General features: G+C 32.5%; 6 protein-coding genes and 2 long non-coding RNA genes across 12 annotated transcripts; 5 read left to right on the forward strand and 3 right to left on the reverse strand.

The window, feature by feature from the left end:
- Window positions 1-2,878: 2,878 nt before the first annotated feature.
- LOC127902292 (uncharacterized) lies at window positions 2,879-5,922 on the forward strand. The gene is made up of 5 exons (XM_052441147.1): window positions 2,879-3,874; window positions 3,956-4,333; window positions 4,490-5,370; window positions 5,464-5,569; window positions 5,662-5,922. The coding sequence occupies exons 1-5, from the start codon at window positions 2,879-2,881 to the stop codon at window positions 5,920-5,922; spliced, it is 2,622 nt and encodes an 873-aa protein (XP_052297107.1).
- Window positions 5,923-6,040: 118 nt separating this feature from the next.
- LOC127902293 (uncharacterized) lies at window positions 6,041-7,814 on the forward strand. The gene is made up of 6 exons (XM_052441148.1): window positions 6,041-6,315; window positions 6,449-6,836; window positions 6,923-7,135; window positions 7,214-7,306; window positions 7,475-7,591; window positions 7,677-7,814. Exons 1-6 carry the CDS (start codon window positions 6,236-6,238, stop codon window positions 7,812-7,814), a joined length of 1,029 nt encoding a protein of 342 aa, XP_052297108.1. The 5' UTR covers window positions 6,041-6,235.
- Window positions 7,670-10,028, forward strand: LOC102626969 (uncharacterized). Of its 2 annotated transcripts, none has more exons than XM_052442751.1 (7): window positions 7,670-8,024; window positions 8,144-8,664; window positions 8,797-8,982; window positions 9,058-9,168; window positions 9,243-9,309; window positions 9,432-9,524; window positions 9,626-10,028. In XM_052442751.1, the coding sequence occupies exons 1-7, from the start codon at window positions 7,842-7,844 to the stop codon at window positions 9,749-9,751; spliced, it is 1,287 nt and encodes a 428-aa protein (XP_052298711.1). In that variant the 5' UTR covers window positions 7,670-7,841; the 3' UTR covers window positions 9,752-10,028. The 2 variants fall into 2 exon arrangements, with proteins under 2 accessions (XP_052298711.1, XP_052298712.1); XM_052442752.1 differs by having other exon boundaries at window positions 7,671-8,024; window positions 9,448-9,524; window positions 9,626-9,766.
- A 5,607-nt stretch (window positions 10,029-15,635) lies between these two features.
- On the forward strand, window positions 15,636-21,668 carry LOC112497540 (uncharacterized). Its single transcript, XR_008055323.1, has 4 exons — window positions 15,636-15,900; window positions 19,550-19,624; window positions 19,856-21,025; window positions 21,113-21,668. It is a non-coding gene; the product is annotated as an uncharacterized LOC112497540 (long non-coding RNA).
- A 102-nt stretch (window positions 21,669-21,770) lies between these two features.
- On the forward strand, window positions 21,771-22,753 carry LOC127902294 (polygalacturonase 1 beta-like protein 1). The gene has a single exon (XM_052441149.1). The coding sequence runs from the start codon at window positions 21,884-21,886 to the stop codon at window positions 22,751-22,753; it is 870 nt and encodes a 289-aa protein (XP_052297109.1). The 5' UTR covers window positions 21,771-21,883.
- Window positions 22,754-23,127: 374 nt separating this feature from the next.
- On the reverse strand, window positions 23,128-32,133 carry LOC127902770 (uncharacterized). Its single transcript, XR_008055346.1, has 3 exons — window positions 31,967-32,133; window positions 31,744-31,811; window positions 23,128-23,278 (listed from the first exon to the last, which is right to left on the reverse strand). It is a non-coding gene; the product is annotated as an uncharacterized LOC127902770 (long non-coding RNA).
- LOC127902746 (probable disease resistance protein At4g27220) lies at window positions 23,960-29,886 on the reverse strand. Its single transcript, XM_052442730.1, has 4 exons — window positions 26,986-29,886; window positions 25,259-25,720; window positions 24,228-25,064; window positions 23,960-24,067 (listed from the first exon to the last, which is right to left on the reverse strand). Exons 1-4 carry the CDS (start codon window positions 29,869-29,871, stop codon window positions 24,029-24,031), a joined length of 4,224 nt encoding a protein of 1,407 aa, XP_052298690.1. The 5' UTR covers window positions 29,872-29,886; the 3' UTR covers window positions 23,960-24,028.
- A 6,843-nt stretch (window positions 32,134-38,976) lies between the features above and the next one.
- Window positions 38,977-65,381, reverse strand: LOC102607436 (disease resistance protein At4g27190-like). Of its 4 annotated transcripts, none has more exons than XR_008055312.1 (5): window positions 62,082-65,381; window positions 61,325-61,804; window positions 60,008-60,841; window positions 39,821-39,918; window positions 38,977-39,093 (listed from the first exon to the last, which is right to left on the reverse strand). XR_008055312.1 is itself a non-coding variant. In XM_052442719.1 (4 exons), the coding sequence occupies exons 1-4, from the start codon at window positions 64,971-64,973 to the stop codon at window positions 39,877-39,879; spliced, it is 4,248 nt and encodes a 1,415-aa protein (XP_052298679.1). In that variant the 5' UTR covers window positions 64,974-65,381; the 3' UTR covers window positions 39,708-39,876. The 4 variants fall into 4 exon arrangements, 1 of the variants encoding a protein (XP_052298679.1); XR_008055310.1 differs by lacking the exon at window positions 39,821-39,918 and adding an exon at window positions 59,775-59,872 and having other exon boundaries at window positions 62,082-65,379; XR_008055311.1 differs by lacking the exons at window positions 38,977-39,093; window positions 39,821-39,918 and adding exons at window positions 58,719-59,063; window positions 59,775-59,872 and having other exon boundaries at window positions 62,082-65,380.
- Window positions 65,382-72,089: the final 6,708 nt, after the last annotated feature.

A 72,089-nucleotide genomic window follows, 5' to 3' on the forward strand; every position in this document is an offset into this window, starting at 1 on the left:
ATAAAAAGTTAATTACTAAGAAACACATAGCAGTATTCTGGGATATAATTTTATATCATAACTTTGTAAGTGTATAATTACTCATTAAATTAACAAAATTATTTTAAAATATTTAGTTAAAAATTATATTCTTTTTATTTCAAATAATCTGTGAGTTAACTCAAAACATAACCAAGCTGATAATTAAAATAATGCTACTGTATGAGAGGATTTTTATTTTTTCCCGAAGTTTCACTAGGAAATTATTGATATATAGCTTTATTCGGATCATCTCAGTTCAAAGGACAAATAATTGAAAGACTAAACTATATAGACCAACCAACAACTTTGTACAGCAGAGTTCAAAACTTAAGGTCATGGTATTGAGGTGTTCTGTCTTGAAAAGTATGGCTAGTGATAAAATAAAAACTATTAGTCTTTGGTAAGATATGACTTTTAAATAATAATTTTCACAAAAATACAAAGAATATTTATAAAGTACTTCTATAGTGAGGAGACCCTCGCTTTGTTAAAGTGAAAATATCAATAATATACAAGAAATATATATTTTAACGCATTAAGAACTGTATCTTTTTAATCTATTGGTGTATTGAAATCTGTGTTATTTAGTTTTGTTAGTGATATCATCACTTTGTTAAAATAAAGATGTTAGAACCATTATATATAAGAAAGCAAATATATTTTGTACGGTATAATAGTGTAATAACATCACCCGAGTATATCATATAGAGTAATTGTTTTTGGAAGTTTAATAAAGTTCAAGATTATAGAATGAATGATTTATATATTTTTTAAATTATTTATCATAAAGTGGAGGACAAAAGTAACATATTTTTCAAATTATAATAAGTATTTATCAAATAATTTAACATCGTAATTTCTCCTAACTAGTGTAGTAAATACGACCTAGGAGGTACTTCAAAGCATTTCATAAGTTAATCGTTAATAATAAATGATACATGCAGCTCCAATCATCATTGTACGGCGAGTAATTTCCAGTTATAAATAGATATTACTTCCTTCCCAGCAATTTTTGATGGCTTAATTTAGTGGGATCAAAATCAACATTGAATGTCAAAATATTAATGGCCATGATGCTTATTCCAATGTGAGTAGATCAAAGTGGGTACTGCACATGATGCTTGTTTCTCCTTTTGCATCTATTTTTGTTAACATTAATTTCAATGGCAGCTCCACTACTAGAAAAATGGGCTACCATGATAGAATTTTTGTGATAGATATTAGAAAATTAGTCATTTATCATAAGAATATGATAGACATATGATAGAATTTTTGTACATCATAAATTCATGACAGATTTCTAATAGATTTTTTATATATCAGATAAACATGATAGCGTATTAATATTTAATCAAACCGTGGGTTTCGAGTGGAATTAATTTGGACATAAAACGACACTATTTAACAGATTTAAAACATTTTTAAAATAAAAATATTTATTTAACATTTAAACGCTATCGTTTCAGTATATTGTAAACCACAAACACAAAAAAAATTCTAAGTGTTGGCACCTTTGACCCATCACTCCATCAGCAAGGGCTGAGAAACCAAAGCAGTGAAACCCCTCAAAATCCGTTTATTAACATATTTTAATCTGCAAATTGGTTTTGAAATCTGTTGCATGGAAACCGAAATCATAGTTTATGCTATTGAAGGAGCCTTCCCGTCCTTATTTTGAACCCCCATTATCTTTAACCCCCATTATTTCGAACCCATTGTTTTTAGGAACAAAATCACCGCATATGCTCATTGTTGCGCCTTCGCGTCCATTATTGAAGCCGTCGGTGTCACTACTTCTTTGTATTGTTCAATCGGCGTTGGAGAAGCCATCCTGTAATCGCTGAATCCCTAGGTTTGTCATCAATTAACTTTTTTAATTTTTATTCAGAATAAATTAATTGGTCATTATAAAATTAATTGTTAGTTTTGTTGTTATTTCCCTTATTTGTTCATAATTTATGCCCTAGGTTTATCTTTATTATTACTTTTTAATTCTCGTTTGTTTCTGTTGTTATATTTTTTGTTTATTTTTTAATTCAAGAAGCTTATAATTTGTCCTTCTGTTAAATCTAGAAATTGCTCAATCATTTAATTTAGCATGTCCTCATCTTTTATTTAAAAAAAATTTGTTCTGAATCGCAGGACTTCACTGCCTTGTTCCCTTTCAAACTCGATTTCTAACATCAGGTTTGTTCAATTTTTTACTTGCCTTTCCGTTTAATGTTTGAAATGAATATTGTTATATTCTGTAAATTTTTAGTCAGAGCTTGCATGTGTGTGAAGTGATTTTGGTTGATGATATAGTACTTTTCATTTACTAGTGTCTTTTGTTGGGATGAATCCGAAACTGTGGTCCAATGGTGTTGACATTTTCTTTAATGATTGTGAGCTAGATTTTGTGTAATTTATTGAGTTAAAAAGTAAGGCCCCCTTTTCAATTGTCTTTTTTATGTTTGAAGGAAATGGTACCATGTGGGGGCAAGTTTGGTCATGTGGACCAAGTAATGTTTAGTTGGTTATATATATATAGTCTTGTGGTCCATGAAATGCTGGATTGCTAGAATTTTTTTTTAAATAAATGTTAAATGTATGTGGGCCAAGTTATTTAGGATATTATTAGTTGGGTATGGTTAGTCGGTGGTTTTGGTCAATGATGATAGCATGTTGGTAAAGTTATATTTGTTGCACATGATGACAAGTTTTTTTTTAAACTTATTTATTTCATTGAATTTATAAATTGAATATTAATAATGTTTTGTTGCTTAATTTATTGATAATGGAAACCGTTTATCATTGCTGCCTATTAGTACATTATGTTGAAATTTATCTCAATTATATGTCAGGTACTAGACAAAAAATGGATAAATCTTGGCTTAAATATGATAGATTTTCCGATGAGTATGAGGCTGGTGTGGAAATATTTATTAAGACTGCAGTTGAAAGTAATCAAGAAATTAGTGTTGTTAGGTGTCCATGTGATAAATGTCGGAATTTAGCATTTCATAGGCCTAAAGAAGTGAAAGATCATTTAATTATATGGGGTCTTGATATGTCATACAAAACATGGGTTTGGCATGGGGAAGATATCCGCAACAAATCTCCTGACAATATAGGTTGCCAAAATGACAGTGGATATATGGATTATGATGGTGGTAATACTGTTGAAATGGTTGAAGATGCTTTTAAGGATTGTGATAGTGATCCTAAAGCATTCAAAAAACTATTAGAATATTTTGAGAAGCCTTTGTACCCTGGATCAAACAAATTTACCAAGTTATCAGCTTTAGTTAAATTGTACAATATAAAGGGCAGATATGGGTGGTCTGATAGTAGCTTTTCAAATTTGTTGAGTGCTCTTTCTGACATGTTACCGGAAGGAAATGACTTGCCTGTATCAATGTATGAAGCCAAAAAGACAATGAGTGCTTTAGGCTTAGAGTATATCAAAATTCATGCTTGTCCAAATGATTGTATACTCTATAGAAAGGAGTATGAAAGCCTTTCTAATTGTCCTACATGCGATGAATCTAGGTGGAAGAAAAGAGATGGTAGTGTTGCTGCTTATAGGAAGGGGGTTCCTGCAAAAGTGTTATGGTATTTCCCTCCTATACCTAGATTTAGGCGTTTGTTTCAGTCCTCACAAACTGCCAAAGACTTGACTTGGCATATAAATGAGAGGGAAATAGATGGTAAGCTTCGACATCCAGCTGACTCATCGGCATGGAAGTTAGTTGATGAAAAATGGCCTACCTTTGCTTTAGAGCCTAAAAATATGCGTCTTGCCCTATCAGCTGATGGCATTAATCCTCATAGCTCTCTTAGTAGTACGTATAGTTGCTGGCCCATTCTTCTTGTAACATACAATCTTCCACCCTAGTTGTGTATGAAACGAAAATTTATGATGTTATCCTTATTAATTTCTGGTCCACAACAGCCCGGTAATGATATTGATGTGTACTTGGCACCACTAATAGAGGACTTACAAACTCTATGGGATGTTGGTGTGGAAGCTTATGATGCCTACAAAAAAGAGTTCTTCAATTTACGGGCTGTATTATTGTGGACTATAAATGACTTTCCCGCTTATGGGAATTTGGCGGGTTGTACGGTTAAAGGTTATTATGCTTGTCCTTATTGCGGTGAAGATATGCCAAAATGTAGACTTAAACACAGTAAAAAAAATGCTTATATTGGCCATCGCCGTTGGCTTCCTCATGATCATGCCTTTCGAACTCAAAAGCAACCTTTTAATAATAAACATGAAAGAGAGCCTCCTCCGAAACCATTGAATAGTGAGGCCATTTTTCGAAAGGTGGAGAGTATTGAAAACAAATAGGGTAAAGTGAAAGATAAAAAGCGCAAAAAAAGAGGCGAGAAAAAGGATGATGATGACGATCGTGTTTGGTGGAAGAAAAAATCAATATTCTTTAAGTTAGAGTATTGGAAGTACTTGCTTATTTGTCACCAGTTAGATGTTATGCACATTGAAAAAAATGTTTGTGAAAGCATCTACGGAACATTACTAAATATCCCGGGAAAGACCAAAGATGGCATTAAGTCGAGGTGGGATCTAAAAGTTTTAAAGATTAGGCAGAAATTGGCACCTAATGTTAAAGAAAATAATCGTACTTTTTTGCCTTCAACTTGTTCCACCTTGACCAAAGAAGAAAAGAAAAGGTTTTGTGAAGTATTAAAAAGGATAAAGGTTCCTGTAGGTTATTCTTCAAACATTCAGAACCTAGTGTCAATGAAAGACTTAAAACTGCAAGGTTTAAAGTCTCATGACTGTCATGTTCTCATGCAACAACTTTTACCTATTGCTTTAAGGTCTATCTTACCAGATCATGTTAAATATGCCATTATTAGATTGTGCTTCTTCTTTAATTCTTTATGCGTAACGGTTGTTGATGTGACCAAATTTGACCAAATGGAAGAAGACATTGCGCTGACCTTATGCTTGCTGGAAAAATGCTTTCCGCCATCCTTTTTTGACATAATGATCCATTTAACCATCCATTTAGTTAATGAAGTTAGACTATGTGGGCCGGTATACTTAAGATGGATGTACCCATTTGAGAGGAACTTGAAAGGCCTAAAGGCTTATTTTCGAAACCGTAATAACCCTGAGGGATGCATAGCTGAGAGTTACATTGCCGAAGAGGCTCTGGAATTTTGTGCAGAATATGTTTCAGACATGCGTACAATTGGGTTTCCTCCTGGACATGTTGAAACCTCTTCAATTGATAAGCCTTTGCCTGGTGGAAAATTTGAGCATGTTGATCATTCCTTAATTCATCAAGCGCACCTATATGTATTGCAAAACACAGAAGAAGTTCAGCCATTTATTAGGTTTGTTAATGTTTAACCTTTAATTTGTTCCTTTACTGAATTATTTTTAAAGAATTTGAACAGTAGCTTAATATGTAAATGTCAAATATGTAGTGAGCACATTCAATGGCTAAAGGGTCATCATTCACAAAAAGCCAAGAATGAGAGATGGTTGATCAATGAGCACAACCGCACCTTTTCAACTTGGCTTAATAAGAAGGTTAATAATATATGTTCCATTATATGTTCTTTTTAGTAAAGTTATTGTCATGTTTATACAATAATTCATTCATTACGATTATTATTATGTAGGTATATGAGATGATAGATGATGATGAAGATGTCTCGAACATCTTGAGGTGGTTATCTCAAGGACCATGTCCTTTTGTAGTTAAGCACCCAGGATATGACATCAATGGGTATCGTTTCCATACTCGGGAACGAGACAAACAACGAGTTCATCAAAATAGTGGAGTTAGTCTTATTGCAGCAACTTTACAAGTAGCAAGTGCCAAAGACAAAAACCCTATTCTTGGAGACATGTCTTACTATGGAGTTATTAACGAAATATAGGACCTTGACTACCATATGTTTAGAATCCCTTTGTTCAAGTGTGATTGGGTTCAAAATAATGGGGGTATTAAAATTGATGAATTTGGCTTCACTTTAGTGGACTTAAATTGCTTGGGTCATAAATCAGACCCATTTATATTGGCTTCACAAGCAACACAAGTCTTTTATGTCACTGATCAACTTGATAAAAGATGGTCAGTTGTAAGTCATATGCATCGTAGATGTGTTCCAAAGAAGACAAGTGCTGAGGATATAGATATCATGATGGAACACAACCCTCTAACCAATGGGTTACCAAATATTGAAAATTTAAATGATGCGGATAGATATGCAAGAGATGGCAAGCATGGCATCTGGATTAATGCTTGAAAAAGCTGATGGCATTTACTGCTTGTATGTCTTATAATAATTTTGTGTTACGTTATCTTTTATTATTATATTTTCCTTGTATTGACTTTAGATTACCTTTTTTGACATTATTTATATGTTATATAATGTTCTAATACTAAATGTGCATTTATTGCAGGAGCAACCTTATGGATAAAGGAAAAGGACTTGATGATGAACTCTCTAACGAGGAAAGTATTGATTATTCGGGTAATGAAGAGGTTCCTGATGAAGATAATTCAAGGGATGAGGAGGTTCCTAATGAGTTTCCTAATTCAGAGGATGAAAATGATGTTTCGAAGAGCAGTTCCACTGTGAGAGGACCAACTAAAAACTCTGGCAGGATGAGGATAAGTGGCGGGAAGCTTGTAGTGAGGTACAATGGGCTTAGTGTACCTGTTGGCCCTGAAGCTACTGAATTAGCAAGCTTTATTGGGCTGTTTGGCCGTACTTCTATTCCAGATATTAACCAAGAATGGAGAAAGGTTACTCCAGATTTAAAAAGTCGTTTGTGGGAGTTTATTAAGGTAAAATAATTATTTATATTTATATATCAGAATTGAATAATGTATATGTTAAACTATTTGATCATTATGCTATGTATTTTTCTCAGGAACGTTTTATTGTTCATCCAAATAGTAAGAAGCAAGTTTTCCAAGCACTTGGTAGTGCATTCAGAAACTTCAAGTACTTGCTCACCACAAAGTATATCTTGCCACACAAGCACAATTGTAAAAGGCTGAAGAGGCCACCTTTTCAGTACAGTCATATTCCTCAAAATGTTTGGGATAAATTTGTGAATTCTAGATTGTCCACTGAGTTTGAGGTGAATACTTTTAAATGTTAAACATTTAGACATTTCACAAAACCATCTTTAAATCTAATTATGGATTGTTTTATGTAGAGAATTAGGCGTCAACAGCAAAATAAGAGAGCTAACAACAAGTGGAACCATCGTTTAAGTAGAAAAGGATATGTTGGATTGCTTGATGAAATTGTAAGTACTATGATACTAACTTGACCATTCTTGTATAGCTATTGGTATAAAGATAGTTGGTTTGATGATGAGAAATTGGCAAACCTTTTGTTTTAATTTACTGCTTGCAATTCATGGTTAGTTAAGGATGCATACCAGCTGTGATATTATTATTTTTTTAAACTACAGTGGTCAGAAACTGGACTTGTCGAAACTGAAGTTGACAGGAGTGTAGCATGGAAGCGTGCTAGGAAGATGAAAAACGGTGAATATGATCTTGATGTTGATTCAATTGTGAAGAAGATTGTAAGTAATAGCAAGGTTTTTTTTTTTAAGTAAGTTCTATTGGAAAAAAAATTGATATTCATCAATATGATTATTATGCAATTAGGATGCACTGGAAGAGAAAGCTAAAAAAGGAGAATTTAAAGCTGATGCAAGAAATGATATTCTTGCACGTTCAATTGGAAGGCCTGCCACTTCTGGACATATGCAGGGTGTTGGGAAATTTATATCACCTAAGATGTAATTTGACACCCCAAACAATTCATTTCAGATGCGACAAGAGCGACTAAACATACTAGAGAGGTTAGATAAGCAAGAAGCAGAGTTGAGTGATCTGAAGAAGAAGATTAAAAAGCAACCTCGACATTCAGATGTTGGAAGCTCAAACTTTCCATTAGATGAGCAAACAATTGAAGATGAAGCTGAAGAAATGACTGCTCGTAATGAGGACAAGGTATGATACAGATTGTTGTGCACAGTCAAGTTAAAAAATGACTTAAACATTGGATTTTAGACAATTTTAGCCGTAGTCAAAACCGTAATAACAAACTTTTTTTTTTTTTGGCTTGTCAGTCAATCGGCATGACAAGGAATGGATCACCTGCAAAAAAGAAGCATGAAACGTTGACAAAGAAAAGGCAATCGCCAAGGAAGAGGAATGAGTCACCAAAGAAGCAAGTGACTGCTGATTGTCCTGGAGACAAACCAGAAACTCCAACGAAAAGGCAATCACCAAGAAAGAAGAAGGAATCACCAATGAAGCCTCACAAGAAACCAAGAATGACTCTTGATTGTCCAAGAGACAAACCATGCAGTCCAAAGAAGAAGACATCACCAAAAAAGCCTCAAGAGAAGCCACTGTCAAGAAGAAGAACAAGGAATTATTATATTGTGCATATGAACCGGGTGCCTGGGCTTGTAATATTTGCAAATCTTTGTGAAAAGAAGTTGGCTCAAATGGGTTATTACGTACCTTATCAGTTGGATGAAGAGGTATACAAGCATCCAACTAAAGCACATATTGGTCTCGATGAATGTCAATCATTAATTTCAATGAAAGAGCTAGGAGCAAATCATATGCATCTATACATCGCGTAACTTTACAAAATCATAATTACTAGTTTATTTTCAATTTTTAGTTTATTGCTTCCTTTCTCTAGTTTCTTTTTTTAGTGATATTTTTTATTGGCAACATTCTCACTATTTCATCATCTTAATTGCATCAGGATGTTGCATGCACACATGGCGAATGATATAGTGGGCAGACCATTTGGGTTCATACACACAGGACTCGTATCATCAGCCCATGATAAGGATGCCTTTGCTACAAGGGTAAAAAGGGCACAATTTATTGCCGAACGGTTGAACAAAGCAAACAAAGGGCAAATGATTTTCATGCCATATAACCCTGGGTACAGTTCTATTTACTTTATATTGATGATCATTTACTAAAATTGATTCATAATTTCAATTTCTTTGTGTAATAGTTTCCATTGGGTGTTGATTGTAATTGATATGACGACAAAGCAAGCGTTTTATCTGGATTCTACGAACAACGATTTGGGTGACGACAGTGACTTGAAGGACATAGTTACCAAGTATGGTGATATTGTATTTCTAATATAATTTTACGTATCATGTTTATTTACTTACTGCATGTATTATAATGTAGTGGGATATCAATGCATGTTGCGGTGACTGGTAAAAAAAGGGTGAAACCACAGATCACAAAAGTTTTGGTAAGCAATCATGACTTTCTTTTTTCTTCTTTTTTTTTTGGCAGCGCATGACTTGTTAATATTTAATCACTTGAAAGAATTCATATGCATATGTATTAATGATTATTCTGTTGATGATATAGTCCCCAAATCAACCAGGGAGTACTGAGTGTGGATACTATGTGCTGAGGTTTATGAAAGACATAATTGCAGACCGGAGTTTACTTCTCCATGATGTAAGTACACATTCTTTCAGATGCATTGTCGGATTACTTCACTTAATACTTTTAACTATATATAGTTTACTTTAGTCTGACATGTGATCATCATTTCACAGTTTAAAGGGAAATGTGAATACACTCAAAGTGAGCTTGATGAAGTGCGTCTCAAGTATGCTTCCTTTGTGTCAGAGCTGATAGTAAGAGCAGTGGAGTTGATGATGATATTGTTTGATAAAGTCTAAGTGGCAGTGAATTTTGTATGCTGGTATTGTTCCAGATGATAGTGAATCTTGATAAAGTCTAAGTGGTAGTGAAATTTGTATGCTATATTATTTGATAAAGTCTTAAGTATAGTAGTGAATCTTGATCAGCCTGGTAGTGTTTCAGATGATATATAGTGTTGTGATGTTTTTGTATGCTGATAATGATCCAGAGGGTACTGTTGGGATGTAGATTTGTGATAATTGAATAGATGATGTTTTGACAATGTTTTGGTTATTTCAAGTGATGATTTAGTGATGTTTTGATAATATTGTTGAGATAATTTGGATGTATTGATTTTATACATATTGTGATTTTTAAATTTCAATGGAATTTATAAAATTATAAAATAATAATATTAATATTATTTAAAATATTAAAAATTTATGATTTAAAAAAAATTAAAAATTCTTTTAATAATATTATTATTTTAAAAAAATTCACATCGTGACACCATATTAGAATCATAAAGTTGTGACACATAATTACGCGCCATAATTTAAAATTGAATTAATAATACCCGCCAAAAGATTTTTCACAATAAAACAAATTTACCACTAAAATATTAAAACGACGTTGCTTTTGTTGTGACACATTTGTGATAGCTATAAGCTGTCACATACACCTATGATAGATAAATTACTGTCACAGGTTTGTGAGAGGGGCTACAATGACATATAGAAACTCTGTCATAAACAGGGTCGGATGACAGATATTCTCTGTCATGGTAGCCCATTTTTCTAGTAGTGCTCGTTATTATGTATGCAACATTTCAAAATTAATCCAAAAAAAAAAAATTTGTTCAGCTGACTAAATTTGAAAGCATGGATTTGCTGTCGATTAAAATTCGTTTTGTAGGGAAAATTTTTGGATTGCAATTCTCATACAATACATAGAATTATCATAATCTATAAATTATTTTTTTGCTTTTCTGTGGTAGTAAGTCCGACTCCTTGGTGACAATTTAAATTGAAAAAATAAAATCATAAATAAAATCATAAATGAGAATTATTTGATAAGATTTAAAATAATTGATAAATATTTTAGAGGAGCAATTTTGGAAGATCGGATTTCTAATAGGAGGGGAATTTGAATTTTACAACCTTCGATGAGGAATCCAAAATGCACAATTTGATGAAAATTAAATTTCAATAGAAATTGAATTCCCATTTATTAGTGAAAACCAAACAACAAAAAAGTGAAAGGAATTTGAATTCATTTCCTTCCTCTCTTCTCCCTCCATCTAAACATCATCAAAATCCAAAGGTATGGTATTGGGATTCCATACAGATTAGAATGGAATTTGTCCATATTATTAGGACCAATTTTAAAAGCAGTATGAGTTTCGGAGTCTAAGATTGAAATTAATCCCAATTGTTGATTTGGGACTAGATAAGAATTTATCTTGGAACTCCAATTCTCCCAATTATTTTAGTTGACAATATGTTTAACATTATTAATTTCATATTATTTAATTATCAGTATATAATATTCTTTAATTTTCTAATTTTATAGGATTAGTCACAAAATTCATTATGCCTTTTGAAATTTAAGGGTGATGTCAATTGAATAGTAAACTTGGAGTTAAACTTTTGGATGTTTTTGTTGATTATCAATTGCTTTAAAAATTTTTTAATAAAAATATTATTAACAGTAATTAAAAATAACTAAAATAATAAAGTTAATATAATTTAATAATAAATAATAATATTATTATTATTTATTATTAAATTTTATTATTTTAGTTATTATTAATTATTGTTAATATTATTTTTATTAATAATAATAACAACAACAACAGCAAAACAATAATGATAAATTATTTATTAATACTATGAGTATTTTGGTAAATTGATTCTCATTCCCATTCATCATTCCCATTTATTTTGCCAAATAAACACATCAATGACATTTCAGCACATTCTCATTCCCATTTATTTTTGCTAAGTAAAACATTGAAATCTCATTCTTATTCCTCATTCCCATTCTAGCTCATTCACATTCCCAACCCATTCACATTCCACCCCATTTCCATTTCCATGAAGTGAACGCACCATTATTGATTTAACTTAGGGTCAGTTTGGCAATCCTGTAAACATTCCCATTCCAGCACATTCTCATTCCCATTTATTTTTGCCAAGTAAACATTGAAATCTCATTCCCATTCCTCATTCTCATTCCAGCCCATTCTCATTCCCATTTATTTTTGCTAAGTAAAACATTGAAATCTCATTCTTATTCCTCATTCCCATTCTAGCTCATTCACATTCCCAACCCATTCACATTCCACCCCATTTCCATTTCCATGAAGTGAACGCACCATTATTGATTTAACTTAGGGTCAGTTTGGCAATCCTGTAAACATTCCCATTCCAGCACATTCTCATTCCCATTTATTTTTGTCAAGTAAACATTGAAATCTCATTCCCATTCCTCATTCTCATTCCAGCCCATTCTCATTCACAACTCATTCCCATTCTATCCCATTCCCATTTCCATGAAGTGAACGCACCATTATTGATTTGACTTAGGGTCAGTTTGGTAATCCTGTAACTTTTAAAATAATTGTAGTTAGCTATTCTATAGAAATTGATCAATCATGAAGAGAATCAGCTAAACATTTAGTAAAATTTATTTTTAAAAGTACTTTAGTTTTAAAAGCAGTCGTATGTGTTTCGTAAATTTTATTGTTAAACTGGTGTAAGAATGTAAATGACTGAATTGGACATAATGCTAAATAAATTTTATTTACACATTTACAAACATGTATATAAAATATTTTTATATAATTGGTAACTAAAATAAATATTTTATATTATTAAATTTTATTCTCTATTTTGTTATCTCAATATAATTGTTAATAATAATAATAACTTTAAAGTTAATGATTTTATTTCTTAATTAATAACGATAATTTTGGATTTTTATTATATAATGGGGATATATATATATAGAATTGGATTAAGTATAAAAGTAATTCTCAAAATAATATTTGGAAAAACTATTCCTTCCCAACTTTTCAAAATCTATTGTATGATGAGATGATTTTGCCAAAAGTAATTACTAAAAAAAATATAAAACACTAAAAATTAGCTTTTAGTTTTTAAAATCACTTTTGAACTTCCCAAAAACAATCCTAACGGGCCTTTATCTGGGTGGCGTTGGAACTTGTAACTTTTGGATCTTTTAGTTTTTATTGGTTTGATGCAATTGTTACACTAAAAATTAAATGTATCTTAAACCCCAAACTTCTTCTTCTTCTTTTTTGATTGCACAAAATTAAAAACAATAGTGAACACATTCTTTAATAAACAATAGGTAATAACTAAAATTGTATTAAAGAATTTAGTTGAAACATAAATTGATTTCAATGTTGTACATGCTAAATTTCTTAAAAATTTTCTTTCACGGTCTATTGAATAGTTTTATTAGTATTTTAAATAAATAAAAATAATTGATTTAATTTTTTTAAAGAAACTTATTAGGTTCATGTAAAGATTTTTTTTTTAATTTTAAAAAGTGTACAAAGTGAAACTTAATTTTTTAAATTTATTAGATGAGTGCATAAAATAATTGAGTGTTCATAGTAATTTTTAAAGTATAGATAGTCGGACCCTAATATTTTTAATATATGGAAATTTTGCTAATATATTAATGAGAATTAAAATGATAATTAAGGGAGGCATTCGAGACAGTTAGGAGAGTTATGATGGGACATGATTGTGAGCAGTTTGAGATTGGTCCTAATTTTGATCACAAATATATAAACAGGACGAGTTTATCCATACTTACATTCCATTTAATAATTAAGATGAGAGTGGAATTGTCAAATCCAAAACAATCCCGAACCATTGCCACCAAAGGTACTCTCACTAATAGTATCTAAAGAAACATCTACATCTATTTCATACCTTTTATTTTCCTTAAACGGAAAGAGCCCTCATGGGGCTTGAAATGGTATCACTACAAGAAAAAGGACCTACTATGACAAGGGTGGATGACGGTTGTTCATACCGTCATTGTAGCTAGCGTCAAGAATTGATGACAGAACAATACCTGTCACAGCCTATGACGAATATAACCAGTCACACAACTATCATAAATAAATGGATCCCCAATTTGAAGATTGAACAGAATGTTAAGGTGATTAGCCGCACAAGAACAAAACCAAAATCATTCTATAGGTTCGGATTTCATTCATTACAACAAGCTAGTACATTTAAGCACATAAATTTTAGGGAAAAATTTCCAGTTTTCCAACACAGTGAACAAATTTTAGATAAACCTTTAGTGCTTAGAACTACACCTTTAGTGTTGAAATTGACAAGAAATTTTAATTAAATTGACATGCAAGAGAAAATAAGGAGAATAATTACCTGTATTAATAAAAAAATTGAGCTTCATCAACGGTGGGTATTCAGTTAGGGTTTCGAAACGCAACGGTGGCAGCACATGTTCAGTGGGTTCCTCGTGTGGATCTCGATGATGGCCAAATCGACGGTGGGTGACAAGGCAAAATCGATGCCGGGACATGAGACAAAATTGACAGTGTTACTGATGAAACCGTGTGAGGGTGAGAGACGTTTGAGTTTTGGCTGAACACTTGGGAAAAAAAAACTGATATGAAGTGTTTTGTGTTTATTCATTGTTATTTACTTTTCTCTAAACGCTACCATTTCTTCTTCTTTTTTTCTTCATTTTTGATTTATTTTGTTTAACAAAATCATTTTAAAAATTTAAGTCAAATTATTCAAAAATAAAGTCAACATAAAAATTTATTTCAAATTTCCTGACGGCCAAAATCACTATCATAGACTAGTCATTAATTCATGATAATCTAAATATTTATCATAAATCAGTCTTATTATTATGATAGAACAAATTTTTATCACAATTTTATCGTATTTTATTGAGATAAAATTTTTTTATCACAAGTCTGTCATATTTCTATAAAATAAGAGACTTAGCCTAAGAACCGTCACACATGTACCTGTCATTGTAGGTCATTTTTCTTGTAGTGTATCCTAAATAACATTGAGAATATTAGGCCATGATTGGGTTCGTGACAAACAAATATTACATAATTGGGATACGTAGTTACTAGCATCCCAATTTATGTAGTATCTATCATTTAGTACACATATAAAGTATTAATCAACTTAATTAATTTATAAAATTTAAATCTAATTAATAAGTGACACATAAATGCCAAGTGCAATATATGCAAATCATGTTTGTGGATCATTGCAAAACTGGCTCTTGAAAACAAGTAAGAAAGCTTAAGTAAGAACTTAAAACAAACAGAATTAGATTGAGAATAGTGAAGCCTTATTTTTTCAAGGATGGAGCTTATAAATCTTCAAGTGCCAACATATGCTTGGCCCAATTGTTAATAAAATTTCAATATATATAAGTATGACATAGCAAAAATTTGATGGTACATATCTCGGAATATACTAGTTCATGGATGCATTTGATTATTGTTTCCATAAATTTGAACCGGGAAGGATGACATGATAAAATTTGATTTTATGGTATGGTCGATTTTAGATCTCATGCCCTCATTTTTTAAGATAATCAAATTTTCTCTGGCATCTTTTGCAACTGTGGAAATATCAATTATGATCAATCAAAACGATTTCAAAACTTTTCAACGAGACATATTTATAATACAATATTGTGAAAATTACCCCAAAAATTTAATTTATTAAATAATATATTATTATCCAACGAGCACAGAAAAATGAATTCGTACAAATCTAAAATACTCAGCAATTTTCAAATAGAATTTACCATGTACTACAACAAAATAGAGCATATGTGACCCCTAATGTGAATGCAAAAGCAGCCATTACGTATATCACTAACTTCTAACTTTGTAACGCGAATTGCTTTTGTTACCCTTTATGTGACGGCCACACTACTGTCACATATGTTACTAACCACGTGACGGTAAAGAGCCGTTCGGTATACTAGTATTTAAGAATTTTAAATTTATTTCCAGTTAGAAAACTATTCGCTGGATTATGAGTTTAAATGCTGTCACCATCGTAAACCTAACTGGTTACCGGCGAACGGCGTAAAACACCGGCCATCTTCTTCTTCATCGTATTCGCCCTTCATCTTTTGAGTTAAGCTTGTGATTATGAGTTTCTTCTCTTACTTAGCTTGTAATTATAGATTTTGATTCTGTTTAATTCGTATTGTAGCCGTTATTGTCAATTTTTGTCCCGCCAGCAATTTTTTTTATTCCTACAAGTTGAAGCCCCTGTGTTCTTGTTCCATTGGTGTGTTTGCTCACTCAAATTAATTTTGTTCTGCGGAATTTACAAAGTTCAAATGGATTCATTTGAATTACTATTGAATTTAGCTTTAATTTCAACATCCATTCTAATGTTTTGCAATTAGATTTAATTTAATTTTATGTTTAAAGCTTCTACAATGAATAGCGGAGCTTGGGTTTTAGTTTCATTTTCTGGATAACTTGTTTTAGTTTATCTTTTATGCTCACCAAGTGCTTGTTATATTGTCTGATAAGTTATATACATTGCTGATTCTATATTAATAATGTTATGTTCTATTTTCAGAAATTATAATACAAAAGTTTTTACAATGGCGTGCATCTACAAACTGAATTGACTTGTAGAATAAGAGCTTGGAGTAGTGTTATGTTCTTGAATAAATGAAAGTTCATATGGTGTAAGAGCATGTAGATGTAAAGTGTCATTACCATTTCTATAAAGGACTTTCATTCTGTTCAGATGCTCCTCTTGAACTCTGAAGGGTGCTTCATTCATAACACATATAATTTATGCCAGGGAAGAGAAGATGCCAAAAAAGTTGAAGGTGATCATTCATAACTTTTCAGAAAGTTGTTGCAAAACAGAAATCACCCATCACGATCGGTCGTACAAGTGTCTGCTACGAGTGCAGCAAAACGTTTGTCACGCTAGTTGGGCTAAATGGACCTCTCCTGTGTGCCTCTAAAAACAATGCATGTGATCATGTCAATGATTCAATGGCTGGTGGGGGTGAGACCACTCAAATTCTGAAACTAATCAGGTGAAATATAAACGCTTTTTATCTCCTTCTTTAATTGTATGTTTTACTATCCATGTTTTACCCAAAAAAATTGTACGTTTACACTTTGCAATCAAATTTTGTAGTTGTGCTTTTTTCTCGCTTTTATCCTAATAAGCGAAAAATCTAATTAATCCTAATTAAAGGTATTTTAAAATTTAAATAGAGAAAGTACCATTGAGATTTGAGAGAAAATGAATCGATTGATTTACTTCACAGTATGAATACACAGAGAGTTCGCTTGCTTTATATGCAGTAATCTAACAAACTTGTTAACTAAGCTACTATTCACAGCAAATCAAGCTAACCAATCCCACTACTCAGCTTGTCTACTACAGATCACAGAACCACTTGGGCTGAGCCGTAATTCCATGTCATCAGTCTGTGCAACAACCTCATTGATCACTTGTTGTGCTGACTATCGAACAACAGGGTGCCTGTTTAACATAATAGACTAAGCTCGTATGCATAGGAATGGATCTTTTATTATTGTCATTAACTATCTGTCCCTAAGGGTTTGGTTGAGTGATTTATTCCTTTAGTTGGCCCTCCCAATCTTTTGGATTGTTATTGTCATTAAATATCGGTCCCTAATTGGGTGATGTAAGTACTTTCTAGAAGATATCTAAATGGTAAAGCGACATTACCATTTCTATAAAGGACTTTCATTCTGTTCAGATGCTCCTCTTGAACTCTGTAATTCAGATCCTAGCTATAACTACTAGCTTTGATTAATTAATTTCCTGTACTAGCTGAAACAGATTTATTTATTTAAATAATTGTGTATGTACTAATTATAATGAAAGTATATGAAGAAATTTTTTAACATGAATGACTTCTAAATGACTTAAAAACCTAAATAAATAATGCTCATTTCACTTGAACGAGCCTATTAATACTTGTATGTCTATGATTTTTAATATTGGCTTAAGTGTTTTAGTTAAATGGTTTACATAAGAGGGAAAAAAATTTAATGGAAAACTTTAGAGTTCTAACAGAAATATAATTGACTATGCATATATAGTTATTTTATGGTATACAAATCATGTTGCCTTAATCTCAATGTCCTATGACCTATTTTATTTTATATAGTCATTCATTTTGCCGTGGCTTTTTGTTTTTATGAGTATGGAAATAGTGGGATTTGGTGTATCTTAGCATCTTTGGAAAATTCTCTTTAAATGTGGCAAACAAAAATATACATATAATCAAGTTTCTTAATCAACTATCATAACTGGCTAGCTAGTTCTTGCCTGCCTTGCTGCCATTACCCAGGCCATTACATTGCATAGCATAAGGAATAGTGATTAGGTGATTATTAGTGACTCGTTGAGCTTATTATTGACCAAACAAATATATTTTCCTTTACCCACAACTTAGTTTGATTAGTTATTAGACCATAAAGAGCGTTAATCTGTTCATTGGCTTTGTTATTTTTGTTTGGTTTTTCTTTCAACAATACTGTTAATTTCTTATAAAAATATTCATTGGTTTTTAAACACCTAATCATTGGCTATAATGAAGCTAATTGAAACTGAGGCTTTGGATCAATTTCTTCTGGCAAGATACAAATGAGCATAACCTATATCCTCTATAAGTAAATTTTTCTAATATGCTTGATTTGTTAGTATCCGGAGGCTTGAAATCCTCTAGATTTTTTTAACACTGTCAATGTTCTTTTTACTCTGAAAAGGGAAAAAAAAGGTTATATCTTTCATACCCTAATAATAAGTTGTCCTTGACTTAACATGCCTTCCTGAGGATTTGCAAGATTCACAAGCAGCTCAACAACAGCCCCCCCCCCCCCCCCAAAAAAAAAAGCAAATACGAAGATTTTGCAAGATTCACAATCAGGTTATATTTAATTTATTAATTGTGTGCACGTACTAGTTATATGTTGAAAGAATAGGAAAAAGTATTTTAACATGAATGACTTAAAACTTATTGTTCAGTAAACTTAATCTGCATCAGTGCTAGATAATGTATTTATTGTTTGTATTTTTTATGCATTTGCTTAAGAAATGATATGCGAAATAATGCTATATTGTATTAGGAATAAATTGAAGAGATTTATGATATTTATGTGTTTTTAAATTTCAGATTGAATTTTAAACTTTAAATACATGCATTGAAAGCTTAGATCTTTTAAGAAATTATTAATAGACACATGTTTTATTAGTGTCATCTTTGGATGATAGCGAGGATCATATGTCTATTAATAATTCTTGAATTGTCTAGGCTTGAACTGTTTGGGAATGCATAGTTTTCTACGGTGGCTAGTAGCTGAAGTTTTTTTCCCACGTAAAAATGGGTTTTTCGCTAGCTACTTCTCATCTTCTTTGGGTGCATACTAGATAACACATACACACTCATATATCTATGTCGTGTGCTTGGAGAACTATTGGGAGATGCTGCCGAAATTCCTATAAACGTAGAAGAAAACTTTAAAGTACTTGAGATTGAAGAGACTTATGCATTCTTGAGAGGGATATATGGGACCACTTACCTTTTGTAAATATGAAGGGAGTGTTGGACATATTGATGGGAGTGAAGGAGCTGAGTTGGATGGATGTAATTGGTTATGGTTTTGCTGAGTTAACTTGGTTTTGACCTAGTAGTTTTGTTTATAAATGGAGTACTATCTCCAATGTTGGTTTATAAATATGTTTCAGCTGGCTGACCTAAATTTTTGTTTCTAGGTAACAGGCTTTATATCTATAATTGATAGCCAACTGAAGTTCTCAGCTGTGGGTGAGGATATTTCTTTACAGAAGGTATTGGAAACTGTTTTTTACATTAATTATTGTGGTATATATACTTGAAAATCTTTTTCTCTGATTCTTGTTGCTTTGCTTGCTTTCATATGTATAAATTCTAATGAAATTAACCATGGAATTGTATAATGATTTTTTTTAATTATATTGCAAAACTGTGCACACTCGAAAATATCTTGGTCATTAGCAGAAATGAAGAACTAAAATGATTTATCTAACTAATTTTTGTAGTGCATTAAAAGGAGATGAAAATGGAGAAGAGTTGGGTTGGTTTGGCAAATAGATATCCAAGTTATAGATTTTGTATTTGAGAATGTTGTTGGTAATGCAAGAATTTATTATCCTTGTAAGAAGTGTCGAATATTTCGTTTTAAGGGAAGTATCAAGAGACCATATCATTATAAATGGTTTTTGGTTAAAGTATTAAACTGGATATTGCATGGTGAGCCATCTTCATCTTTGGAATCTAGCCAAGAAACAAGTTGGTCATGACTCGGGTGCTGGTGATGATATGATTGGAATGATACATGATACATCTCGTAATCAAATGTTCAATTCACACGCAGCATTGTTATGGACTATCAGTGACTTTCTAGCATATGCCAATTTGTTTGAGTGGAGTATTAAAGGTAAATAAGCATTTCTTGTTTGCCAACAAAACACTAGATCTAATTGGTTGATATATAGCCGAAAATTTTGTCACGTCGGTAATGTCGATTTTTACCGACGAATCATAGGTTTCGAAAATACAAAAGTAGAGAGTGGGGACAAGCACCTTCTCGGATGTCTGGAGCTGCAGTGAAAAAGCAGTTGAGTAATATACTTACTGAGTTTAAGATTGAAGACTTGAAAAGAGGAGAATGAATAAAATGAGAGAAATGATAAGATTACTTGGAAGAAGAAAAGCATATTTTATGAACTACCGTGTTGGGAGTTCAATTTGATTCATCATAATCTTGATCTCATGGGCTGTTTTGATTTTTGTTATGAACTCTGATCAAAAGTTTAATTTGATCAAAATTTCTTAAAAATAGTGAAAACGACTCCTCCTAATAACATGGACGATGGCTATAAAAGATAAAAGGAAAGGATTAAAAAGAAAAGCTATGCCTGTTAAAAAAAGAAAAAAAAAATTGGTGGCGTCAAGTTTATAACAAAAATTAAAACGGTGCGTTTGAGAGTGTATAAAATACATTTAGAATGGGAGCTGTGTTGTTTTTTGAAGGTAGAATGATTGTGAGATTATTTGTCGACGAAGCCGAAATCAAAGATGAAGCCGATAGAGCTCAAAACTCCACCGGAGCAAACTCAAGACAATTATTGACATAGTCAATGATTGTATTTGACATGGTCAAGGAACAGGGTCCTCTCACTGTTGTCGAAACATGGGAACGCGTGAAGGTGTGTGCATCTGTTAAATTGAATTTCAACCGTTTGATCTGACAGTGATCACCGATCATAATACTAGTAGTTGTTTTACAATTTCAGCAAGCTGGAGCAAGCGGATTGACGGGCAAAAGCCACATGAAGATTGTGTGTTGAGATGGGTGAGTGAGAGACAAAAGCTCAGTCGGCAATTGAAATTTACACAACTTGGTTCACCAAACCCAACAACTTGAAGCAGCCAAAATCATAACTGTAGCTGCCTTAACCTTGTACTGACACGGTGAAGATGAAGTAAAGCATAAGGAGAACAATGAAGATGGAACAGTGCCCCTCAGCATGTAAACTTTTCAACAGTAGCACAGCTCTTATTCCAGAGGCTGCACAGAAGAGCGACCTGAATCCTCTTCAAAACTTTCAAATTTTTATCAAGTGAAGCTTTCAAAATTTCTCAACAAATTGATTATTTGGTGTGGCTGCTACATTTTGTGCAACTGCTATTCATCTTCAAGTACAAATTACTTGCCTTCTAAGTTAGGGAAGACAGATGTGAAGCAAACAGGGAAACAGAACAAACAGGGCAAAAATTAAAATAACAGAACAGCAATGGTGGCAATCAACAAACTAATAGCAATATTACGTTTGATTCTTTAGCTCAATTGTTCCTTCTCTCAGCATTCTTCAAAAGTTTTGAAAACTAGATGTGAAGCAAACAAAATAAAACAAATTTAGACAACAGAAGCCCTGTATTCAGCACGATATATGCTAGAAATTTCACATCTAAAATGCTAGAAATTTCAAACAGTACCAGCAATAGAATTTCTTATTGATAAAAAAATTAGAAATTTGTCTAATTTTGCAGCTTACGGAACATCTATGTCTGCACGTCCCCACGATTTCACACGTTACGGACAGAATGCGAAAGGACATCAAAATCAAATTGATTTCAAGACTTACGGATCAGCTTATACCAAGTTCAAAGATTATGCCAAATCCGGCGTAACTTTTGCCAACTACACTGAGGGAACCCCCGTTCCCAAGCCTAGTAGTGGCAGTTCGGTAAATAGGTGGGTGGAGCCGGGCAAGTTCTTCCGCGAGTCCATGCTCAAGAACGGAACTTTGATGCCCATGCCTGACATTAGAGATAGAATGCCTCGAAGGTCGCTTCTGCCCCGCTCTATTGTTTCCAACTTGCCTTTTACGAGCTCCAAACTGAACCAACTGAAGGAAATATTTCATGCGAGTGATAATTCCACAATGGAGAGTATAATTAAGGATGCCTTGAGCGATTGCGAGCGGGCACCAAGCAAGGGCGAGACCAAACGGTGCGTTGGCTCAGCAGAGGACATGATTGACTTTGCCACGTCGGTACTTGGAAACAACGTGGCACTCCATACAACTGAGAACGCTAAGGGGTCAAAGCAAGATATCATGATCGGAACGGTCAAGGGGATCAACGGCGGTGAAGTCACCAAATCTGTCTCATGCCATCAAAGCCTGTACCCATATTTGCTTTACTACTGCCACTCTGTGCCAGAAGTCCGGGTTTATGAAGCTGATATTTTGGAACCTAAAACCATGGCCAAAATCAATCACGGCGTCGCCATCTGTCACTTGGATACTTCTTCTTGGAGCGCAACTCATGAAGCTTTCTTGACTTTAGGTTCAAGTCCAGGACGGATCGAAGTTTGTCATTGGATTTTTGAGAATGATTTGACCTGGACAATCGCTGATGTACGTGGTTAGCCATTTGGGTTTAGTGGATAAGTCGTCATAGGCCATGTGGCTCCAACAGTAACTGTTTGTATGCCAGAGGCAAAAATAAACTTCAATTATTGCCTTGTTGGATTTCGTCCCGTTTCTTTATTCATGAACTCGTTATATAATGTTATGCAAACATTATAGGGAATTTACAAAAATAATCATAAAATTTTTGCTACTTTTACAATTAATTTTTTAAATTTTTTTCTATTAATTTAGCTAAACACACACTTTTCTCCTCAAATTACCCTTATTTATAAACCAAAAGTAATTTTCTTTCTCCCTTTTTATCAAACCAAACACAGATTTGCACTATTGAATCCAACTTACCTAATATAATAAATTTCACATCTAAAATGGTAGAAATTTCAAACAGTACCAGCAATAGAATAATGACAACGACAACAATAACAGAAAATTACAAGATTGCTTATAAAATTTCATCTGCATGGATGTATGACAAAAATTCTGTGATTTAATGTGCGTTCATGCATGCAAGTCCTAACGTTCCTGTGATCACAAAATGAAACTGAAGATAAATCAGAACAACTACCAAACCTTTGACTGAAAATTCAAAAGAATTTATATTCAAAATGTCAAAATAAACTGGAAATTTATTGCATATATTACAAGAAGCAGTACACACCAATGGTAAATTGATAAATCGTTTTTGAACTTAATATAGTCAAATGAAAGAAACATGGCGGAGGGTTAATATAACACCTTCAAAGCTGCATTAGTAATACGTTAAAGTGAATACCCTCAGCATGTAAACTTAACTTCAAAGGACGGAGCACAAGTTTCACAGAAAAGTAGCTCTTATTCCTGATGCTGCAAACACAGAGGAGTGTCCTCAATCTTCTTCATAACTTGGGAATTCTGCAATTATAGAGCACGACATTGAGCATGAACTAGAAAAAATATTTATTTTCTACAATTTTCATATAACCTAACTAACCAAGATTAATTTTGTGGTAATGTATTGGGTCATTAATTCATATGTTTTTACGGTCATCACTTTAGAAAAAACTAATTTCTCAATGTGAAATGGCCCATAAAAAGTTTTCTCATTTAAAAACCAAATTTGACAAACCCCTCGATTAAAGCAGGGGTGAGAAAAAAAAAAAGGATCTGAAGGCTTTCCACATGAAAATGTTGTCACTTTGGATGATATTTTCAAGGGATTTCATTCTAAAAATAAAATACCTGGGACCTTATTCTTCAAATTGACAGCTCGCCCCGTACTAAACGCGTATGAGATCAGTACTGTGACAAGTAACGAGACGACCCCTCCAACAGCTGAAAATATAATTCGCATTCATCAATTTAAATTCAAATTCATATTTTGAAATAAAAACTAATGATTAATGAATTTTCGAGGAATTTAATAAGATTCTCATATATGAACGTGATAAAAAATTCTCTCATCAATAACAAATATTCTAACAATTACCCGTACCTTTTCTTGATGCAATTGTTGTATGATTGTGTTAAGGTCATTATTAGACCAACGCAGTTTGTCATCACTCAGTCCGTACCGAACGTTTAGTCTCAGAGGCGTGCTTAATTCTCCTTTGGTGAAAAGCTTCATCTTGGGACAACCAATCACCCACAAATCTTGCAAAGATGGGAGTTTGAAGGCGTAATTGCCAGAGGAGAAGCTTGTGAGACTGTCTAAATCAAACAGGGACAACGCACTCAATTTGCTGAAAACAATCTCTTCTTTTAAATTTGCTGTTTCATCTTCGTCACTTATTATGACCTCTGTCATTGCTGGGCATCCAAATATCCTCAATGATACGAGTCGCTCTAGACTTTTTGCTTTGGAGGATGTTAGTAAGTTCATCAATTTCTTGCAAGCAAAAGTTTCCAGGCGTGTGAGATTCCTAAAAGATACCGATGATGATGGCAATAGACTTAACAGATTTTGGCAGTGTAATACTCTTAGAATTTGCAGATGTTGAGAAATGAAGTCCAGCTCTTTGGAATCGTGTTTCCACAGTTGCTGCAGATGATTAAGTCTGGTCAGGTTTAACCTTTTTATGAGTGCCAGCTTCCTCGCATGTGTCTCCAAATATCCTTCATTTGAAAATACCACTTCGTACGAACAATCCGACAGGTAGAGAAATTCCAGATTGTGAAACCTCTCAAGTAAATCAAGTGGAAAGCAAGCTAAGTCATCATCCCCAACCCGTAGTTGTTTAAGACTGCCAAAGAGGTGTTGTGGGAAATCGTCTTGCAAAATCATCGTGATGTCTTTTCCACTTAATGCCAGTCCCTCCAAGTTGGGTAAGATCTGATCATCATCAAGCACAAATTATTATCTTAGCACATTGATCCCAAATTCCAGACTGCAAAATTCATTGTGTAATCAAAGTTTCAATGATCTAACTAATATATATATATATATAGGTATTTATTAAAATTTCTGGTCTGTGAGTAAGAAACAACAAAGACTACTGATAAAAAATCTAAAAGTTGGTTTCATACCTTCTTGAACGAGAATAGGGGCTGTTGTGCCGGAACACCAAATTGATCATTCTCGTCATTCTGGGAGAACGTTATTTTATCACAATTGCACGCCACCAAATTTTTTAGTGCTGGCCATTCCGAAGTATGCATTCCAGGGTATAAACATCTAAGTTCTGGTAGACCGTCGAGTTTCAGAGTGGTCACCCGTGGAAAGACAAAATAAGCGGTCACTTGATCTGTTCTGTTTTCAGAAATGATTTCTTGTAAACTCTTACATAACCGTATCTCCAAGTGTTGGAGTTGCTCAAGGCTTTGGATCGTAGAAGCTGAAAATATGTATTTTAATTTGTTACAGCCCCACACTATCAATCGTGTCAAACTTTGAAAGCAAGGAACCATGGCCGGAAGTTGATTGTAATGCCAAATCTCGTCGACATTAATAGCATTCAGCTCCAAAGCCTCCAAATTTGGCAACAATACCTAAAGAAAATTTTGTCTTTAGACCAATATCCATATAAGAAGTGGTTATTGAGAGCTTAATTAGTGTGCATGAGATTTTTTTTTTCATTTTCTTTTTCTAAATGATTTTTTTTTTTTTGCACATATAGCACCAAATGCAAGTGCATGATAGAATTTTAAAAAAATGCAATATCCATATGAAAAGCACTTGTGTGGCCCAATTTGGTATTACAGTCATAGATTAAAAAAGTTGCTTCTGCTGTACGGATGCAATAAGTAGTTGATTAAAAAAGTAGGTAGGTGTTAGGTGAATTGTGTTGTTGCAGTTGATGTGAGTTTGAAAAACAGTATACATGCGTTTGGTAAATTTTATTATAAACTTATTATTTTATCGTATAATGACCAAAATAGACATTAGTTTAAATTACTTTTTATTTTTTTAAAGTATGTTTAATAATGTTTAGATATGTCATTTTCTTTTTAAAACACGTAAATTATATTAAGTGAAAAAACTTAATAATTTGTTACATAAAATATGATAAAAATCTATACTAGTATATAATCCAAATAAAATAAAAAAGTAATATGTATTACTTTCAAATTAAACTTGTTGCAATAAACACCATGACTATACAAAAAATATAAATAGATTGAATGTTAAAAGCTATGGTTAGAAATTGATTTTTAAAGTTATGATTAATTTTCATGTATAGTTCAAAAAAAATTTATATAATTACATGCAAGTCTTTTTAAATCTTATTATAGAAAACACAAGTATAATAAAAAAAAAATGAACTTACTAGATCAAAACTTTGATATTAGAGAGAATATATAGTAGTTGTGGTGGTAATATGATATCTAATGACTCACATATTAGAGTGTATGACATAATTATCTTTGTTAAAATATTAATAAGATTATAATAGGAATTTTAAAAAGATATGGTAGATTATTTAATAGGCTGCTTATGAAAAACAATCTCTTACCTGCTTTTAAAATCTATTGTCAAAATAGAGAACATTATAAAATAAGCAGTTGTTACAAAACTTACCAAACACTATTTTTGTCAAATTATGAAATAGACAGTTTATTGAGTTTAACCTCAATCCCAAACGGGGCCACAATATCCACATGAGAAGCACTTATTGAGAGCTTAATTTGTGATTGCATGAGATTTTTTTTTTCTTTTTCTAAATGATTTAATTTTTTTGCACATATGGCATCAAATGCGAGTGCATGATAGAATCAATGAAAAAAAAAAAAAAAGAATGCATTAGCCTACGCACCTTCTCGTTGAAAAGCAGAGTTGAAGTATCCGAACTGATCTCGTTGGAACTAGTTGTCAATTCCTCTTGTGACTCTTGTCTGTTTGGTGACGTGGAAGGATTCTTCACTTCACGGCAAAACCTTGTAAACTTTGGAAGCTTTCCCAGACTCAAAGATCTTAATTGACCGAACTCTATCTTCTCATCAACATCAACATCAGCTTCTCCTCCAGTTGCAAAAATCTCTTCCATGCTGCTGCAATTGATAACTGCAATCCTCTCAAGTCCTGGAAGGCATTTTGTACTACTAGAGAGCCAGAAGATATTACTCAACTCATCACAATTTTCTACTTTTATGGTTTTGAGTTCATTGAAGGACTCTATTTTGAGGCGATCAATACATATCCTCTCCGTATTGATCAAATTGTGAAGAGTAAGGGACTCCAAAAGAGGAAAGGCGACACAAGGTTCTCTCTCCATTGAATCGACGATACACAGGATGTCTGGATTATTTTGAACATGGAGATGCTTCAATTGTGAAAAGCCCTCAGTGTCCAATTCTAAAACAACATTCTTGATTCCTTGCAACTTATCCAAACATAAGTATTCAACGTTATTGATGCCCTGGAACTTCTTGGAGCAAATGGCCATAGAATCAAGCTTGAGCTTCAATGTTCTTAAGCTCTCATGATTACTGATCATAAAGTGCGGCCGACTTTGAAACCAGTCCTTCCCAATAACATTGATAGAGTCGAATGATCCATCTCCTATTGATATATCAAACCTTTCCAGCTTTTTGGAAAAAAAGCCATCTGATAAAATGCTACCATTTTTAACATCTATTTCTAAGGTAGTCAGTCGCCGCAAATGCATCAATTCATCGAGGCTGGCATTACTTCTTTCACTATTGGCTTTTTTCACTTCCCATTCAATAGAGCAGTTAGCCATATACAGTTCTTCCAATCGAGTGAAGCTTGATAAGATATTAGGCACAATAAATTTTAGTTGCAAGCAACCTGTTAAATCTAACAGCCTTAACTTAGTCAGTTGACCTAGTTCGTCAGGCAACCGTACAATATCAGAACTTGTAAAGCTAAGGATTTCTAGATTCTTCAACTTTCCAATTATGGCTATGTCTCCCAACATGCTTGTTTCTAGACACAGTGTTTGAAGATTTGCTAGAAGACCAATTGAAGATGGCAATGAAAATAGTCGCATTCCTGTCAAATCTACAGCTCGAAGCTTTTTCATTCCTTTAAAAAAGTTGTCAGGAATATTGACCTCGACAAAAGAGTCTTTGGTATGAATAAGTAAAAATTCAAGTTGCGGACATTCCAATTCCTCAGAAACTTCATGAATGCTACTATATAGTAAAGAGATTGCATAGCATTTTTTTAGTGCATCCTCATCTGGCCACTCCCACACAACCTCCCTTCTCACCGAGAAAACATGTTGTTCTCGACATGCAATTGATATGGCAACATCGCAGACAACATCATGCATAGAAAATTGTTCAATACTATCACCCTCAAGCAACAAACAACAGTCTCTAAGTTCATGAAGCAATGCATATAATTTGTTTCGTGCATCTACCATCCTGTTGACTCCTTGAAATATGCCCAAACCCATAGAGTATCTAAACAAGTCTCTGAACCAAAAACTGTTACCTATTAGACTACAGAGCAGAAAAATTTTCTTGAGTTGCTCACCTTTTAGATACTTGAAACTCAGCTCAATACTTGAATAAGTCTCTGCAGGCACACCTTCGAAGTTTACCATTGAAGGCGTTTGGAGTTCTCGCAAGGCATTCTTCCATTCATGCAGAGTCTTGTTTCTCAGTGCCCTCGCCACTGTAGTCAAGGCAATGGGCAAACCTCCACATGCCTGGGCTACATTAATTGCTATAGACTTGAACTTACAATTGTCAACATCATCACCAATCATTATCTTAAACAATCTCCAAGCTTCTTCTTCATTTAGATTGCCAATCAAAAAGTTATCTTTGGAGCCCATACTTAATAGTACATTATTATCTCTTGCTGTGAGCAATAGTCTACATCCTTTATGATCATTTCCAAAAGGAATTCCAATCGTCTCCAAATCAAGATGTTTCCAGATATTATCTAGAATCACAAGAATCTTATTCTCATTCTTCAATCGTTCATACAGCCTGCTAGCTCTTCTATATTCAGCTTCATTGGACAACTCCAGACCTAACTTCTCTGCAATTTCCCCTTGAATCTTTTTTATGTCTGGAGTTTGTGAAACCTCTGAAAAAACCACACGATCAAACAACTTCTTTTCCCTGGCTTGCCTAGCAAACTCCTTCACCAGTGTCGTCTTTCCAATGCCGCCCATGCCGTACACTCCAATAATGCTGACATTCACATCAGTCAATGCATTTTGTATAGACTTCAAAGTAGAAACTCTTGATTCGAAGGCCTCGTAACCTTTGTTAGACTTAAACCATATTTCCTCCGGAATGGTACGGTGGGAAACGATTTCAAACTTCTTAACTTCTTCTCCAAGTTCAACGAGGGCCTTCGCCTCTGTCTCTGCTTTCTTGCTAAGCTGATAGCGGGTCTTCAAATTAGGACACAAGCCCTTGAGACAGCGCTTATTTGTTGACTCCTCATCTTCAATGAATTTGGCTGCCCGGTCAATGATGCTGTTCGCACTAACCAGCCACTTCTCAACCTTCTCTTCAATCTCTTCCCCTTTTTCTTTCGCCTCTGAAACTCTGCGCTGAATGCTCGTACGTTCAAGCTTCAACTTCTCCATTTCCGCCTTGAGATTCTCAAGGTTGGCATTGTAGTTCCGCTTGCGCAAATAAACAAGTTGGCGTTCAGTTGGAGGAGCCAAGCATTTTACAAGTTCCAAAACGAGAGTAACAATGATTTCCAGCATCTTGAATCCTGACAACAATGTAGAAGTGAAGAAGGCTAAAGGACAGTCAAAACAGAGAGACAGCGTTACGACAAGCAGTTATGGAGCTAAAAATAAATAACAAACAAAAAGAAGCAAAGTGTTTTTCGAATGAGAAGAAGGAAGCAAGAAAAGGGTTTCTATTTAGATTAAGAATAAATGTAAAGACTTTTCAAAAAAAAAAAAAAGAATAAATGTAAAGAGCTAAAAAAGCTGATGGGTACAGAATAAGAAATGATTTAGAGAATGGGGGAGCTGATAAGACTGTGGAGTGAGCAGACGTAAATAAAATTTTCTTAACCTTTTGTCATACGTGTATATAAAATAATATAATTAATTTTATATTTTTATCCAATAACTATCAATTATATTTTTTCAAAATTAATAAAAAGAATAATTAAGTACTAAATCCAAATCCTATCCTAAATGGTTATTTTTAAATGGTTAGATAAAAATAAGAGAATGAAAAGAGTGATGGTAAATTAATAAGGTGTGATTGATTAATTCATGAGGCCAATTAACGAAACGACAGATCTGGTTTCCATGTTTGTAATTTAAGTGTATGAGTACGAGGTGAACGGACTCTTTGCCGAGTCAAGCAAATAGAAAGAGAAATTACTAAAACAAGAACCAGCAACTTTTACTCACACATGAGCTAATAATGTATTGAGATGAGCTAATAGTATAATAAATTTGTCATCAAGTTTTAGCCTTCTTCTTCAACCAATTACAGCACTTTCTTGAGCTCTGTGTTTCTTTTTTTAAATTATTCAAAAGATCACTGTCATTAGTTTTTCAATGATAAAAATTATATTTTTGTCTCATATAATATAGATTTTTTTAAAAAATCAAACATATATTATAGGTCCGTTTGAGATTATTTTTAAAGGCTCAAAAGTTATTTTAAAAAATTAAATGCTAATCTTGGTATTTGGTAAAATTTTTAGAAATCACCTTTAGTAAAATTACTTATCCTACAACAAATTTCGGAAAAAATAAAAGGAATAGTTTGTCAAAATTTAATTTTGATAGCCAGTTTTATACTTAATACAATTTTGTATACAACCTTATATATATTATAAAATTTTAAAATTATCCTTATTATTTAGGGAATAAAATTATTAACTTTAAAGATATTTTAACAATTACATTGAGATAACAAAATAAAAATAAAATTAATAATATAGAATATTTATTTATGTTATCAATTATTATATATACAACATAAAAATATTTTTTATATATGTTTATAAATGTATAAATAAATTTTATCTAACATTACATTCAATTTAGTCATTTACTTTAATAGCACTTCTAAAAGTAAATTTTCCTAAATGTTTAACTTATTATCTTCATAGTGATTATTTCCACAACATAACTACCAAAAATTATTATAAAAGATACAACATTACCAAAAAAATATTGAGGTACATTTTAATTAGGTAATTGACTTAGTTATGAATCAATTTATTATTTCCATATGTGTTATCTAAACCAACTCATTAATGAGATCACTCTTTTCCTTAAATAAAAATATTCCAGCCAAACAATTGTTGCAAAATTTCAAATATAAATTACAAACAACAAAATTTTCTAAAGTCATAACAATTATTTATGCTCTGAATACATGTAACTAAACCACATGAAAGTTGTCGAAACACGAGGACCTATTATTCGTAAAATTATTTTTCAAGCAAATGCAGTGACAGGTCACGGATTCGGTTTCATGTTTCACCCTCAATAACTTAATTTTCATATCTAACAAATCATCCATATTATTAACAATATCATCACCAACCATAATCTACCTAAACATAAACTAAACATAACACATACATATAACTATATACATACCGAATCAGGAAAACAATGAAGGCTACACGTATCCGGCTCTACAATTCCTTGTTGGTACCCTTGTGCTTCTGAAATAACCAACCAATTATAAAAATTAGCTTAGGTGCAACTTTACCCCTTTTTTGGAAAACTTAACTATAAATAAAGTACACAAATCTCTAAATTAACCTTGTTCCCATGAAATTCAGCATAAATAGAAATAGAATTATAGAAATCTTACTACCTTTTATGAGAAATCCAACTTATATATTTGAGACCTCTCTCTCTAAACACGCGCTTCCTCTCTCTGTACACTTTCCACCTTTGAATTTTCCTTCACTAAGTCTACCTAAATGAATTTAGCATTCTCCCAGTTTCTTTAGCATTTTTCTCCATGAAAATAAGTGAAAAGCGAAAGTGATTTGATTATTTTTATGGCCAACTAATGTATGACAGATCTGGTTTCCATCTCTGTAATTTAAGTGTATCAAAACGAGGTCAACAACTCTTTGTCGAGTCAGTCAAATATAAAAGACAAATTACTAAACCAAGCAGAGCCAAAAAAAAAAAAACAATTTCCAATTAAATAATCATCAAGTCTTTTTCAATTAAAACAGGGGGTGCAGAACAACTGTCAAGAGATAATCATTGTTTATGGAGCCATATTATATTTTCGATTAAAATAGTTGCGCGTGAACGATTGCCCGTATTCGTATAAATTGTTGTAAGGTCTATTATAATTAACAAGTGGAATGGCCAATGGATGAAGAACCACTGTAATTTCGTTTATGAATTTAAAATGCTAAAGAAACTGGACACCAACGCTAAACGTGAGTTTGAGGCCCTTGCCTCAGTGTCTTTCAGGCGTTACTCGGGGTAGTTGATATACTGACGGCCCCGTTATCAATTAATCATCGAAATAGATTAAAATATGAATGGATTGGAATGGAATGAGTTGAAATCAAAATATGGGATGACAATCAGACTAATTTATTTATTTAAATTAGAAAATTAGAATCAGAATAAATTATATTATTATTGATGTATTTGCTTTATCTTAAAATTACGATGAGTTGTTACAAGTTACTAATATGCATTTTATTTTTTATTATAATTATTATAATTTATTATAACACTTGTCATATAATAATAATAATAATAATAATAATAATAATAATAATAATTGTAACAATTAATATTGCAAAATTTTTATTGTTAATAATAAATAAGCAATTATCCACCGACCATGTGATCTTTTGGACGTTTTAAAAAATACACAAAAACTTTTTTCTTTGTAGAAATCCACCTAAAATTTACAAAGTGTTCCAATTGTTCACTGTCATCTTAATTCTGTTACAATTTTGCTGACGTCGTAAGGATAAAATTGTTATTTTTACCTTAACATCCAAAGAGGATGTCTTTCAAACATGATGAAGATAAAAAAAATGATAAAAAATTATCCGTCGACTATCTGATCTTTTAGCCATTATAAAAAATATTAAAAAAATATACAAATATTTTTTAATTTTTTTCAACAATCCATCTGATATTTATGAAGTGCATTAGTGCCCCACTACTATCATAACCCTTTAAAAATATCGCTTAAACACGAGAACGTATTGCCTAAAATTTTTTTTCAAGCAAATGTAACGACATATTTGGTTTTGATCTTCGTGACTTTTTAAGTGTACAAGAACAAGATGTATGACCCTTTGTCGAGTTGAAGAATTAAAATAAATCAGTTACAAATCCAGAACAAATTTACGGGTGACATTTTAGTATTAAGCAAACTATAATTGATCATCCAGTGATAGGCTTATTTTCAATTAAATTAGAGTAAATATAGACATTCTAAATTTTTTCTCTCAAATTTAATCCTAAATAATGTGTTATTAATTGAGTGCTTGGTAATTCTTCAAGATCTAAGTGAATTAATTATATTATCTCTCCAACCAATTGATGAATATTATATTATTTGAGATTTTTTTTTGTCTCAAATCCCAGCAAAGAAAACAGAACAAACGGAGCAAAAATATTTTTAGAAACCTAAAATAACAAAAAAAAAACTTTTTCTTGTTTTTCTTATTTTGCACTGTTAAACTTCAAAATGAACAACTTTATTCTACCATCTCTCAAATAATAATAATAAGAACAATGTCATCATCATCAATAATAATAATAATAATATATTAACTTTGTAGGATGGAGCTCTCGCAAATCTTCAAGACACAAAATGTGCTTGACCCCATTGTTGTTATTATAATTTCAAAATCATCTGTATTATATAATATTAGGGAATATGATATGGCAAAATTGATGGTACATATGTTGCAATGTACTTGTTCATGTGGCAACACATTAAAGTAAAGCACATGCAGAACAACGAAAAATGTAACGGGAGAGCTCTCATTATGTAGATTTTCAATAGAAGTAATGCACAGTTCACAAGGAAAATGGCCTTATTTCGAATGCTGCACCTGAGGAATGACTTGAATCTTCTATAGACCTCAGGCATTCTGTAATCATAGAGTATAGCATTTCAACAAAAATATTATATAGGTCGTTCCTTTATATATTTTCTGGGTACACATACAGAAATATTATTTTAGGTACATTTCTCGCAATAAAGCCTGCTCAATCTAGCGTTTTCGTAAGTTGGGTTTCTCATTTACATGTTTTTTCCATTGGTTAATTATCACAAACCTCCACTGAGATTTAGCATGTTTTTAGTTTGATAGATTGTATTCGCGTATTCTCAAATACCTTTTAGTTTACCACTTCGTATAAATTAAGTTGGTGAGGATAAAATCGTAAAAGTACACATTAATGATAAAAAAATTCAAGTAAACTTGAAATTTTCAAGGGGTAATTTTTCGGGACCTCCCCTGAAGTTCGGTGTATTAAAAGTCTCATAGAAAGTATTCATGTAATTATAAGAACCTCCGCTGGCATTAGTACACAGTTTACTTGACTGTTAGTGGACTGATAAAAAGTCAAAAATGCCCTTGGCTACAAAAATGAGTGCAACAATTTGAAGTTAAATAGTAAACACCACACTGGAGCACTAAAAAGTCTATAATAATCATGGAAAACAAATCATTGACATTTACATAATATATAAAAAAAAAAGTAAAATATAAATTAAGAAAATCAACAAAATTGTCAACGTATAGAATATTTACAGCAGCAGTGGCTATAAATACAGCCGTCGTCAAATTAAAATATCACCATTAGTAAACTACTTCAATAAGACAATAAACCATGATTCACTCTTCAAAGCATTCAAAATACACAACCCGCACAATAGAATCACAGACGCACACCTGCTAATGAAATATAAGAACAAACAGGAAATTGAATTGACATGGCTAAGATACTCCTTCCCCATAGCTATTAGAAAGATAATGAGTGATTTATGAATCATGATGCTTGCTTTACTTTCTGGCAGTGTTAGCTTCAAATTCAATGATAGTAAATGAACAATGGTTCATTCATTACGAAAGTAATTGTAAAGTTAGGAATTTATAATATTCAAATGTTGGAATTAGAAAAATATTCCTTAGTCGTTTCAATTGAAGCCAAGGAAGAAAAGAAACGAGTCTTCTTTTTTCAGGCCACAAGCCATATGAAGAAGGCAGACCAGAGCATAAGAATGAATGCTATTGCCACAGTAAAAGCCTGGATCAATGGGTAATGGTACCTGCCATGTCAATTTCATGACAAACAAAAATCAATTATCATCCCCAGACCACAACACCACCAAACCAACCTTTTGAATCTAAAATAACAAGTTAATAAATCAAAGATTTCAATTCATTTAAGTTTGAAATCAACTAAAATAGAAAAAAAAAAAAACCAATTTCTTTTTTGTTCAATATAACTGATTTGGCATCTTCTTCAACACATTTTTATCATTCTTCATCATCACAACAATAAAAAGAAATAAAAAACATTGAGTCCAACATGCAAGTTTTTTTTTTTTTTTTTGGGAAACTAACCTTTTTTAGGTTCCAATTCTAGTAATCTTAGACGGTAGCCGCCGACGAAATTCGCTTGGCGACACCCTTTTGCCACCATTGCAGCTTGTCATGTTCATACTCAGCTTAAAATTACTTGAAGGCAGCTGGGATTTTATAGTTACAAAAGTTTCTTCAGAGCTTTTCAAGCTTGAAAATGGTTGTTCCATTTAATGAGAGAGAAAATGGAGTTTTCATTCATCTTAGATAAATTGAAGATAATTTGCATTGTGGGCAATAAATTGATTATCAGTGCCTAAATATGGGTCATCGATGCAACTTTGGATTTTATTTTTATTTTTATTTATGAAACTACTAATTTACTCTCATATATTAATAATATACGAAATGGTATACTAATGTCAAAGAGCTCCCTATAATTACGTGAATACTTTCTATGAGACTGTTAATACACGAAACCTTAGGGGAGTTCTCTAAAAATTACCTAATTTTTAAGTTGTGTTCTGAAATTGGTCTCAACTTTGTAAATGTCCATTGGGTAAAAAAACAGAAGATTTACCCAGCACACATTAACGCCCACAAAAAAAGAAAAGGAAAAATGGTCATCTCTTTCCTCCATTCGACTTGAAGCCATGAAACGCAACATCCCTTTCATCTTCTCTCTAATGCTTTGATTAAAAAACTTGCTTACGAAAGGGAGACCATGACACTGAATCCCAAGACGGCAATACCAGAGACGACTGATTCACGCCAGCGATGTGGAAGAATACCGACCATTGACTTTCGCCGTCGACCCACAAACAATCCCAGTGTTTTCGAGCCGCGAATGAGGTATGAATAAGATTATTTCCGGGCATGTCAGTTTTGTAAGGAGATTTGATTAAAAAAAAAAAAGAATAATGGTTCTCAAAAATTTTTTGAGAGTATTTCTGTTGCTTAAATTTTTTTCCATCGATTAATGTTAGTTGTAGGTGAATGATTGTTGCAAATGCATGTTCGCTTGTGATTGATTGAAAATGACTTGTTGTTTGTTATGTTGCCGTGTGACTGATTGAAAATGGCTCTGAATTTTTTTTATTTGTTTAAGGTACTGATTCTGATTATTGAACATGATTCATGCTAGTTTTTATTAAATTAAAGATGAGATTATTTTTTAAGAGATCTACCAAACCTTCTTTACTATAGATTTGGCTTCTGACATACCTGGTTGGCTGGAGATAATTTTTTATATAGTCATTGCTGCTCGTATTAATCAGGAATATTGATTAGCAATGTACTGGATTAGAGATTGGTATAATTTTGGAAAATTAGTCGTAGATGCAACCTGATTATGGTCTCAAATAGTGTGATCTGTCAATTCCGTTTACTCTGGCCTAACAACCTTGAATCTGAGCTATGCCACTATACAAAGTCCTGACCTAATCAAGCTTGTTAGCCAATGTCCAAAATTGCAGTGTCTTTAGATAAGTCCCGTCTTACTTGTTTGAGTTATAAATGAAAATTGTAGTGTCTTTGGATAATCACGCTGAATGTTCAAGTTATTGAAGAGAAGGAACCCCAGATTCAAGGCCGGAGCTCCTTGTTGAGAAGCTTTACATATATAGGATTGTCGCTGGGCGGAGGACCGATATGCCCGGTTTTGTTTGGAATAGGGATGAAGATTTTGCATTGAGGCTTTCTTGATAGATCATTCTGCAAATCAAGCTCCATGTACCTATATTCAGTCTCTTGGATATGTATAAAGCAGGTGCATGCTCTATATGTTATTCATTGTATCACGATTATTTTTCTATTGCTTAAAATAATTGCAGTCCTTGATGTAGTTGGAGATAACTTATGGAGGGTATACAGAGGCTTGAGAGTTTGATCGCCGTTCATTTGACACTTGGCTGAGCTATAGCATACCAACTAGTGATTAATAAAGAGAAGGTATGAAGGTCCTGTTGCTGGTGGTATTATCAATCAGAATTGTTATTTTACTTAGTCATAGTTACCATGTATACTATTCGTAGACTTTTTGCATGTTTATGCATTCGCATCATCTTTTTGTTAAGCTAGAGATGGTTGATTTGTGTACTCATTTGTATCACTTGTAGCCCTTGAGAAATAAAATTTAAAATTCGGTTGCATCTCCTGTACTAAATACTAATTTTGTTGGCTTCATGTATGGGAAATGGTTCATTATCTTATTTCTTTGATGTGTATAGTGTTACAGTGTCTAAAGTTGAAAAGTATTTCTATCACTTGTGTAAAAAACGAACAACTTTTTTTTTCACTCTTCTTATATTGAATAAAAGAGGGACACCAAGATCTTCACCAAGATTGAACAAAATTTGATGCAGAAAACATAGCAATTAGGCTAGTGCAAAACAACTTCCTTTTGGTTCTCTGATATTTGACTTAAATCTTTTGTTTGTTTCATTCACCAAAGTCATTTTGGAAAGTAGCAGGGGTGATTTGATATTTTCATTGTATTCACATCCCTTGGCACCAAAACAAGCGTGTTGGTACTAACCAACAATTTTTTATTTTTAGTATACAAATTATTTTTTTAAGACAAATATGCTGGTACTAACCAACAATATTTTATTTTCAGTATACAAATTATTGTTTTTTCTAAATTAGGGGTATCAAGGAAAGATATACTAACACCAGGGGAGGTATTTAAAAATACACAAATACAATCTATTAAACTGAGAATACGCCAAACCGGCAGGTTTCTGATAAATCCTTTTTTCTTTTTCCTCCATTCACGATAGGTTCAATTTAGACACTGTTGACCAAACAGAAGGTTTGGGTTGGTAAACGCACTAGCTTAATAGTGTTAATGTCAACAACCCAAGGGGCTTCATGGTCCTCTGGGCCGAAATAGCGTAATTATTAATTCTCCTCCCGTGAAAATCTTCATCTTGGGACAAATAATTACAATTTGACATTATAGCTGTGGAAATTTGGAGGTGTAATAACCGGAAAAATAAAAATCTTAAGAGGCTTTTTAAATAAAAAAGATATAACACCTTCAATTTGCTAAAAGTAATGGTATCGTTTCTTGTATGGATAATGGATCACATATAAAGTACTAGACGTTTAACTGAGAAAATGACGAGATCATTTATCAAATTTCTTTCGCATATATACATGTATATACAAGAAATAAGAATCAGAGTGATTATAAGAACTTGCAATGAGGCAATAATACATCATCAAATCTAAAAATACACAAGAAATTCGTGACGTATATATAACAATAGACCTCTCATTGAGTCATACATATAATAAGATGGAAACGGAACCCCTCACAACATAAAATTTGAATAAAGGGGGAAAAAAAGGCTTCATTTCAAATGTTGCACAGAAGAAGAGTGACTTGAATCTCCATCAGTATCCAGACATTCTGCAAACACAGTGCTGAGAATCTTAACAAGAATAACAGACAAAATATTGTGCTTCTATACTTTCACAAAACTAGACCAAATTAGTTCCCTTTTTGGTTTGTGAAAACTTGATATTTTTGAAAATTCTATCCAATGCTTTCAAACAATATTTCCACAATATAGTTGTTCATAGCTAACCTTTGATGGTGTAAGGATTTGTTGTAGGCATAATGGGCTAATTATATATATATATATATTTTACCCGCTGAATGATATTCAGCTTCTTAATTATGTGTTCATAGGCAAGAGCATTTTCTTAAGTACTTTCGTTGCCTTCCAAGTTTCCAAAGAACAAACAGAGAAGAAACAAATATAACGGAACAGCAATGATGACAATAAATGATTGGCAAAGAAAGAAAGAAAAAAGTTCACATGATTTCAAGGAATTATAATATCTGAAGACATTCAACATGCAAGTGTTGCCCCTTTTAATGAAATTTCATCATAAAATGCTTGCAAGGAATTATAAAATTTTAGAGAACAAGCGAATTCTCAAACAAAATACTCAAATTAAATTAAATTAGACCGAAAGACAATCAATGACGCAAAATCTGCCCATAAAAGCCTGAACGAATCATGAAAAGTGCATTCCATATTGACAGTAAACCAAGTGACCCATTCTAAACAATTGAGATGAAATTGTGAAACAACCCACGAGATCAAATAAATAAAATAAGAATTAATTACCAGCTGGGACTTTCTTCTTCAAATTCGTAACTCCAAGTCATAAGAAGCCTATGAAATTAGTCGTAATCCACAGAGTATGACGACGACCCTGCCAACAGCTGAAAATAAAATTCTTATTCATCAATTTAAACTAACTTTATAACAAATATCTTATCGATATTTTATTTTAAAAAAGCAAATTTTGTAAAATTTTTCCATGGGAGATAGAGAGTAACATGTATATCCGTACCTTCTCAGCATGTAATTGTTGTATGGTCCTGTTAAGATCATTATTAGCCCAACGCCGTTGAAAACCCGCTGTCTCTCCATACCAGACATTTACTCTCGGAGGCGTGCTTGATTCTCCTGTAGTGAAAATCTTCAATTTGGGACAACCAATCACCCACAACGCTTGCAAAGATGGGAATTTGAAGGTGTAATTGGCAGAGCAAAAACTTGTGAGGCTATCTAAATCACTCAGTTCCAACGTCTTCAATTTACGGAAAACAATCTCTTCTTTTTCAACTCCATCTTTGTCATTTATTACCACCTCTGTCATTGCTCTGCATCCATATACTTGCACTTTGACCAGTCGCACTAGAGTTTTTGCTGTGGAGGATGTTACTAAGTGTATCAATTCCTTGCAACCGAAAGCTACAAGTTCTGTTAGGTTCCGAAAAGATACCGATGATGATGGCAATAGAATTAACAGACTTTGACAAAAATATACTCTTAGAATTTCAAGATACTGAAAAATGGGGCCAAGTTTGCAGTCTTGTTTACACAGCTGCTTCAGATGATTAAGCTGGATCAGATGTAGACATTTTATCACTGCCAACTTCCCCACATGTTTCTCTAAGCATCCTTCCATCGAAAATACCTCTTCGGGGAATGAAAAACAAAACAGTGAGAGTATTTCGAGATTGTGAAATCTCTCAATTATGTTCCAGATTGGAAAACAAGCCGAGTCATCTCCAACAATCCCTAGTTGTTTGAGACTGCCAAAAAGGTGTTGTGCGAAATCGGCTTGCAAAATCATCTTCACGTCTTTTCCGCTTAGTGATAGTTACGTCAAGTTGGTTAAGATCTGATCATCATCAATCATAATAATTAAAGAGGTCAACTGATGTTCTCTCAAATGATTTTGAGTAATCCAATCACATGCAGTGACTTTATAGTATTTGTTTTATATAATATTTTTTTAAAAAACAAATTGAATTATTGATAAAATTTATTAAACGATTTTTTATATGTTAATTTTAGAGGTAAAAAAGATATTAGGGAAAAAACGAAATTATTTTATTGTACGATAATAAATTACTAATTTATTTTGTAAGTTCTTCTATATGGAAAGACTAAGGATTCTTTTATAAATGTTATACCTAAAAAAGTTCATATAATTATTAATCTACCACATTGATCCCTTAGTCTAAACTAGCAAAGATTATTGTGTAATAAAAGTTTTCAATTTATTGAGTATTAATTTATCAATGCTTTGTTATATTTTTCAAAGTTAAAAAAAATGCTATTGATAAAAAATCTAGAAAATGGCTTCATGCCTTTTCCAACGGCAATAGGGGCTGTTGTGCAGGAATACCAAGTTGATCATTTTCATTATTCTGCGATAAATCGGCAGCCAATATATTTAATTTGTCACAACGATACACTAAAAGAATTTCTAGTGTGGGCCATTCCGAAGTATGCATTCCAGGGTACAAATATCTAAGTTTTGGTAGATCTTCGAGTCTCAGAGTGGTGAGCTGTGAAAAGGCAAAATTAGGGATCTCTTCATCTGCTCTGTTTTCAGAAATGATCTCCTGTAAATCCTCACAGTGGCGTATATCTAGGTGTTGGAGCTGCTTAAGGCTTCCGATCATAGACGCTGAAAATATGTATTTTAATTTGTGACAACGCCACACAATCAATCGTGTTAAATTTTGAAAGCGAGGAAACATGACCAGAAGATTATTGTAGTGCCAAATCCTGTCAACATTAATATCAGATATCTCCAAAGCCTCCAAGTTAGACAACGCAACCTAAAAAAATAAGAATTTCTCGTTATATCCAATATCCATATGGGAAGCACTTGTTGAAATTTTCTTCTTTGATTACAAATTAATGCAAGTCAGAATCAATTTCCAACTGACAGCTGAGTATGCATTCTAATTCATACTACTTGTTAAGAGCTCAATTAGTGAGCGCGTGAGATTCTTTTTATCCTTTTTTCCATTTTCTTTCCATTCTTTAAATAATTTAATTATTTTCCACGTATGACATCAAAAGAGAACGCATGATAGAATAAAGAAAATGTTAGCCTACGCACCTTCTCGTTGAAAAGTAGAGTTGAAATATCCAAAGTGATTTCGCTGGAGCTATACATAGTCGTCGATTCCTCTTGCGACACTTGTCTGTTCGGTAATGCTGAAGGAGTCTCCACCTCACGGCGGCAAAAACTTGTAACCTCTGGAAGATTCCCCAGACTCAAAGATCTTAATTGAGCAAACTCTATCTTCTCAATTGCATTATCAACTTCTTCCCCAATTGCAAAAATCTCTTTCATCTTGCTGCAATTAACAACTGCAATTCTCTCAAGTCTTGGAAGGCATTTTGAAGTAGAGAGCCAAAAGATATTACTCAACTTATCACAACTATATGCTTCTACGGTTTTGAGTTCGTTGAAAGACTCTACTTTGAGCCGATCAACACATATCCTCTCCATGTTGATCAAATTGTGAAGGATAAGTGACTCCAAAAGAGGAAAGGCATCACAAGCAACCATCTCCCTTGAATCGACGATACAAAAGAAGTCAGGATTATTTTGAACCCAGAGAAGCTTCAATTGTGAAAAGCCCTCCGTGTCCAAATTGAAAAGAACATTCTCGGTGCCTTGCAGCTTGTCCAACCATAAGTATTCAACGTTATTGATGCCCTGCAATTTCATGGAGCAAATGTCCATAAAATCAAGCTTGAGCTTCAATGCTCTTATACTCTTGCGATAACTCTTGATCGAAAAGCGCGGCCGACTTTTAAACCAATCTTGTCTAACACTCTTGGGAGGCATGAATGACTCATTTCCAATAGATATTTTGAACCTTTCGAGCTTTCTGGCCAAAAAACCTTCTGGTAAAATTCTATCATTTTTAACATCAATTTCTAGAGTGGTTAGCCGAGGTAAATGCATCAATTCGTCAAGGCTAGCATTACTTCTTTTGCTGTTGGCTCTTTCAACCTCCCATTCAATGAAGCAATTACCCATATACAGCTCTTCTAATCGAGTTAAGCTTGATATGAGATTGGGCGCAATAACTTTCAGATGGAAACAATTGGTTAAATCTAACAGTCTCAACTTATTCAATTGACGTAGTTCTTCGGGCAACTGCATAATATCAGACTTCAAAAAGCTAAGGACTTCTAGATTCTTCAACTTCCCAATGATTGCTATGTCTCCCAACACACTTTGATCCAGACATAGTGTGTGAAGATTTATGAGAAGACCAATTGAAGATGGAAATGAAGACAATTGCATTCCGGTAAAATCTAGAACTCTAAGCTTTTTCATCCCTACAAAAAAGTTCTCAGGAATATTGATTTCAAGAGAAGAATCTTTGAGAGAGATATATAAAAGTTCAAGGTTTGGGCATTCTAATCCTTCAGGAAATTCACGATTACTATTATTTATTAAAGAGATAGCATTGCATTTTCGTAGTGCATCCTCATCTGGCCAGTCCCACACATCCTCATCATTTCTCACCGAAAACACATGTTGGTGGCGGCATGCAATTGATATTGCGACATCGCGAACAACATCATGCATTGAAAATCGTTCATTGCTATCATCCTCAAGCAACAAACAAGAGTCTCTAAGTTCATGGACCAGTGCATATAATTTGTCTCGTGCATCTTCCATCTTATTGACTCCTTTAAATATACCCAAACCCATGGAGTACTTAAACAAGTCCAAAGTAAGAATACGGTTACCCATTAGACTGCAGAGCTGAAAAATTTTCTTTAGTTGCTCACCTTTTAAATGGTTGAAACTGAGCTCAATACTTGAATAAGTCTCTGCAGATACCCCTTCGAAGTTTACCATTGAAGGCGTTTGGAGTTCTCGCAAGGAATTCTTCCATTCATGCAGACTCTTGCTTCTCAGTGCCTTTGCTACTGTAGTTAAGGCAATGGGCAAACCTCCACATGCCCTGGCGACGTCTATTGCTGTAGATTTCAACTCACGATTTTCAACATCATCACCGGCCATCATCTTAAACAATCTCCAGGCTTCTTCTTCATTTAAATTGTTTATCAAAAAGTTGTCTTTAGAACCCATTTTTAAGAGGACACTACGATCTCTTGCCGTCAGCAGTAGTTTGCAGCCTTTATGATCTTCTTGTTGGGGAAAAATTAGGTTTTTAAATTTTTATTAAACCTTTTGAAGATCGCTCTCATATAATATATAAGAATTTGTATTTTAGAAATCGTACCTTGAAAATCTGAGTTGGCTTTTTCCGCTGAAATGATTTAGGCTCCTAGATCACGATCCGCCACCACCACTCCTGTTAGATCACGATCCGTCACCACCACGCTTGTTAGATCACGAACTGTCTCCAATGATCTTCCAGGTTATGACTCAGGTTCGATCTGCACTTGACGTGTGGGCGCCTTTATCACTACCAAAGCAACTAGCACGAGAAAATTTTCTCTCAACAATAGAGAGAAAAATCTTATTCTCCGATTTGTATAAAGTGGCTTCTCTTTTTTCTTTAGGGAAAAATAAGCCTTATATATCTCCCTTTAGTGAAAACCCTAGGCTCCAAATAATGCCCTAAATAAAACTCACGTTTATTTACTTTTTCAATAGGGGACCCACCTTGTAAAATAACATAAGACTCCTTATACAAAAACTAATTAAATGGAGCCTCCCACTAAATGATATATTTAGGCTTTTGACCCAAATAGCTAGTTATCTTACTTATTAGTCCAGTAGTGGTGCAATCAATTAAATGAGCTAACCCGGGGATCATTTGGGAACATACAATAGTGGCTACAATAATTAGGCCTGTAATTAAACTAGCCCAATTATTTAATTCCAAATCTACTCCACTAAAAGATTGGAACTGACTTCCATAATTGTATGCTCGAATAATAATTCGTCCCAAGCCACATTGATTTCTTTACTGCACAATCCTTTGTACCACATCGTTAATTAAATTGATATCTCAACTGTCCAATCAATTTAATAACATCTTATTCCTTGATCCTTACTGGTTTTCTCTAATGATCATTTTCAACATACTAAATCTGTTGACACACTCTGGCCAGAGAATTCTATGATCAAGTGCCGAAAACCCATCAAGAGATGTGTTGTACAAATTTTATATTGTTAATCCATAACTCCAATACTCATAATTGCTCCCACCAAGATACCGGGTAATCTTGACTACAAGGATGTGTCGTGCCCATTGGTAACTCAAATGGAATAACAATTACAATCATGAAATCATAATTAACTCAAGATTAAGATTACAATAAAATCAACGCCTATGAGATTTAATAAGTCTGACAGTTATTATAAAGTTAATTAAATCTCATATGTGATCCTGTTCAATGTAGTCGTACTACATTAATAAATTCATACATGATTAAGACAAATCATTCAATGAATTTATTACAGTCTATACCTAAATAAAGTGCCCAACTTTATTTATCAACTGCGAACTAAATTTATTTAATCATAAGATAACTTGTATTTATGTCTTCTGTGAATCCACATGGTGATCATATAATATGATTAAATGGACTTTAATACAAATATTAATGCAATTAAGATATTTGAATAAAATACCTCATTTATTTTATTAATCAGAAAAATTGTTTATTACAATTAAATAAACACATATACTTTTAAAGAGCATATTTTCCCAACAATCTCCCACTAGCTCTCAAAGCATATCTGGCATATTGCACATGCTCTAGGGCTCTAAGTGCAGGTTATAAAGGTTTCCCACTAATGGCCATTGTAAGAAGATCTGCCATTTAGAATCTAATGCCATTTGGGGTACTGTCATATAACCTTTCTACACTATTCCCTTATAAGATGATACTTCATTTCAATGTGTTTTGTTTCTTGTGGTTCCTTGGTACCTTAGATTGAGCTACCGCACCACCATTATCACAAAATAGTTTAAGGGGTGCAGTTACAACAGGTACCACCTCAAGATTTCGTAGGAACTTGCAGAGCCATATAGCTTCTTTTGCAGCTTCAGATGTAGCCACATATTTAGCTTTAGTTATTAAGTCTGTGATACAAAATTGTTTCACACTCATCCAACTAATAGCTCCACTTCCCAATGTAAACACATAGCCGGAAGTTGATTTTCTAAAATCCTTATCTGACAAAAAATCAGAATTAGTATAACCCACTAAAATAAGTTCATCACCAGAATACACAAGCATATAATTTTAAGTTCTTTTCAGATACTTCATTATATGCTTGACTGCAGTCCAGTGTTCAGCTCCAGGATTAGATTGATATCTACTAACCATCCATACCGCAAAACAGATGTCTGGACTAGTGCAAAGCATGGCATACATGAGACTTCCCACAGCTTTTGCATAGGGAACTCGTCTCATTCTCTCTATCTCTTCAGATGTTCTGTGATTGATCCTTAGAGAATGTAATTCCATGTCTGAATGGTAATAAACCAGTCTTGGAATTTTCCATGCTAAATCTAGCCAATATCTTATCGATATAGACCGCTTGAGACAAGGCTAAAGTTTTATTCTTCCGGTCTCATAGTAGCTTGATACCAAGAATATAACTTGTCTCTCCCAGGTCTTTTATATCAAATTGTTTTGCTAACCAAATCTTTATTGTAGTCAATACTCCTATATCGTTTCCAATCAGGAGAATATTGTCTACACAAAGAACTAGGAAGGCTACAAATTTTCCCTGAATTTTCTTGTACACACATGGTTCATCAATGTTCTGAATGAATCCAAGCGATTTAATCGCTTGATCAAATCTGATGTTCCATGACCGGGATGCTTGCTTCATTCCATAAATTGATCTCTGCAACTTACATACCATGTGTTCTTGCCCTTTTTGTATAAATCCATCTGGTTGCTGCATGTAGATGTTTTCTTCAAGATGCCTGTTAAGAAAGGCAATCTTGACATCCATTTGCCAAATTTCATAATCTAGCACTGCAGCAATGGAGAGCAGAATCCTGATGGATTTAAGCACAGCAACCGGAGAAAAGGTTTCCTCATAATTGATTCCTTCTTTCTAAGTAAACCCTTCGGCTACTAATCTTGCTTTAAATGTTTCCACCCTTCCGTCTACTCCTCTTTTTCTCTTGTAGATCCACTTGCACCCTATAGGTTTTACCCCATTTGGTGCCTCTACAAGTTCCCAGACTTTATTGGAATACATAGATTCCATTTCTTGATTCATGGCCTTTTTCAAAATTCAACATCTCTATCTATTAGAGTTTCGTTGTAACTAGTAGGATCTTGTACATGTTTATCTGAGATAGCCGTATAGGTTTCTCCCAAAAACATGTATCTCGCAGGTAACCTAGTTACCCTCCCACTACGACGAGGTTCTAAAAGTGATGATTGTTTAAGGATAATCCTGTTCTGATCAGGTGGTTGTTGCTGTTCTTCCTGTTCTATAACAGGTGTTGAAAGCTGAGCATCAACCTGATCTCTTTTATTTCTCTAGTTTTACCTTACTCTTAGGTTATAAGTCATTATAGAGTCTTCCTCAAAGAAAGTAAAGAATATTTCTATAAATACATTCCTATCTTGAGGACTATAATTCAGACTTTCCCTTATTCCTTTAAGGTACCTAAAACATGCAAGCTTCTGAACACGAATCCATCTTGTCTATCTCTGATTCTAGTAGAAATACTAGTAAACTCCAAATACGAATGTGTCTTAAACCATGTTTGTGACTTTTTCATAATTTCTTGGAGTAGTAGACACCGAGATAGATGAAACTAAGTTCAATAAACTTTGTAGTTTTAAATACTAGTATCTGGAATCAAAAAGGTAAATGATAAACCACTTAGTATATATCTTGTCTTATCCAAAAGAATATTGTTTCTTCATTTAATTACACTATTGTATTATAGTGTTCATTGACAACCAAATAGTGCTTGAATTCTCCATAGAGATATTCTTTGTTTCGATCATATCGAAGTTCTTTTATGTTCCTGTCTAATTGCTTCTGTCTTATCCACGTACTCTTTTGAATTTCAAAAGCAATGGAATCATGACGCATTTAGACAAATATAAAATGAATATTCATCAAAAAGATTGATAGAATACTCATAACCCCTTATAACATGTAAACTGATTAGTCCGTATACATTTGTATGCGCTAAATCATCAAATACAATGTTATGCTTTTAGCTCAAAAAGAGCATCCTTGTCATATTACTTTTCTAAATAAGATTTATAGAGTTACAATGATCAATCTTAATAGGCCAACAAGTCTATCATTAATCATTTTCTTAAAATCTTATTATAGTTTATATGACTTAAGCATAAATATCAGAGGTGATTTTTGGTTAGAAGAAACATTTTTTTTCTTAGATAAATGCATATACTTTTTATCATTATATCTTACTTTGAACAGATCAATGTACTTCTATGATATAAATTGTCTTTATAAATAACCAAAATAAGTAATAAACAGAGGATCCATAAATAACAGTGTACTCCTGTTTATTAAAACAAGCCACCGAAATTAAATTCCTCTAATATTTGGAAAAATAAAGACAAATATCAAAACTAAAGTCTTGTAAAATTGATCTAGTCTTTCAATTGATATAAACTAGCACGTCCTCAACTGCTATTTGAAGCTTTCTTCACTTAATCTCTTGGTTTCCTGAAAACCAAATAAATGAATTACAAATAAGATTAGTTATCTCAGAATTCATTATTGTATGAATCAATAGAAATCTGAACTAATTAGGAAGCTTAAAGATTTCCTATACCTGATTTTAATAATCTTAGGACAATCTTTCTTCCAGTGACCCTTCTGTCCACATTTTTAACACTTGCCTTTTGGCTTGCCACTTCTTTTAATGGACAGTTTGCCGATCCCAACTCTTGCTTGCTCATTCTTGTCTTTCGACTTAAGCCTTGAAGAGAATCCTTTTTCAGGAAGTTTTCTGCTATTATAAAATTCTTCTATAGCATGTAGTTCGTGCATTAATTCAATTAAGGTCATATCTTTATTGTTTAAGATATAGCTTACCTTAAACTCTTTGAATGTATCAGGTAAAGATTCAATCACCATGTTAATCTTTGATTTATCATTGATTTGAACACCATGAATCTCTACCTCATTCAAATAGTCCATCATTTTGAGGACATGATCACGAACTTTTGTGCCCTCTTCCATCTTAGTATCCATAATACGTTTTAATGCTGCTTCTCTGGCAAAATGGGTATTTTGCCCAAACATCTGATGAAGACTAGCCATTATTTCAGTGGTTGTTTCCATGCTCCGATGTTTCTTATGCAGTTCCATAGAAATCGAAGCCAATATATAGCGCTTAGCCATTTTGTTAGCTTCGCACCATTTCTCATAAGGCTCCCTCTGATTTCTATAATCGTATAACGATGGTTCAGGAGGGCAAGGCCGGGTCAACACATATTTGCTTCCTTTAGCAGTGAGGATATTAAATAAATTGCGTTTCCAATCTAAATAATTTTCGTCAGTGAGTTCATTTTTAACAAGGATAAATAATAATGGGTTGATGGAAGACATTTTCTGAAAAAAACAAAATACACATGCATAAATACTTTGAAACAATATTCACAATAAATGACAAAAATGCAAAAAACCATAAATGCATTTTAATTTATTGTAACGATAATCTAGTACCGCTTTGACAAGCTATCCGTTGGGGAAGTCATGTCTACACTTACTAGACCCAATTATCCATTGGATTATTTACTTTCATGTAGAGACATGATAAATAATTATCGTTATCCCTTTGGACCTAAATTTGTTAACAGAGTTTCGTTGGGAAGGTTAATAACAAACTTTAGTTGAGTGTATAACCATTGTTTCAATCTACGTATTTTTCATATCAATAGTCACCGTTGGGGTGAACAATCGATTGAAAAATATTTCAATTTTATCTTTGAAGAAGTTCATCAAATAAAATATCTAATATATATACCCTCCGAAGGGAGCATCACCGTATCATGAAGTCGAGGTATATATATAATTTTATTATTGAACTAACAATGGAGCCCGTGGGAAAATTATCTTGAATTTTCCCTCTCCCACTCAATATTTTAAAATTGGTTTTTCCTTTTTAAAACATACATATTGTTAATTGCATGCTTCCTATAATATTATCTAGATGATATCAAATATTATTAAGCATGTGCAAATTTCAAACAATATAATGAAATTCATAATTAATGAACGACATGTATCATTATGCATAGAGTGGCACTACCTATTCTATATGACATGTTATCATGGCATGTTATCATCCAAAACATAACATATAGAAAAACAATTAAATAATCTTAATTCATGGCTTTCCTAATAATGAAAAATACATTAACCCTAAGCCTAATCTTCATTGGGCTTCTTGTCAATGTCCATCTTTCATTGGGCTTTTAAATTTATAATTGGTCCAATTTTTAATTTTAAAAAGAAATAAATAATTAATTAAAAAATTTTTTTTTATTAAAATAAAACTTTTGGACCAAAAATAGATTTAATGTGTTCAATTTATCTATGCATTATAATCCATTAAACCCAAATTTCAATTGGGCCTAAAACTAGGATTCTTTAAGCCCAAAACTGTTTTTGGACTTAAATACAAAAACTTGAAACGTTTATGCCCAAAAAGAAAAAACTATGGAGCCATAGGGACCTCAATGATAGAAACCATTGAAACCCTAAATCCATCTTTTTCTCTTTCCTGTCTTCCCCAGCCGCCATCACCAGGGCAGCCACTGTTCACAATTTCCAGCCATCTCCGACGCCGAACCACCCGCCGCCATGTTGCCGGAAACGCTCCAAACTCGCGCACGCAACTTGCTGCTCGTGCAGCTCACGCTACTGGCCACGCTGGCCGCGTGCGCTGTTTGCTGCGCGAGCAGCCGGTGCCAGCGCGTGCTGCGCGCACAAGCCACGCTTCCCGCGAGCGCTAGCTGCTGCGTGCAGCGCGCGCTTGCTGGCAGCATGTGCTGCTGGCCGCGCGTTGCTTGCTGCTGGTTGCCGCTGTCAAAATTTCTGGCCTCCGTCGCTCCGATCTTGAAAATCCGAGATTAATTTACAAATTTCCTAGGCCAATTTTGGCTTACAAAAATTCTATAACAGTAAACTAAATCAAGAGGGAAACATGGTGATAAAAAACCACCCCTCCTGTTACAGATCCAAAGAAAAAATACAACAGAAAATCTAACCATAAATTAAGACAAACCAAAGCATGCTTTATTCATATATTAAACAAATAATATATATCTGAATCAATTGTGCCACTCTGATACATAAATTTCAAAAATGATTTCATACGAAATTCTTATATATTAATATGAGATGGCTCTAATACCAATTGTTGGGGAAAAATTAGGTTTTTAAATTTTTATTAAACCTTTTGAAGATCGCTCTCATATAATATATAAGAATTTGTATTTTAGAAATCGTACCTTGAAAATCTGAGTTGGCTTTTTCCGCTGAAATGATTTAGGCTCCTAGATCACGATCCGCCACCACCACTTCTGTTAGATCACGATCCGTCACCACCACGCTTGTTAGATCACGAACTGTCTCCAATGATCTTCCAGGTTATGACTCAGGTTCGATCTGCACTTGACGTGTGGGCGCCTTTATCACTACCAAAGCAACTAGCACGAGAAAATTTTTCTCTCAACAATAGAGAGAAAAATCTTATTCTCCGATTTGTATAAAGTGGCTTCTCTTTTTTCTTTAGGGAAAAATAAGCCTTATATATCTCCCTTTAGTGAAAACCCTAGGCTCCAAATAATGCCCTAAATAAAACTCACGTTTATTTACTTTTTCAATAGGGGACCCACCTTGTAAAATAACATAAGGCTCCTTATACAAAAGCTAATTAAATGGAGCCTCCCACTAAATGATATATTTAGGCTTTTGACCTAAATAGCTAGTTATCTTACTTATTAGTCCAGTAGTGGTGCAATCAATTAAATGAGCTAACCCGGGGATCATTTGGGAACATACAATAGTGGCTACAATAATTAGGCCTGTAATTAAATTAGCCCAATTATTTAATTCCAAATCTACTCCACTAAAACATTGGAACTGACTTCCATAATTGTATGCTCGAATAATAATTCGTCCCAAGCCATATTGATTTCTTTACTGCACAATCCTTTGTACCACATCGTTAATTAAATTGATATCTCAAATGTCCAATCAATTTAATAACATCTTATTCCTTGATCCTTACTGGTTTTCTCTAATGATCATTTTCAACATACTAAATATGTTGACACACTCTGGCCATAGAATTCTATGATCAAGTGCCGAAAACCCATCAAGAGATGTGTTGTACAAATTTTATATTGTTAATCCATAACTCCAATACTCATAATTGCTCCCACCAAGATACCGGGTAATCTTGACTACAAGGATGTGTCGTGCCCATTGGTAACTCAAATGGAATAACAATTACAATCATGAAATCATAATTAACTCAAGATTAAGATTACAGTAAAATCAACGCCTATGAGATTTAATAAGTCTGACAGTTATTATAAAGTTAATTAAATCTCATATGTGATCCTGTTCAATGTAGTCGTACTACATTAATAAATTCATACATGATTAAGACAAATCATTCAATGAATTTATTACAGTCTATACCTAAATAAAGTGCCCAACTTTATTTATCAACTGCGAACTAAATTTATTTAATCATAAGATAACTTGTATTTATGTCTTCTGTGAATCCACATGGTGAACATATAATATGATTAAATGGACTTTAATACAAATATTAATGCAATTAAGATATTTGAATAAAATACCTCATTTATTTTATTAATCAGAAAAATTATTTATTACAATTAAATAAACACATATACTTTTAAAGAGCATATTTTCCCAACACTTCTCCGAAAGGAATTCCAACTGTCTCCAAATCAAGGTGTTTCCAAATGTTATCTAAAACCACAAGGATCTTCTTGTGATTTCTCAATCGCTCAAATAGTCTACTTGCTCTTCTAGATTCAACTTCCTCGTGCAACTCCAGGCCCAACTTCTCGGCAATTTCCTGTTGAATTATTTTTATGTCTGGAGTTTGCGAAACCTCTGAAAAGACCACCATATCAAAGAGCTTGTCTTCCATAGCTTGCCTGGCGACCTTCTTCACCAGTGTCGTCTTTCCAATGCCGCCCATGCCGTACACCCCAACGACACTAACATTAACATCGATCAATGCATTTTGTATGGCCTTCAAGGTAGAAAGTCTTGATTCGAAGGCCTCGTAGCCTTTGTGAGACTTGAGCCATATCTCCTCCGGAATGGTACGGTAGGAAATTCTATAGTCAAATCTCCCAGCTTCTTCTCGGATTTTGACAAGTGCCTTCACCTCTGTCTCTGCTTTCTTGCTAAGCTGATGGCGGGTCTTCAGATTAGGACACAGACCCTTGAGACATCGCTTATTTGTTGCCTCCTCGACGTCAATGAATTTGTCTGCATGCTCAATGATCTTATTCGCATTAACCAGCCATTTCTCAACCTCCTCTTCAATCTTTTCTCCTTTTCTTTCAGCCTCTGAGACTCTGCGCTGAATGCTCCTACTTTTATCCCTGAGCTTCTCGATTTCAGCCTTGAGATTCTCAAAGTTGTCATTGGAGCTACGCAAATAACGAATTTGGTGTTGTGTTGGAGGAGCCAAGCATTTTACAACCTCTAAAACGACAGTAACAATGCATTCCATCACCTTCAATACTTTTTCTTTTCTTTTTTTTTTGGGGGGGGGGGGGGAGTGGGAGAATGGATTGATCTGAAGTGAAAGGAACAGAAAAGAACAGGGGAAACGACTGGACGATTGTTAACCAATGAAGAAGCGAAGAACAAACAGATGACGGCAAAAGGGAACGAGACTAAATTAGAAAGAGAAATTGTATTTGGGCAAAACAAGGAAAAAAATCAGTCTAATAGATGAGAATCAAAGTGTTGTTGCGATCAGAAAATTGAAACAAGAAAAGGGTTTCTTGATCCAATGAGTATACAGAGAGCTGATGGCAGAAGGGAGCAAAGCAAAATAAGGAAACAGCTAGCAATAGCAGTGGGTACAATAAACAGAATCAGCGCGTGTTCGAGGTTAAAAGCTGAAAGTCAGGAGAGGGTTTCTTGATTGAGAATTGAACGCAAAGAGTAGGAGCTGATGAATTATAACTGGTAAAACTGCTTTGAAGCAATTCTATTAAGCAATTCTTTTACAATATAGAGAATATCCAAACGGGCAATTATTTCTTTCTGGTCTCAGTCAACTATAACGACAAAACATCAAAAGAGAAAATTATTTCTTTGAAATTTACTGCTCTGCCCCCACATTATAAAGTATCATTAGAGTACTAGACAAGCTCACCACGTCTAAGCTAAGTGAAGAAATAGACTTCATCAACAAAGCTTTTGTGAATATGCGTTACATTACAACTGCGATATCCTTTCACTATATATTCATACAGTGGCAGGCAATGTGACATTGTGACCCATGTGCTAGCTTTCACTATTCATATTATTTTTTTACACGGTGTTTAACAAAATCTTCACGTAAAGATTTCATACGCGTGATCCTAATTCAATATGCATTATTTATTTATTTGTAAAATGAAAATAAAAAGATAAAAGGATGTGACTTAACTTGCTATCAGTGCGGATCAGGACTTAATATTATTTTGGGTTAAATTTTAAAATTTATATTTTGAAGTGAACATAAAAATTTATAAGTAAAAAGAAGTATATTAAATGAGGGGAGACATGAAGAGCTTTATTCCTATGAATATGTATTATAAACAAAAATAATTATAAAAAAGAATAGAAACTAAAAGGCAATTCAAATATCAAAACACTATTTTTCAATTATGAAATCTGACATTGCAACCTAATAACATGTAATTATATAAGGATTAATAAATCAATTAAGAATTTCAAACTAAATTAGATCAGTACATGTAATTAAAATTAATTAAAGATTTCAAGTAAAATTTTTATGTTTGAAGTCAAGTACTAAATTACCAAGCTTAAATAAATTTAAAAAATTAAAATTCATTCATTCTTTCGAATTATAAAAGTATCATTAGTCAAAAGTTTTAGTAATAAACTAAACTCAATTCAACAAAAAGTTATTTGGATATCATTGTTTCATTGCTAGTGCACTAACTTTTTTTTTATAGAATTAGATGTTGATGATTCTTCTATTAAAGCTCCTCGAAATACCTAAATTTTATTTTCTAACTTCTTCTCGTAGTTAATGTAACTAATAAATAGAATATGAAAATTCACATAAAACATTTATGAAAATATTGATAATTGTTACTATGTGTTGTTTTCGAAAGTACTTTTAATGCTAGTAACAATGTTATATTACATTGATTTATATTTTTTTCAATTAGAAGTTTTTAAAAATAAATTAAAGCAATAATAATATTTTAGCTCCCTAATGTTTTCAATCTATCCAATAAGTATATAATTTAATCATTTTATAAAATAAGTCACTAATTTCAATTGGAAATAATACAATTGAATTAGGGACATATATGAATATAAAATAATAGCTCAATTGTTATACTAAATTGATGAACATATAAGGGTAATTGAGTTAGGAAAATATTTGAATATAAAGTAAAAACTCTATTGTTAAAATAAATTGATGAAAACATAAGAATACTTGAGTTAGGGACATATATGAAAACAAAATAACAACTATATTTTTATAAAAAATTTATAAGAAAACAAGGTGTATAAATGATTTTTTCTGTTCTAGACCAAGCTACAGCCTAGTCTAGCCCAGCTGTAGGTCTGCCACTACTTGCTATTTACATACAGACATGTGGCCCTTATTCTAATATCTATAGGAAAAGACACCTATACTCCAAGATTTGAAGAAATAGTCATGTAAATCTCTAAGGTTTCAGTAACCAAAATTTTTCTTTGACTATAATACTTTTTGTACTTAGAAAAAAAATGACTTTAAGATTTTTTAATAAATATAAATATAAGTTAAATAGTTTAATTTGTCTAATAGACTAATAATATTAGAATATTTTTAATATATAAAATATTTTTTAAATAAAAAATATTATATTTATTTTAATAATATATTTTTATTTATCATAAAAATATTAAATAAATCTTTGGGGTTAAATAGAATTTAAAATTAATAAAACACATCTCATTAATAAAATATATCTCATGTACTAATAATATTGAAATTATTTTAATATAAAATTTATTTTAAAATAAAAATAAATTTAGAATATTGAAAAATTTTATAAATTTTATAAAATTTATTTTAATATTATGTTCTTATTTATTATAAAATTTAGTCTAATATAATGTAAGATTGTAAAGTATAAAAATATTTTCCTAAATTGAAGTTGTTTTAAAATGTTAATATTTTATGTTTATTATAAATCATAGGAGTCAATTTTTTCAGTTAATAGAGTCAAAGGGTATTATAGTCAAAAAAGGTATTGGTATTCCTTATTAAAAATTTAGGCGTCTACATGACTATTTCCCAAACCTTAAGAGTGTAACTTTCTTTTCTCCAAAATTTATGATTCTCTGTAGGTATTTCATGAAGGAAAACGATATTTACACTGAATCAAATCCCGAACTAATTAAAATGCACTATTTCAGCTTAAATAATGGTAAATATTTGTTTAGTCTTTATATTTTGAATTAAGTACCGTTTAGTCCCTCAAGACACCTTTTTCAGTAAGCACAATATAATCCTACCCTTATTTTTTCTTTGATTCTATAATAACATGCTTGCAACAATTTTTTTAGATATGTTGATGTAAAGAAAAATTTAAATTTATCAAATCAGCCTTAAAAGAAAAATACAAATTAGTTGTTATTATTATTAATAAAATAATATTAACTATAATTAACATTAATTAAAATAATAAAGTTAATATATTATATAAAAAATAATATTTACATTTATCAATTTTTCATGTGTTTAAAAAATTTTATGTGATATTACATTATTATCTTTACACCATCAATCATTTTTATGATCAAGTTAGGCTAATGGATCAAACTTTAAAAAATTTAAAACAATAGGAGTTATATAAATAAATATTTAAAAATTTTTTTTTTATGATATTATAATAAACGGTAGAGACTTAAGTGTTAATAACCAATTGAACACGTTAAACACTTTAGCTATTAGATCTGGCTAAATCAGAAAAAGACAAAATTTAGGGTACCGTGCAACTGTTGCAAGGTAGGCAGACCTGTTATATTTAATATAGAATAAATAAACTAAATATGTGTAAAGAATATAGGTTAGTAACCTTGCAATACTTCAGAAAATTATAAAATAAAAAAGGTGAAATTTCAAAATAAGGAATTGTAAAAAGTGTTAGGTTCTAAAATTTTATTATTTTAATATTACAAAAATTTACTTTTTTATTACATTTTTATTTTTAATATTAGTTGACATGTTAGTTTATTTGTATATAATATATGTTAATTTACCTATAAAATACTAATATTACTCTTGAAATTTAAAGAAGTCATTTTATTTTTTAAAAATTTTAAATGTAGCCCAACAAAGTCATAGAAATATAAATAAAGAATAACATAAAAGGAAGTTAGTTTAATTTTTTTAAGAATATTTGAAAAGCATTTGAGTTTTATGTTTCTTGAGAATTATACCATTTTTTTTTAGATATTTGAGCTTGTGAAGCTTGTTGTAATGATAATTTATTATTTATTCTTGATTAAAAATAATTGAATACTAAATTTATTGGTTTCTAATTACTCTTTTAAATGTAGGGTGGTTGCTGAATTTTTATAATGTTTCCTTAAACTTTTGATGATGGCTAATCAACCATTGCAAAAGACTCTACCATGATTATTTTTACTTTCTCTACATACCTCTAGACCATCATCACTCAAAGAATTAAGGGTCCGTTTGGCATACTGTATTATACTATATTGTATTGCATTATTTAATATAGTTATATTGTATTATGTTATATTACATTAGTAATAAATTATAATAATATTTGTACAAAACTTGATAATTGGTATTACATTGTACTGCATTAATTTTATAGTAATATTAAACTAACATTATTTAAATTTATTATTAATTATATTAAATTATTATTTTTATATTATTTATTTTTATATAAATATAATATGATATAATAAAATAATATGATAGTATAATTTACTTTTATGTTTTTATTTATTATAATAAAAATAAAAATATAATTAAAATATATTTAATGCTCAATTAAGGTAAAATAATAATAATAACAATAGTATTACTTAAAAAAAATCTATAAAGTTTAATGATGATGATGATGATGTTGACGACATTAATAATAACATAACAATTAAAATAATAAAACTAATAAATTTTAATAATATTAATATTAATAAAATAATAATAACAATAATTAACATTAATTAAAATAATAAAGTTAATATATTTTAATAATAGTAATAAAAGTAATATTAATGACAGTAATAAAATTAAAAAATAATAATAATGATTTAATTAAAATAATAAATTTTAATAATAATAATAATAATAATAATATAATAATAATGACATTAATAAATAATACTAATAATAACATTCAAAATTTTTTTTAAAGCTATTTCATCCCAAAAAAGGGACTTATATATAAAATTTTGTAAATTCTAGTGTCTATTCAATTTTTTCATAATATATAAGATAGTGCAGTGTAATTAATAAAAAAAAGACAAAATGGTATGCTGCAACCGTTGCAACATAGTTTCATCCATTATTTGTGATCCTCAATCAATAAAATATCTGACAATATCTTCGCCAAAAGTTTGAGACATGTGATCCTTATTCCACAGCGTCAATGACACTCCAGTCAAATGCTGCCATCATTATTGAACAGTCGATATCCAACACGTGCACGAAGATTCCAAGAAGTTGCATGGCTATCGACTTTTAGATGCTAAGCCTCATTGCGTTGATGATACACAAAACAGAGCGGCCAAGGTAATTGCCAAAACTTAGAACTAAACAGTAGCTTAGTCAGAAAATCAAACGCCAGTACCGGTAAAATGACCGATAAAAATATAAGGAAATAAAAATTTTAAAGTTTACTTCATTGCTTTTTTAAAATTCTATCCAATGCTTTCAAACAATATTTCCATAATATAGTTGTTCATAGCTAACCTTTGATGGTTTAAGCATTTGTTGTAGGCATGACGGGCTAATTAGATTATATTTTTTTTTTATCCGATGAATGATATTCAGCTATTCTTAATTATCTGTTAATAGGCAAGAGCATTTTCTTAAGTACTTTCGTTGCCTTCCAAGTTTCCAATGAACAAACAGAGCACAAACAAATTTAACGGAACAGTAACGATGACAATAAATAATTGGCAAGGAAAGAAAGAAAAAAGTTTGCATGATTTCAAGGAATTATAAAATCTGAACACTTTCAACATGCAAGTGTTGCCCCTCTTATTGAAATTTCATCATAAAATGCTTGCAAGGAATTATAAAATTTTAGAGAACAAGGGAACTCTCAAAACAAAATACTCAAATTAAATTAAATTAGACCAAAAGACGCTCAATGACGCAAAATCTTCCCATAAAAGCCTGAACGAATCATGAAAAGTGCATTCCATATTGACAGCAAACCAAGTGACCCATTCTAAACAATTGAGATGAAATTGTGAAACAACCCACGAGATCAAATAAATAAAATAAGAATTAATTACCAGCTGGGACTTGCTTCTTCAAATTCGTAACTCCAAGTCATAAGAAGCCAATGAAATTAGTCGTAATCCACAGAGTATAACGACGACCCCGCCAACAGCTGAAAATAAAATTCTTATTCATCAATTTAAACTAACTTTATAACAAATATCTTATCGATATTTTATTTAAAAAGAAAAAGCAAATTTTGTAAAATTTTTCCATGGGAGATAGAGAGTAACACGTATATCCGTACCTTCTCAGCATGTAATTGTTGTATGGTCGTGTTAAGATCATTACTAGCCCAACGCCGTTGATTCGATGTCTCTCCATACCAGACGTTTACTCTCGGAGGCGTGCTTGATTCTCCTGTAGTGAAAATCTTGAATTTGGGACAACCAATCACAGATAGATCTTGCAAAGATGGGAATTTGAAGGTGTAATTGGCAGAGCAGAAACTTGTGAGGCTGTCTAAATCACGCAGTTCCAACCTCTTCAATTTGCGGAAAACAATCTCTTCTTTTTCAACCCCGTCTTTGTCATTTATTACCACCTCTGTCATTGCTCTGCATCCGTATACACAAAGTGATACGAGTCGCACTAGAGTTTTTGCTGTGGAGGATGTTACTAAGTGTATCAATTTCTTGCAATCGAAAGCTACAAGTTTTGTTAGGTTCCCAAAAGATACCGATGATGATTGCAATAGAATTAACAGACTTTGACAATGATATACTCTTAGAATTTCAAGATACTGAAAGATGGGGCCAAATTTGGAGTCTTGTTTGCACAGCTGCTTCAGATGATAGTGCCGGTACAGCTCTAATTCTTTTATCATTGCCAACTTCCCCACATGTTTCTCTAAGCATCCTTCCATCGAAAATACCTCTTCGTGGAATGAAAAATAACACAGTACGAGCATTTCGAGATTGTGAAATCTCTCCAGTACATTCCAGATTGGAAAACAAGCTGAGTCATCAGCAGCAATCCCTAGATCTCTAAGACTGCCAAAAAGGTGTTGTGGGAAATCGGCCTGCAAAATCATCTTCACGTCTTTTCCGCATAGTGATAGTTCCGTCAAGTTGGGTAAGATCTGATCATCATCAATTATAATAACTAATAAGGTCAATTGATGTTTTCTCAAATGATTTTGAGTAATCCAATCATAAGCAGTGAGTTTATAGTATTTGTTTTATATTATATTTTAAAAAAATTGAATTATTGACAAAATTTATTAAATGATTTTTTATATGTTAATTTTAGAGGTAAAAAAGAAATTAGGGAAAAAAGGTTGATTTATACTGACTCGAAATTATTTTACTGCACAATAATAAATTACTAATTTATTTTGTAAGTTCTTCTATATGGAAAGACTCAAGATTCTTTTACAAATGCTATACCTAAAAACGTTTATATAATCATTAATCTACCACATTGATCCCTTAGTCTAGACTAGCAAAGATTATTGTATAATAAAAGTTTTCAATTTATTGAGCATTAATTTATCAATACTTTGTCATATTTTTCAAAGTTAAAAATAAGCTATAGATAAAAAATCTAGAAAATGGCTTCATACCTTTTCCAATGGCAATAGGGGCTGTTGTGCAGGAATACCAAGTTGATCATTCCCATTATTCTGCGATAAATCTGCCGCAAATATCTTTAATCTGTCACAACGATACACTAAAAGAATTTCTAGGGCGGGCCATTTCGAAGTATGCATTCCAGGGTACAAACATCTAAGTTTTGGTAGATCATGGAGTATCAAAGTGGTGAGCTGTGGAAAGACAAAATAAGGGATCACTTGATCTGCTCTGTTTTCAGAAATGATCTCCTGTAAATCCTCACAGGAGCGTATTTCTAGGCGTTGGAGCTGCTTAAGGCTTCCGATCATAGACGCTAAAAATATGCATTTTAATTTGTGACAACCCCACACAATCAATCGTGTTAAACTTTGAAAGTGAGGAAACACTGCCGCTGGAATTTGATTGTAGTGCCAAATCTTGTCGACATTAATTTCAGATATCTCCAAAGCCTCCAAGTTAGGCAACGCAACCTAAACAGATAAGAATTTCTTGTTGAAAATTTCTCTTTGATTACAAATTAATGCAAGTCAGAATCAATTTCCAACTGACAGCTGAGTATGCATTCTAATTCATACTACCTGTTAAGAGCTCAATTAGTGAGTGCGTGAGATTATTTTTTTCCTCATTGTTTTCATTTTCTTTCAATTCTCTAAATGATTTAATTATTTTCCACGTTTGACATAAGAGAACGCATGATAGAATAAACTCTGTTATATATATATATGAATAAAATGTTAGCCTACGCACCTTCTCATTGAAAAGCAAAGTTGAAATATCCAAAGTAATTTCGCTGGAGCAATACATAGTCGTCGATTCCTCTTGCGACACTTGTCTGTTCGGTGATGCTGAAGGAGTCTCCACCTCACGGCAAAAACTTCTAACCTCTGGAAGATTCCCCAGACTCAAAGATCTTAATTGAGCAAACTCTATCTTCTCAATTGCATTATCAACTTCTTCCCCAATTGCAAAAATCTCTTTCATCTTGCTGCAATTAATAACTGCAATTCTCTCAAGTCTTGGAAGGCATTTTGTAGTAGAGAGCCAAAAGATATTACTCAACTTATCACAATTATATACTTCTATGTTTTTGAGTTGGTTGAAAGACTCTACTTTGAGCCGATCAATAGATATCCTCTCCATGTTGATCAAATTGTGAAGGGCAAGTGACTCCAACAGAGGAAAGGCATCACAAGCGACCATCTCCCTTGAATCGACGATACAAAAGAAGTCAGGATTATTTTGAACCCAGAGGACCTTCAATTGTGAAAAGCCCTCCGTGTCCAAATTGAAAAGAACATTCTCGATGCCTTGCAGCTTGTCCAACCGTAAGTATTCAACGTTATTGATGCCTTGCAATTTCATGGAGCAAATGTCCATAAAATCAAGCTTGAGCTCCAATTCTCTTGAAATCTTGCGATTACTGTCGATCAAAAAGTGCAGCTGACTTTTAAACCAATGTTGTCCAAAAAGCATGGGATGCATGAATAACCCATTTCCAATATGTATTTTGAACCTTTCGAGCTTTCTGGCCAAAAAGCCTTCTGGTAACATACTCTCATTTTTAACATCAATTTCTAGAGTAGTTAGCCGAGGTAAATGCATCAATTCGTCAAGGCTAGCATTACTTCTTTTGCTGTTGGCTCTTTCAACCTCCCATTCAATGAAGCAATTACCCATATACAATTCTTCTAATCGGATTAAGCTTGATATGACATTTGGGGCAATAACTTTCAGACGGAAGCAGTCTGTTAAATCTAACAGCCTTAGCTTAGTCAGTTGACCCAGTGCTTTAGGCAACTCTACAATATCAGATTGCAAAAAGCTAAGGATTTCTAGATTTTCCAACTTTCCAATAATGGCTATGTCTATGCCTCCGAAAATGCTTTGATTAAGACAAAGTGTCTGAAGATTTACTAGAAGACCAATTGAAGATGGCAATGACAATAACCGCATTCTAGTCAAATCCAAAACCCGAAGCTTTTTCGTCCTTTTGAAGAAGTTCTCAGGAATATTAGGCACAGCAAAAGAGTTCTTGGGAGACATGAATAGAAGTTCAAGTTGTAGAGATTCCGACCCTTCAGGAATGTCATTAACAATACTATCTTTAAAAGAAATTGCAAAATATTTTTTTAATTCATCTGCATTTGGCCATTTCCAATCATCCTCATTTCTCACCACAAATGCATTCATGTCACGAAATGCAATTGAAATGGCAACATCGCGAACAACATCGTGCATAGAAATGTATTTACTGCCACCATCCTCAAGCAACAAAGAAGAGTCTCTTAGTTGATGGACCCATGCATGTAATTTGTTATGTGCATCTTCTAGCTTATGGACACTTTTAAATACACCCAAGCCCATGCTGTATTTGAACAAATCCATAATTGGTGCTGGCGTAATAAGACTACACAGTAAAAAAAATTTCTTGAGTTGCTCACCTCTTAAGTACTTGTAACTCAGCTCAATTGTTGAGTATGCCTCTGCTGGTACTCCTTCGTCGAAGCTTGCCTCTGAAGGCGTTTGGAGTTCTTGCAAGGCATTCTTCCACACAGGCAGCTCTTTTTTTCTCAGTGCCTTTGCTACTGTGGTTAGGGCAATAGGCAAACCTCCGCATGCCTTGGCTACACTTGTTGCTGCAGATTTTAACTCACGATTTTCAACATAATCACCAGCCATTATCTTGAACAATCTCCAGGCTTCTTGTTCATTTAAAATGCCAATCGAGAAGTTTTTTTCAGATCCCATCCTTAACAGCACATCAAGATCTCTTGTTGTGAATAATAATTTACATCCTCTGTGCTCAACTCCAAAAGGAATGCCAATAGTCCCCAAATCAAGAGGTTTCCACATGTTATCGAGAATCACAAGGATCTTCTTCTCATTCTTCAATCTTTCATATAGTCTACTAGCTCTTCTAGACTCAGCTTCCTCGGACAACTCTAGGCCTAACGTTTCCGCAATTTCCTCTTGGATCTTTCTTATGTCTGGACATTGGGTAACCTCCGAAAAAACCACCATATCGTAAAGCTTGTCTTCAATGGCTCGCCTTGCAAACTCCTTCACCAGTGTCGTCTTTCCAATGCCGCCCATGCCGTACACCCCAATGATGCTGACATCAACATCGATCAATGCATTTTGTATGGCCTTCAAAGTAGAAAGTCTTGATTCGAAGGCTTCGTAGCCTTTGTGAGACTTGAGCCATATATCCTCCGGAATGGTACGGTAGGAAATTCCATCAACAAATCTCCCAGCTTCTTCTCGGAGTTTAACAATGGCCTTCACCTTTGTTTCTGCTTTCTTGCTAAGCTGATAGCGGGTCTTCAAATTAGGACACAAGCCCATGAGACATCGTTTATTTGTTGTCTTCTCATCATCAATGAATTTGGCTGCCTGCTCAATGATGATGTTCGCACTAACCAGCCACTTCTCAACCTTCTCTTCAATATTTTCCCCTTTTCTTTCAGCCTCAGAAACCCTGTGCTGAATGCTTCTCCTTTCATCCTTGAGCTTGTCTATTTCTGCCTCGAGTTTCTCAACGTTGGCTTTATAGTTACGCAAATAACCAAGTCGGCGTTCTGTTGGAGGAGCCAAGCATTTCACAAATTCTAAAACAATAGTAACAATGCTTTCCACCATCCTGAATCCCTTTTCTTTTTTTCGAAGTTTCTGACAAGAAAATAAACAATGAGCGAAACACAGAGAGAGTGAGGAGAAAAAGAAAAAGAAACGCAAAGATGGACAGTTTATCTGGTTGTGGAAGAGGAGAAATGAAAGAAATCGTAATAGCTGTTATGGATCTGCTGAGAAGATGGAAACAAGGAAAAGGTTTCTAGTTCAACAACTGGATTGCGAGCGGAGAGACTAATTAACAAAGACTGGAGATTACAACAAAGCAGATGCCAAGAGAAAAGTTGATCCAGTGAAATTCAAGAGAGTTGACAGCAAAAGGGAGCAAAGATTAATAACAAAACAGCAGTGACTACAATGAACAAAAGCATATGCGTTTCTTGATTGAGAATGAGTGCAAAGAATGATCCTTAATCAATAAAATATCTAACAATATCTTCACCGAAAGTTTGAGACATGTGATCCTTATTCCACTGCGTCAATTACACTCCAGACCAATGCTGCCGTCATTATCGAACGGTCGATATCCAACACTTGCACGAAGATTCCAAGAAGTTGCGTGGCTGCCGACTTTTAGATGCAAAGCCTCATTGTGTCGATGTTACACGAAAGAGAGCAGTCCGGGTAATTGCCAAAACTTAGAACTAAACAGTAGCTTAGTCAGAAAATCAAACGCCAGTACCGGTAAAATGACCGATAAAAATATAAAGAAACAAAAATTTTAAAGTTTTACTTCATTGCTTTTTTAATCTTATTACTATTTCTCCTTGCACTCTAAAGAAATCAAAGCTTTAAAAGAAATCAGCCAAATCACGAAGATTGAAAAGTAAATCTATGGTTTTAGATTTTTATTTTATTTTTTTAGATAATAGATATTGTTGAGTAATGAAAAGTACCAGCTCAGCTATCCCCTCTTCCCTCACCCTGGGGCGAATCTCCCCAGATGAATGGCACGAGCAGATTCCTGGTAATACATCCTGTATGGGGCATATGCCGACTAGAAACGAGTACCGACCAGATGTACATATCGACCAAGTACTCATTATTCAAAGAAAGAGGACACGATCTCACAAACTCACGACAGTTTTGTCATGCCCCAAACCGTTGGGGAGAACATGACGCCCCACGTTTACCCACGATTCGGTGGTTGGAGACCCATGAAGGTCCGTCATCACCCGAAAATGAGGGGCATGAATAATACTCAGAAAACATGGGATGATTGCCTATAAAAGGCAAAGAAATCGATGAAAAGGGGGAGACACAAATTGAGAGTAAAGGGGAACCTCTGTCAAATTATAATAAGAAATTCATATATCCAAATCCTTGATACATTTGGTATTGAGAATATTGCAACTAATATGTACAACACAAATCATTAACTTTTCTCGTAAACACCTTGTACTAACTTAAGTATCGAAGGGTTTATGCCCAAAAAACCACCGGCGTCTCTGATTTGTTTCTGTGAACACAGGCCTGGAAGGAAGAAGACGGGTGATTTGGGTCTCAGAAGCTTGGGAAATTGCTGAAGCTAATGGATCGCAGCCTCTATTCCTTTGTCAATACAAGCGTTTTTAATATTAGAATAATGTTAGGAATTCCAATAGTAAAATACTAACTTGAGACCCAATTGTTATGTGTTATTTTTTTATTGAATAATGAATTTCACAACTAATAAAATTTATATTTCCATCATCTAATAAATGACTGCCATATCAGTTGGGACTCAATTATTAGGATCCTTAACATTACTCTTAGTATTAAATTGGACATCTTAGCTAAATCAGATTAAAAATCAAATTAGTTTTTAAGCTTTTATTCAACATCTCTTTTTTTTTTTTTGGTCTATTGGAAGTGAATGAAATAAAAATACAACAGGGTCAACGACTGGGCAATTGGTAGTCAAGTAGAAGCAAATCAAGGCTAAATGGGAAAGAGAAACGATATTTGTGCAAAATAAGGAGAAAATCAGTGTAACAGAAGAGAATCAAAGTGCTTTTGAGATAAAAAATTGAAACAAGAAAAGGGCCGCTTGATCCAATGAAAATGCAAAGAGCTGATGGCAAAAGGGGACAAAGTTAAATAAGAAAACAGCTAGCGCTAGCAGCAACCACAATAAACAGAAAATTTGAGATGGATTTACAATATTTCTGCCTTTCTTTATGCTTTAAAAAATATTGCTCTATCAAAAAAAATATTGAACATTTTTATTATTGGAATCACAAAAGACCCACACAATATAGCAAGTGACTAGGAATAAATAAGAATATATAACTCTCTCTCTAATTCTCACTCTGGCTTTTAATTGTCACTCAAAACCCAGAATTCATCCTTAAAGTGTAGGCAAATCAGGGATGACACCGTTTGGTTGTCATACATGCCTTTTAGTTTTCGGATGACATGGCGTACACTTCTTCTGTAAACCCAACAAGACATGTCGTACTCTTTTGTTTTGAGATTCTATTTCAAACTTTTCATGCTATGAATGAAAGATAAACTCCAATCATCAAAATATTTAGTGTTTGTTTGGTAATGTAATGTCATAGTTGTGAATTGAAATTATTTCTGTAAAATAAAAGGATTTGGGTCATTGTTTGTTATTTTCTGACAAAATTTATTAAATATTAAAAAATAAATTTATATTTATTAGGTATTAAAAATAAATAAACAAACAAAAATAAAAGGAAAAGTTTATACATTACGTAAAATAATGACAATATCAATATTTCGCTCTCTATAATTGAGTGATGTGTTGTCCAACTGGCATACATTGGTCCCAAACGGAGACTTAAATATCAAAGTCCAAAGTTATTGTGATGATGACTTATAATCGCCAAACTTGACATACGGGTAATCATGCATTATAAGGTGCTGATTTCTTCCGATCGGAACCTTATTTTTCATTTACAAATAAATAAATGATGTGACTTCACGGTTGGCGGGGTCCTTTGTGTCATTTGGGCATTTCACTAAATGATTGATTGTAGCAGGAAGATTCCTGGAAGTTGCCATTTGCCAATGCTACTAACATTTTCAAACTTGGAAAACCCTTCAATCAATCTTTTAGTGGTAGGCTCTGGTAACTTGGTTTGATTATGACGTATGATTATTTGATAATAAAGTTAGAGGATGTATTAATTGTTTATTGGTGTTGAAGTTAATTATCTCATTAATAATAGTATAAAAAGTTAATTACTAAGAAACACATAGCAATAGTTAATTGGTGTCATATTATTGGGATTCTGGGATATAATTTTATATCATAACTTTGTAAGTGTATACTTACTCATCAAACTAATAAAATTATTTAAAAATTTCAGTTGGAAAAAATAAATTATATTATTTTCATTTCAAATAATCTATAAGTTAACTCAAAACATAATCAAGCTGAGAATTAAAATAATGCTACTGTATGAGAGGATTTTTATTTTTTCCCGAAGTTTCACTAAGAAATTATTGATACATAGCCTTATTCGGATCATCTCAATTCAAACGACAAATAATTGAAAGACTAAGCTAAATAGACCAGCCAACAACTTTGTACAAGAGGGTTCAAAAATTAAGGTCATGGTATTAAGGTGTTCTATCTTGAAAAGTATAGCGTAGTAATAAAATAAAAACTAATAGTTTTTGGTAAGATATGGCATTTAAATAATAATTTTCACAAAAATACAAGGAATATTTATAAATTACTTTTATAGTGAGGAGACCCTCACTTTGTTAAAGTGAAAATATCAATAACATACAAAAGACATATATTTTAACACATTAAAAATTTTATTTTTTTTTATCTATTGGTGTATTGAAATATGTGTTATTTAGTTTGTTAGTGATATCATTACTTTGTTAAAATGAGAATGTCGTTACTAGAGAATCATTATATATACATATATAAAGTGCTTCTGTCCAAGACCTAGACTTTATTAAAATTTGAGAAAGCAAATATATTTTATATGGTATAATAGTGTAATAACATCACACTATTATATCATATAGAGGAATAGTTTTTCGAACTTTAATAAAGTTCAAGATTATAGAACGAATGATTTATATATATTACAAAAATTTTTATCATAAATGGAGGACAAAATTAACATATTTTCAAATTATAATAAGTATTTATCAAATAATTTAACATTGCAATTTCTCCTAACTAGTATAGTAAATAATACGACCTAGGAGGTACATTCAAAGCATTTCATAAGTTAGTTGTTAATAATAAACGATATATGCAGCTCCAATCATCTTTGTACGGTGAGTAATTTCCAGTTATAAATAGATATTACTCCCTTCCCAGCAATTTTTGATGACTTAATTTAGTGGGATCAAAATCAACATTGAATTTTTTACCAGCTGCCAACAACTTATTCCAATGTGAGTAGATCACAGTGGGTACCGCACATGATGCTTGTTTCTCCTTTTGCATCTATTTTTGTTGTTAACATTAATTTCAATAGCAGCTCGTTAATCCCAATTGTTTTAGTTGACAATATGTTTAACATTATTTTTTTTAACATTGTTAATTGCATATTATTTAATTATCAGTATATAATATTCTTTAATTTTCTAATTTTATAGGATTAGACAAAAATTGATTATGCCTTTTGAAATTTAAGGGTTATGTCAATTGAATAGAAAACTTGGAGGTAAACTTGTGGATGTTTTTGTTGATTATCAATTTATGCATGAATTTTTGTACGTTTACTTTGGTTTATTATTATTATTTTTAAACATTTTTATTGGTTTGATTTAGGGTCAGTTTGGTAATCCTGTAGCCTTTAAAATAATTACAGTTAGCTATGCTGTAGAAATTGATCAATCGTCAAGAGAATCAGCTGAACATTTAGTAAAATTTATTTTTAAAAATACTTTTAGTTTTAAAAGCGTCGTATATATTTCGTAAATCTTATTGTTAAATTGGAGCAAAAATGTAAATGACTGAATTGGACATAATGTTAAATAAAATTTATTTACACATTTATAAACATGTATATAAAATATTTTTATTGTACATATAATTATTGATAACTAAAATAAATATTTTATATTATTAAATTTTATTCTCTATTTTGTTATCTCAATATAATTGGTAATAATAATAATCTCTTTAAAGTTAATCATTTTATTTCTTAATTAATAAAGATAATTTTGAATTTTTATTATATAATGAGTATATATATATAGAATTTGATTAAATATAAAAGTGATTCTCAAAATCATATTTTGAAAAATTATTCATTCCCTACTTTTTCAAAATCTACTGTACAATGAGATGATTTTGCCAAAAGTAATTACTAAAAAATTTATAAAACACTAAAAAATAGTTTAAAATTTTTAAAATCACTTTTGAGCTTCCCAAAAATAATCCTAACAGACCTTTTTACTTGGGTGGTGTTGGAACTTGTGACTTTTGGATCTTTTAGTTTTTATTGGTTTGATACAACTGTTACACTAAAAATTAAATGTATCTTAAACCCAAACTTCTTCTTTTTTTTTTTACTAACAAAATAAAATACAATAGTGAACACATTCTTTAATAAACAATAAGTAATAACTAAAATCGTGTTAAATTTCTTAAAAATTTTCTTTCACGGTCTGCTAAATATTTTTATTAGTATTTTGAATAAATAAAAATAGTTGATTTAATTTTTTTAAAGAAACTTATTAAGTTCATGTAAAGATGTTTTTGTTATTTTAAAAAGTGTAGAAAGTACTCCTAAAAAAAAGTGTAGAAAGTAAAACTTAATTTTTTAAATTTATTAGCTGAGTACATAAATAATTAAGTGTTCATAATGATTTTTAAAGTATAGATAGTCGGACCCTAATATTTTTGATATTGGTCCTAATTTTGATCACAAATATATAAACAGGACAAGTTTATCTCTACTTACATTCCATTTGATAATTAAGATGAGAGTGGAATTGTCAAATCCCAAATCATCCCGGACCACTGCCACCAAAGGTACTCTCACTGATAATATCTAAAGGAAAATCTACATCTATTTCATACTTTTTTAAATGGAAAGAGCCCTCATGGGGCTTGAAATGGTATCCTAAATAATATTCAGAATATCAGGTCATGATTGGGTTTGTGACAAACAAATATTACATAGTTGGGATACGTAGTTATAGTGTCCCAATTTATGTAGTATCTATCATTTAGTGCACATATAAAATATTAATCAGTTTTATTAATTTATAAAATTTAAATCTAATTAGTAAGTGATACATAAATGCCAAGTGCAATACTGTATAATTGTATATGCAAATCATGTTTGTGGATCATTACACACGCTCTTAAACAGAGGGATTTGAAAGCTTCTCCGCATGAAAAAAGTAAAAAATAAGGGCATTCCCACTAGAAAAAAACTCCATATAGGTAGTTATTAAACCTCCTGATCTGTGAGTGAGGAACAACAAAGATAATTGATAAAAAAAATCTAAATTTTGGTTTCATACCTTCTTGAACGAGAGCAGGGGTTGTAGTGGCGGAATACCAAATTGATCATTCTCGTTATTCTGGGACAACGTTATTATATCACAATTACAGGCCTCCAATTTTTTTAGTGCTGGCCATTCTGAAGTATGCATTCCAGGGTATAAACATCTGAGTTCTGGTAGACCTTCGAGATTCACAGTGGTCACTTGTGGAAAGACAAAATATGGGGTCACTTGATCTGCTGTCTTTGAAGATGATCTCTTGTAAACCCATACATATCCGTATCTCCAGGTGTTGGAGGTGCTTAAGGCTTAAGATCATAGAAGCTGAAAATATGTATTTTAATTTGTCACAGCCCCACACTATCCATCGTATCAAACTTTGAAAGCAAGTAATCATGGCCGTAAGTTGATTGTCATGCCAAATCTCGTCGACATTACTAGCATTCAGCTCCAAAGCCTCCAAATTTGGCAACACTACCTAAAGATAATTTTCTCTTTAGATCCAATATCCGTATGGAAAGCACTTGTTTTGACAAAATATCCATATAAGGAGCACTTAATTAAGAGCTTAATTAGCGAGTGCATGAGACATAAAATCTAAATCTAATTAATAAGTGACACATAAAAGCCAAGTGCAGTATATGCAAGTCATGTTTGTCGATCATTACAAAACTGGCTCTTGAAAAC

The sequence above is a fragment of the Citrus sinensis genome, chromosome 5, assembly GCF_022201045.2.
Source record: "Citrus sinensis cultivar Valencia sweet orange chromosome 5, DVS_A1.0, whole genome shotgun sequence".
NCBI lineage: Eukaryota > Viridiplantae > Streptophyta > Magnoliopsida > Sapindales > Rutaceae > Citrus > Citrus sinensis.

Coding starts and splice junctions, on each gene's coding strand:
- LOC127902292 (XM_052441147.1), top strand. CDS start 2,879: ATGGATAAATCTTGGCTTAAATATGATAGATTTTCCGATGAGTATGAG. Junction 4,334..4,489: donor GTGAGGCCATTTTTCGAAAG/GTGGAGAGTATT, acceptor ATTTGTCACCAG/TTAGATGTTATGCACATTGA. Junction 5,371..5,463: donor GAAGTTCAGCCATTTATTAG/GTTTGTTAATGT, acceptor TCAAATATGTAG/TGAGCACATTCAATGGCTAA.
- LOC127902293 (XM_052441148.1), top strand. CDS start 6,236: ATGATGCGGATAGATATGCAAGAGATGGCAAGCATGGCATCTGGATTA. Junction 6,316..6,448: donor GCTGATGGCATTTACTGCTT/GTATGTCTTATA, acceptor CATTTATTGCAG/GAGCAACCTTATGGATAAAG. Junction 7,592..7,676: donor ATTCAATTGTGAAGAAGATT/GTAAGTAATAGC, acceptor TTATGCAATTAG/GATGCACTGGAAGAGAAAGC.
- LOC102626969 (XM_052442751.1), top strand. CDS start 7,842: ATGCGACAAGAGCGACTAAACATACTAGAGAGGTTAGATAAGCAAGAA. Junction 8,983..9,057: donor TTCATGCCATATAACCCTGG/GTACAGTTCTAT, acceptor TTTGTGTAATAG/TTTCCATTGGGTGTTGATTG. Junction 9,310..9,431: donor CACAGATCACAAAAGTTTTG/GTAAGCAATCAT, acceptor TTGATGATATAG/TCCCCAAATCAACCAGGGAG.
- LOC127902294 (XM_052441149.1), top strand. CDS start 21,884: ATGTCTGCACGTCCCCACGATTTCACACGTTACGGACAGAATGCGAAA.
- LOC127902746 (XM_052442730.1), bottom strand. CDS start 29,871: ATGCTGGAAATCATTGTTACTCTCGTTTTGGAACTTGTAAAATGCTTG. Junction 25,065..25,258: donor CCCTATTCTCGTTCAAGAAG/GTATGAAACCAA, acceptor GATGATGATCAG/ATCTTACCCAACTTGGAGGG. Junction 24,068..24,227: donor AACAATTGCATCAAGAAAAG/GTACGGGTAATT, acceptor TTATATTTTCAG/CTGTTGGAGGGGTCGTCTCG.
- LOC102607436 (XM_052442719.1), bottom strand. CDS start 64,973: ATGGTGGAAAGCATTGTTACTATTGTTTTAGAATTTGTGAAATGCTTG. Junction 61,805..62,081: donor CTTTGCTTTTCAATGAGAAG/GTGCGTAGGCTA, acceptor TTATCTGTTTAG/GTTGCGTTGCCTAACTTGGA. Junction 60,842..61,324: donor CCCTATTGCCATTGGAAAAG/GTATGAAGCCAT, acceptor GATGATGATCAG/ATCTTACCCAACTTGACGGA.